Here is a 72,089-nt window from a genome sequence, read left to right as displayed (position 1 = left end):
GTCAATTGCAAAAGTGATGCAACACAACAAATGTTTCATACAATTCTATCATGTACCAATAACACAACTTTGATTATTTAAAATTTAAGAACATCTATAGTCCAACAAGAGCTCTATCAAAGCCTGCTAGCAGCGGATAGAATTTACGTAAGCTCTAGTGAGGGTGGGAAGACCCACATCACATGGAATTTGGAGAGTGAGAGTTAGTCAGGGTTTACATAACATTGATTAAGTATAAAATTCCATTTCAAGTAACAGAAAGATTTTAGTAGACATTAGAAAAAAAAAATACAAGAATTTTATGGATGGTAGGAACACTTAAGCTATGTTTCCTTCACCTTCAATCTAGCAACACATTAACTTATTCTTCTTATAATCAAAATAGATAATACCACACCAGTCTAGATTTTTTTTTATTATTATTTTTTTTATATTTTTATATTTTTTAATTTATTGATCATTGCTAAAATTCTTATATCACGTATTAATAAAAATTATGAAAGATATATGTAAATTACAGATAAAGAATAGTCCAACAAGACTTCACAAGAAGATATTTTTTCTTACTCCCTCCATTACAGATTAATTGCACCGCTTTGACCAGAGCAAGATTTTACGAAAAACAATTGAATTCTTGGACTATGAGAGAATATATTAGCACAGTCAAAACTTGGTCAAATCATGATAAATATAATAGATACTCCCTCTGTTCTGTCTTTAAGAAAATGTTGAAGAATGTAAGTGGATGTAAAAAGAAAAAAAAAGTAGGATAACGTAAAAGAAAAAATGTAAATGGGTGGGTTTATGTAAGAAAAAGGAGAATAAAGTAAGAGATAGAATATGGAAAGGTGTAATTAATGTGAGGTTAAAGAGGTAATATGGTAAAATGGGTAAGCCAAAAATAGAATATAGCAAAGTGTAACATACAAGAACGGATTAAAAAGTGGGCATAACAAAAAAATAATGAATGGAGTATTAGATACGACCAAAATTAATTAGAATTACAGACGATACGATACAACATCTTAGAAACTTTATATCATTTCACCTTATTTTGACACGACCATAAAGCAAGTGGCTCACGGGTAAGTAAGGTGTCTATGTTTGTTAGCACGTGACAATACATAGTCTTCAATAAGCATAATACGAGTGAAATCTTGCCCACATGTTCATTGAACAAAATTACAATAGTTTGAGGAAACAGTTTATTTTAAATGAAATTTTGATATGATGATTTGCAAAAATGTAGCAAGTGTAATAGTTTGTTTGAAAGAACAACAAACTCACCTCATCGCCAGGTGAACAAACACCTAGCACTACTTGTAGAATAGATTGTTTAGCTCCATTACTCACTAAAATTTGGTCTGGGGAGTAAGCAATTCCATTTTCCTCTGTATTAGAAAGCTAGACTTTAGCTTTTTGTTCTTTCTTTTAATCAATCAAGATCCACAACAATCACACAAATAAAAGAAACAAGACACTAACCTTTTAATTTGTGGCAAATAGCAGTGCGAAGTTCCATAGTACCTGCATTTGGAGTATATCTAGTATGACCTTCACGAATTGCATTAATGCCAGCCTATAAAGGGAAAAGTACAAATTTAAAAACAAATTTTTTTAATTGTTCCTGATAAATGAGAGCATATAATATTGTAATATGAAGCAAGTGCAACATCAAAAAGCAATCATATGAGCATGATGTGTAATCAGCAATAGGGGTGATATAAGACCTCAGCTATCACCGATGGGGTATCAAAGTCGGGCTCACCAGCTGCCAACCTAATTACTGGAACACCAGCTTGTACAAGAGCAGTTGCTTGATCTGTTATCGCAACAGTTTTAGAGGGCTTAACAGAGTTAACCCTTGGACTCAATGAGACATCTAGTTCAATAGGATCAGATGTACTTTGAGATCTCATCACCACTCTTAGTCTAGGAAAAAGATCTTCCCTAATGTTTGATGTTCTGGTAATACACAACAAATGGATTAATTATAAATTCGTCAAGAAACAAATATAAGTATATACCTAGAAAAAAGTCTCATGAAAGAAAGCAAGTTTAGTAGCTACAACTCGGAATAATGACAATAAACAAGACATAGGCTAAAAACCTAAGCGTTTGTATAATATAGGATAAACAAGATATATGTAAGCATCACAGTTATTGAATTCAAAAAAATGTAAGCAATAGTAAAGCATGGATATGTACCACCAATATGAATTTAATGTTCACTTTCATGTTACATTTAGATGGAAAACGACACAAACAAATTTTGGTTGAAATATACAGAATTTCAAAAGGTACAATGAATAAAAACTACAAATGTTCACAACTATAAGCATAAAAGGCATAAAATTGAACTTCACCAATTCAAATTGCATAAGGAAATTCAGATTGAAATCAACATCTGGTCAAAACCTATGGGCTGTAATCGCACAACATTAATAGAACTGCATTTATCCACAGTCAAATATTTACCAATTATTGGAAATTTTAACTTATAATGTTTCAGATTTTTTCACAAGGCAAAGGCACTGCCATACGCCCTCTATTTTTTATGGTTTTTTTTTTTTTGGTGCTCCGGTTTGACATTTGCACAATTCCCATGTACCATTTTGACCAATGTTTTTTCTTTATACATATGATGATCAAACATAGTCATATGGCCATACGGGTACTAAAAAGGTTGTCCCAATGTATAGTTTTTGAATATTATATCTTTATAATTTATACTTAATGATAACTACAGAAATTATTTGTCAAAGTTCTAGCAAATCCCGTTAAACTGGGGCAATTAAAAAATAACAGAGGGAGTAGGAAATAGGAACTTAAGTAATCAGTAAGCCTCTGTTTGTTTGAAAAAATACATGTTCCAAGAAAATTGTTAGTGAACCAACTCAACCAAAAGCTTACCTTAAGCTAATGGTTGAGGCCCAAGAATATGTTTTATACTCTATTACTCCCCCTCACATGAAAGGCCCTATGGGCTTGAAATGTAGATGCAACACAGGCCCACCCATACCTGGTGCGAATTAATTCCACTTTGAAGGAAGGGTGAATGAGATTCGAACCCGTGACTTTTTTTTGTGTCACGCTGGCTTTGATACCATGTTAGTGGACCAACTCAACCAAAAGTTTAAGTTAATGGTTGAGGTCAAGAATATGTTTTATACTCTATCAAAAATGATTTCCCAATTTTCTTTGTTAGGATTGTAAAAATGATGAGAAACAATTTAAATAGAAGAAATGCCATTTTTTCCGGTCTACTCTCAACATCGATATCTTTTTCCTTTCCACTTCTCTTTTTCTTCTTACGCTATAATTTCCTTAAGGAAAAAAAACAAAAGAAACTTATTTTCACAGCTGCATTTTCCCTTCAAAAAGGGTTTGCCACGGAAAATCATTTTCTTTATTTTTTTTAAGGACTGGAAAATCATTTTCTTGAAACATGTTTTCCATCAAAATAAACGGAGACTTGAATAAATTAATGTTCAAGCACGCACAAAAGTTATCATAAAGGACATTGCTCACCAAGTACACAGGGAAGAGGTTCATTTTCTTAATGATAGGTGTTGGTCCAAGTGTCCAACAAGCCCACAGATTTAGCAATTGTAGTGATTAACTTCTAATATTATGATCAAACAAATTCAATTTACCTTTGTAGAGATTGACAATAAATTTTTCATATAAGAAATAGTATAAATTATTGCAATGCCAATTCTTCAAACAATTTTTAATCATCAAAATACTGAAAGTGCACACTAAGATTTCCACCGGCCAACAAATGAATTAATAACTTTTTTTTTTTTAAAAAAAAAACCAAATTAAAAGCAATGAATGTGAAAGAAATTCATAAGTAACTAAAATTTGATGATAACTATACAAGATAAAGAATCAGATACATAATTGAAACTAAAATTTAAATTCGAATTGGACAATTTGACAATATTTAGAAACGAGGAGAATCATACTTGAAAGAAATACCGACGGTATGAGAAGAAAGCGAGAGAGGTCGACCGGAAGGATCTCCGACGAGTTGACGGCGGTGAGGTTGGTGGGAAAGAGTTGGTGAGCAGGCGGCTTGGAGTTGCATAGTTTTTTAGTTGGTGTCTGAGTCCACGAGCTGGTGGGTAGGTGGGAAAAAGACTAATCAAAGTGGAGTGGAGATGTGTTTTTTTGACGGGAAAATGGAGTGGAGATGTTAATATTGAGGTTTGGTGGGAATTGGAATTTATCGGGGTCACTTTGATGGAATTTATAAAACTACTGCTATTTATAAACGATCTGAATCTCGTCATTTTTAATTATTTGCTTAACTTTTTTATTTGAAAACATTTTACTATTATATTATATTAATATCATATTCTCTCTCCTCCAATTCTCTCAATTACTATTATTTTAATTTTTTATTTTTCCATGAACCTCACTTATCTCCATTTTTTATTACTTTCTTTAAGTTATCCTAAAACTCTGCACATGGAGAAATGGAGCAAGTATTTAAAAACGGAGGGAGTATTACTTACATCAAAGGATTCTAATTTCTAACTCTACCTCATATCCCTGGAATCACATACTTCTCTCATTAAGATTCACAATCCATTCTATTAATGAAGTATAAAATTCATTCCAACAATAAAATCAACAATTTTAGACTTGTGTATGGGTTTTAGAATTCATACCTCTCAGGTTCCATACCCATCCATTCTAGTTTAATGAACCAAACACCACCTAATTTAAGCCCGTGCGATGGTGAGCAAGATGCTTGGAATTACATAGTATTAGTTGGTGGGAAAAAGTAGGTGAGCAGGCGGCTTGGAGTTACATACTATTATTTTTTAAATAATTTAAATTTTAATATCTAATCATGATTAATCACTATTCATTGTTTCTACGTACGAGACACAATTTTAAATCCCATTCGTCACTTTCGCTCAGGTGGCAAGTGGATTTGCTAATTTTAAAATAATATATTTGCTTATGTGGCAAGCCGAATGTTCTTAAAAATTTCCTACTTTATTGATATTTTAGATTCTAGATTTAAGCCTGTGCAATGTGCGTGCGGTTTTTGAATTTTTATGATCCAATTGTTTATTTCTTGTAATCTCGTAATTCGTAACATTTTTTGTTATTCTAATTTTTTTTTACATAAATTTAAGGTAAATTTGTTTCTTAATTTTTTGAATTATTTGATTAATTTTAATTCTCATTTTACTCATTAAATTGAAATAAATTATGAATATATTTTCTCATTCATTGAATTTAGATAAAATGATTAATGTTGAAAGTTTTTTTTTAATATTTTTAATTATTTTTTTGAATTATTTCTAATTATTTTATTAATTTTAAATCTCAATTTTTTCATTAAATGAATATTAATTATGTCTCATTATCGAATATTTAGAGAAAATTATTATAATATTTCGTAATACATAGTTATCAATATCATAATACTCTATGTATATCCTATATGGAGGATTCAAAGTAAATTGTTTTATCTTTTAACCCTTTTTTCAAACAATTTCACCAGGTGAAAAAAGAAGATAAGCACCGCCCTAAGACCACCGGTTATTAAAAACCGGTGGGGAAAATAGGAGGAAAAATAGGCGGGATTTTGAGGGGAGGTTTTTGCCACCGGTTCAGTTTGAACCGGTGGGAAAAATCATTATTGCCACCGGTTTACCAAACCCGTGCCATTTCATTTTAAAAAAAAAGCCCCCCTATATAAACCCTAACCCTACTTCATTTCACTCACGGGCCTCCTCCTTCTCATCACTCTTCCTCTCTCTCATTCTCTCTCCTCTCCCTCTCTCTTCTGCTCCTTCGTCTCACCACCACCACCACCGTCTTCTTCTCTAACTTCTCATCTATCTCGTCTCTGCTTCTCTTTCCTCTCTCTCGTCTCTCCTTCTCTCACCTCTCCCTCTACCACTCCTAACCACCTACCTAAAATCACCACCGCTACTAACCACCCCCGCCACCAAGATCGACAACCCCCTTCGACAACACCACCGTCGTCCTCCTCGTGATGAAAATATAAGTTTTCAAGTCAAATTCGACCATGAAAACTCTAGATCTAGAGTTTTCATGGTCGAAATTGGCCTCATAAACTCAATTTCAAGGTATGAGTGTCGTTGAATGAAGATTTGTGTTGTTTTTTTTCATTTTTTCTGTTTTTGGGTGGTAAAGTCGTTGGTGGTGTGTTGTGAGTCGTGGGTTGTTGGTGGTGGGTTTTTTCTGGGTTGTGGGTTGTTCATCGTTTTCGCTGACCAAATTTCTCAATTAAATGATGCGTTTTAATTAAATGAATAGAGATCGTAGTACATTTTTTTTCTGGACTTAGTTTTGGATTTTAATCAATTTTCTGGGTTTAATTTTGGGTTTAATTTCTAGGTTTGATTAATCGATTTTTCTGGGTTAAATTTCTGGGTACATGCATGAGTGTGTTTTTTTTTTTGAAGCTTGTAATGTGAGTTTTATTAATTTTAATTTTGTGTTTTAATTGTTGCAGGTACTAGTTTATTACTCCACACAGAAGAATCAAGATGTTAATTTTTAATTTTGGAATCATGTTGTTGATGTTGTAATTTTGTTTTTTGATTTTGATGTTGTAAATAATTTTTTTTTTCTGATTTTTATGTTGTAATTTTTGTTTTTTTTTTGTTTTTGGTATTTTACAATAAGAATTTAATGATAATTATATTTCAGTTGATTACTTGATTATGATGTTGTGTTTCTTACATTTAATTATTTGATTGTAATTTTTGCTTTTTTTTTTGGGAGGAAAAACGAGCACTCGTAGCAACCAATATCACCAAAGTTTGATATTCCGTATTATTTCAAGTGATTTTTTTTTTTAAAAAAAAAAAAAAAAAATTCTACATGGAGTATTGCCACCGGTTAACCGGTAGCATTAAATTTTGAATAAAAAAAAAATCGGAAAGTGACTATTGCCACCGGCTAACCGGTGGTAATAATATATAATGCCACCGGTTTTGAACCGGTGGCATTGCATCTGACTATTGCCACCCCCCAAATGCGGACCGGTTTAAAACCGGTGGCATAGGGGTGTTTTGAACCGGTGGCCAAATGCGTTTTTCTTCTAGTGTTTTATCTTATAACTTAATATTATATATCACTCAAAATTTATCTTCCAACTTAATGTTAATATATCGCTTCAAATTTACCTTTTATCTAATAAACTATTGTTAATATATCATAAAAAAAAATATTATTTTATTTATAACTCAATGTTACTAATATATCATTCAAAATATATAGTTTTTTTTTTAAAAAAAAACCTTATTAATATATTGTTTTACACGAGTTGTTCATATAATCGTCAAACCTTTAAATATCGATATTTAAAAAATAAACAATATATTACTCCATATTAGGAAAACCAAAAAAAATCTATTTTTTATCAAATAAACTTTATTAATATTTTGAATAAATAAACATTTTTTTATAATTAATTTATCTTAAACAAACAAAATTTAATTGTTAATTTGCAATAATTCATAGGTAATACCAACTATAAATCTCTATAGTGATGACTAAAAATGTGAAAATGATATCATCGTAATTATCCATTATTTTTTTTGAAGCAAATGAGGATGGGAATTTATTAAGTCAAATCAAGCTCCACCAAAGCAACAAGGCTTTGGGAGAAAACATACAATTACGTTCAGTCCTATAGGTAGTTTCCCACCGTGCCACACTATGAGCAACTACATTTCCCCCTCATTTAACATGCTTACAAATAAGGGAATTAAAATTAAGCTTGCTCTTATGATATCCTCATAGAACAAATAAATCGGGGCACCACCTTTATGTTTGTTGTTGACTGCTTGCACAACATTAATTGCATCACATTCTAATTCCACGTCCCTGTAGATAAGTTAGTTGGCTAACTTCACACCAGGCCAAAAGCAGCAGCACCCACTTCAAGTTAGTGGGCTAGCATAACTCGAGCTTTTTGACCGCAATTACTAGTAACTCTCCAGCCGCATCTCTTATAACCACCCCAAAACTCATTTCATGGGCATCTACATTCACTCTAGCCATAGGAGTAAAAGTGGGAAGCAATATAGAGTTAGAGCTCACAGGTAAAGGATTCACCTACACATGAACCTTCGAATTATACATGGTATAATCCACACACAACTTCACAAAACTCACAGCCACACTCACAGGATCAAACACCAGCTCGTCATTAAAAGTAATTTTGTTTCTGTAGTGCCACACAGTCCAAGAAAGCAAGAAAAAAAGACATAGCCTCTCCTCATCAATCTTCCTAGCTACCCACATAAAGCATTCAGCAAACCAAGACATAGGAGCTTCACTTATTAGCTGCATAAATTCACTTTGCTTCACATATTTCAAGAGCAAATTTTTCAGTGAAAAAGGAATGTGTTATTGTCTCATCCCCCCCTTCACAAACATTGCAACACTTTGAGGGCCTGATATGATGTTTGTATAGAACATCCATTACACCAAGAGTTCCCTTGCAATCTCTCCAAATGAAATGGCTAAGTTTAAGTGGTCCACCCAAGCTCCAAACCTCTTTCCAAATGCTCGTTTCAGTACATTCATAGAATAGCTCCCATGTGCGAAGGTGCCCAAGTCTCCCTAACCAATATCCAGATTTCACTGAGTATAAATTAAACCATCAGACGTTGGCCAACAAAGTCTCTCATCACAAGGCCAACTTGTAGACAGGGGTGTATTCAAGATAGCTCTACATTCAGTTTCGTTAAAATTGTTATGCAGCACATTAACATTCCATCGACCATTGTCAAAATCAATCAATTCACAGACACACAACTAACTCAGGGTTATGGTGGGGCAGATGTGTTAGGACATAATGTTGACAGTCCCCTTGTAACTAGGAATTATCCCAGACACGTATCAAAGATCCTTTACCAACACGCCACTTAAAGTCCATCAAGGAGGAGGGATTCCGCACCCCCCCCCCCCCACAAACTCCTCCAACTATAACTAGGATGAAAGCCACGAGAAGCATCTAAAAAATCAAAATATTTGTAATAGCGAGCCTTGAAAGTGGACTACAGTAAGGAGTTACCATCCTTCATCAACCACCAGCATTGTTTTTCAAACACCGCTTGATTAAAGCACGTAAGGTCTCTAAAGCCCATGCAACCCATTGATTTTGGCAAACATAAATTTTCCCAACTATACCAATGCATTTTTCTCTCTGAACCCCTCGACCCCACCAAAATCGTGCTAAAATAACATGCATCTCATCTAAAAGTCCAACCGGGATTTTAAAGATGTTCATCATATAACTGGGAATTGCTTGAGCGACAACTTTTATCAAGACCTCTGTTCCCGGTCTCGATAACAATTTCTACTTCCATCCTTGCATTTTCTTCCAGATATCTTTCAAACAAGAGAAGACTGCCTTTTTTGATCTTCTAATTATAGTTGGAGGCCCCAAATACTTTATGTGCCTGTCGACCTCACAAACCCCACAAGAGCCTCCACAATTGCGCTTCTTTGTGTTACCATAACACATTTACTAAAAGCCACTTTTGTCTTGCTTAGATTAACTTTCTGATTGGATGCTCTATCATATGTACTGTATCAGCCACTTTAGAGTATTCTTGCAAGTTTGCTTTTGGAAATATGATATAATCGTCAGCAAAAAATAAATGAGAAATCCTTGGGGCACCCCTACAAATTTGAGCACCCCAAATCAGATTTTTAGCTAACGCTTTCGAGAGCAACGTAGAAAAAGCCTCTGCACAAAGAAGGAAAAGATATGGAGAAATAGGATCCCCCTGGCTCAAACCATGTGATGGAGTAAGAGAACCCGTGATCATCCCATTATACTTAAAAGAAAAAGAGACACTAGAGAGACAATGCATAATATAATTCTATTAATCCACGGCAAACTAAATTCAAATTTTGCCAAAACTCTCTTCAAGAAGCTCCTGATGAGTCATATTTATATAGGATATGTAGGCAGGTTTATGCTAGTTTTATAGTTGTTGTTTTTTTTTTTTTTTTTTTTTTTTTTTGTCTTTTTGTTGCTAGAAAGAAAACTACTCACACATGATTAAATCTAAACTAATCAAAGAAATTAAACAAGACATGAAGAATTAAAGAAATTAAATAACTGAATATAATAGAGAAGAAATCGTTACCAAAGTTAACAGAAATAATAGACTGAATTAAATCAAGAGTTGTAGAGAGAGAAATAAGAGAGAAGTTTTAAGCTAGAAACTTAGTAGAGAGAGAAAATAGCTAAGAGAAGAGATAAATTGTATCAAACAATAAAAACATATGTATACAAAGCTCCTAAAATTCCTAATTAGAAACTAAGTAAAAATCGTCGGAAATCCCCTTCAAGACACGCGCCTGGTCGGGCGAGGCACCGCCCGGCCGGGCCCGCCTTTTTAATCAGTAGTTCATATCTCGCGCCTGATCGGGCGCGAGACAGGGCGAGGAGTGCCCTTTGCTTCTTTCGCCCTGCCCGGTCAGGCGCGCCTCAGGGCGAGGTGCCTGACCGGGCAAGGCCACTTGGGCAGCTCTTGGACATTCGATTGGTCGATTGGGCTTTGATTCTAAGCCAAATCCAGATTTCCTATTCGGGACTTGAGTACTCGATCCAATGCCTCGGCATCTTCAAAGTCGAGCCCTTAAACACTGGTTTGATGACTCTAACCGATCTTGGGCTACAAAAGGTGGTAGTGCTCTTCCAATGCTCGTAGTTGCTCCATATAATCGTGGGGAAATGCTCCAAATATGCAATTCCCTACAAAACATATTCAAAACTACGAAAACACTAGAAAGCACAAATTAATAATAAAAGTGGCTCTAAAGAGCCAAAAACATTATTAATTATGACCAAGGGACATGGGTAATTTACTATATAAAATAGACATATCAAACTCCCCCAAGCCAAACCTTTGTTTATCCCTAAGCAAAGAGATCATCAATGAACAAATAAAACATGCCTCACCCTAAATAATCAAAATCAAGAACAACCAATTCAAGGAAAATAACAAACATGCTTCATCATCAACCAATCTCATCCATCCAATCACTCATCCTTCCTGACAATTGTTAAATAGAGCAAACCACAAGAGCATATAGAATTCAAGACTAGTGCTAACACACCCGACTCTCATTTATGTGACGAGTAAAAGATGTACTCAATTGCTCTCCATCCCAACCCCTTTATATGTGAACAATGCCCTCCTAACTTACACTCTCGTGTGTTTAAAAAAGACATACACTCAACCTAATAGTCGACTCGGAATATGTCAAGTCATTCCTTGCATTGATAGGCAACACTTTCACATACATTCGCACAACTCTATGCACACGGTCGGAAGGTCTTTAAAGCTTGTAATATAAGGCTAGGGTAAAGGGTAGAAAATATTTGGGAAAATGTGAGAGAAAAGCAATGCTTAAAGGGAGTCAAATCCTAATAAAACCTAATGTCAAAAATAAATAATGACCAACCATCTCCAACGTATTCAACTCCACCAAACATTCACCAAATACAACTCCAATCATAACAATATTTCCCAACACTTACAATCTCACTCTTAAAATATAACAATGTAACACTTGAGTGAATAAACAAACTTTAAATTTTCAAACTGATTTTTTTTTTTCATTGAAACTCATCAATTTTTTTTTCTCTTTTGTAGTTCACTTTTTTTTTTCACTTTTTTTTTTCTTGAACTCCTTTTCTTTTTCTACTATCATGATTTATTTTTATTTTCACAAGGAATTCAACTTTCATAATCATAGAAAATAAACCACAATCAAGAACAAACAACTTCTCATAACCACCCAAATTGTGCAAATAATAAGAAGACTACAAACATGCCCGTTCCTAGCTTTTTGGTGGCCTATGGGCGAAATGAAAAATTGGGCCCTTATTATCGAGTGAAGTAAAAAAATGAAAAATAAATCTCTTTTTTGAATGATCGATCAAATAAAAAAAATTGCAAACTTACAGTAAAGAGAAAAAAACAGTAAACTTAAAATTAATTATCCAAATTATCATACAAATTTTCGATATTCGTCCACCGTAATACCCATTACAAGGGTTTAAATCAAAGCAAAGAGTAAGAAACTAAATTAGAAAATTGAATTGAGATGTAGAATAATTGGATGTGGGATTATTTATAGGTAAATAATGTTAGGCGAATTCCATTGAAAGTCAAAGAAGAAGACCGTTGATTATTGAATTAGAGCTATTTTAGGAGATTAATGTGGTCAAAAATTGCAAAAAAATAAAAAAAAAATAATAATAACAATAACAATAACGAGAAGAAGATATCAATTGATTTTGACTGAGAAGAGATTATTTATGAAGAGAAGTTGAATAATCATAATTGATAAATCATTGGCAAATAAGATAATTATCGGAAATTAATTAGGCATGATTGCATGAATAAAGGAACTGGAAGTTGAGAACTTGAGATTTGGCAATTGGGAATATGAACAAGATATGAAAAACCGAAAAAAGCATGCGTAGGTGCAAAGTATCATTGATTAAGATATTTTTTTCTTTTCTTTTATAGCTGGTTTTATTGTAATTTTGGGCCTCCTTCCGTTGGGCCCCGGGCGATGGCACCTATTGCCCTGCCTTAGGGACAGGCCTGACTACAAACTCCCTCACCTCACTAACTAATAGCTCCCCCAAGCCAAGCTTGGAACTAGTAACCAATGGGGCTAAATCGGCTTGGAATGTGGCTAACAAAAAACAAAAAGGCCAAGGCAACAATATGGGTAGCAAGAAGAGAGCAAATGTATCTAATATCGTCTGAAAGCTTCCTAAAAGAACAAATGCCTTCGTCCTCCTCAATGTGCATAATAGTGAGTCATGAAACACTACTCAGATTGGCAAATCAATACTCAAATTCATTGACATACCAGGAACTAAAACACATTCCTCACCAAATCAACTAGTCAAGCACTATATTCACAAGCAGTTGGGCAAAATTGACGCATGTTATGGCATCCAAGCAATCAAATATCAAATCATGGCTAACCTATCCACAATATTCATCATCATATACCAAGGATCAAAACAATTTTTAAGCATGCGGCACAGGAAAGCATGATTTATCATTCATTGGAACGTATTTTTTGTAATTTTTTTATTTTTCAATTTCTTTTTGTATTTTTCCTTTTTATCAAAGCGATAAAAACTATACTAGAAAGCAGTAAATCTATACTAAACACCTACACCAAAAATAAAAGAAAGCGAAGAATATAGATACCAACATCCAAAAATCTCCCCCAAGCCAAGATCAGACAATGTCCTCATTGGCTCGGGAACTAGCCCAATACGGCTAATCCTCATCATCCTCATCCATGGAGCCAAATCCTCCGCCGTTACCACCTGCACCATCAGAAGAACTGCCACCAAAATAGTTAGTTTGAAAACTCCCCCTCGCCCCCCCAAAAGGAATGTCTTGGCCATGCCCGTGGAAAGAGAAATAGTCAGTGTAAATGCCACGGGTGGAGGGATCTGCATATCCTTAGGGTGGTGGTTGAAACCAATCAAGGTGCATAGCATCGTCGGGAATAGCACCTCGACGAGCATAATCATTATACATGGGATACAGGGAGGCTCTACCCTGGTTACTCTCCAGGTACCCTAATCATGTATCTAAGGAGCCAACCATCCTCCTAAGGTCATTGTGGGACTGCTCTATATGACCTCTAGCTTGACCTATATTCCGTAAGTCCCAAACAATCTTAGAATCATTCCTAGGGGGTGGTGTGGTGGAGGCATATGAGGTGATGATGGCACTACCATGGGTTCAAGCTGGGGTGGTGGTGGTGGTGCTTTCCCCTAGGCATGGGCAACTACACTAGTAGAAAAAACTTAATGGCAAGCGGTTCAAACCCCCTAATGGCAAGCGGTTTTGAACCGCACGCATGGGCTTAGGGGGCTTGCCATTAGCCATTTAAATGGCAAGCGGTGCGCTTGCCATTACTAGAGAAAGGGCAGCCGTTTTGGCACCAAACCGCTGCCCATTATGGATGGGTATAAAAAATTATTATTATTATTTTTTCTTCACATAAATTGATACACAAACCAAACATATGTAAAACATTAATATTTTTATTAATTATTTGTTGTAATATTACATTTACGTCAAAAAAAATTAATACAGGTAATAAAATTAATACAACTAATACAAATAATAAAATCAGCTCTATAAAAAAAAATAAAAAAAAGCTCATGTTCCACCGTACCACCAGGCACGACCACCAACACCACCGGCCCACCACCACCCACCACGACCCCTACCAACACCGAAAAACCGGCCAGCACCACCACCCACCACGACCCCCACCAACACCAGGAAACCGACTAGCACCACCACCCACCACGACCCCATCAATACTAGAACACTAGCCAATACCACTACCTACCACGACCCCCACCAACAACAGATCGACCTGAAACAAACCAATTCAACCACACACATCACAATAAAATAAAATAAAAAAAATGAAAAACAAAATAAAAGATGAAAAAAGGGAAATACCTTGAATTCCACCAAAACATCAAAATTGGCTTTAAATTTGGATTTTATGGGTCAAATTCGACCATAAAAACTCTAGATCAAGAGTTTTTATTGTCGAATTTGACCTAAAAAACTTTGAAGCCCACACGAATTTACTCGAATAAGTGTTGGCTTGAATTAGGGTCTTAGCTTGAAAACCCACACGAATTTGCTCGAAAACCCACAAACACCAATGAGGTTCTTGGCTTGAATTGGCTCGAAAACCCACCGGACTATCACCAAAATTAGCTCGATTAAGTGAGGCGTGAGAGAGGAAAGAAAGAAATGAGAGAGAAGGAGATGGAGAAAGGAGAGATGAGAAGAAAGAGAAGGAGATGGCGTGACAATGGATGGGAGAGAGGAAAGAGAAGTGAGGGCGTGAATGGGAGGAGAGAGAAGTGAAACTGATGGTTGAGAAGAGAGGGAGAGAACCGAGAAATAAAGCGGAAAGGGGAGAGTGGAGGGAGATAAGGGCCGTGAGATGGGGATTGGGCCAAATATTTCAACTTAGGGTTTGATTATTAGCAGATCCCGCTTTTTTTTTTTTTTTTTTAAATGGCAATCGTTTTGGGGTTGCACTGCTTGCTAATATAACTAATGGCGGTTTAACCTTAAGTTGCTTGTCATTATATATAATGGCAAGCGGTTCGCGCCAAAACCGCTTGCCAATCAATATTAGAGGTTTTTTTTAAAAAAAATTGGGTAAATGGCAAGCGGATTTTTAAAATCGCTTGCCATTTGGGGCTTCCCATTACGTTTTTTCTACTGGTGCTAAGATGTCATAGGTGTAAGACTCTTGCTCAGGGAGAAAGGCGGTCAACTCGGGGTTAGGAAGGGGAAAGACACGCAATGGTTGCTCTATTCCTACCCTAACACACCAATGGGGAATTTGTTGGTTATCCAACTCTACTCAATCCAAACCCTTAAGATACCTAGAGGTCATATAGGTGTCCCCCCCACAATTAGTGAAAACCTGAGGTCTAGTCTCACTAAACTCAACTTTCTTAACCATTATCCTAGTGATAAGGCCTCCTAATCGGATAGGGGTTGTATGAGTGGTACTAGCGGTGGCATGTTTACTCAAATGGTGGATAATATATCTACCTATGTTCATTTGCCAAACCCAAACACATAGTGTCCTATGATTGCTAGTTCATTGGTTCGTGCGTTGTGCGGCTCATTCCTACCTAGAAAACAAGCGCCCGAAAATCTTTGCCAGATTTTAGGGACGGGATGATGAATAGATCGGGCACTAGCATGTTGGGCGTTTGGGGGTGGTAAACTAGTTAAAACACGATAAATATCTTCCATTTTATACTCTTCATGCCAATGGTGGGGGTGTTCAGATTCCAAATCAAATAATTTGCAAAATTCAATAAAGGCTAAACTAATATGTTTTATTGTTCAACCTAAAATACAAATTAGGACCATTTTCAGTATTAACAACATTCAAAGAAGACAAGAATTCACATGTTAGTTCATGATAAGTAGGATTATGCATGTCAACAAAATTTTCTCATCCTATATCATTCATGAATCTTCTAACATGTTCATACAATCCTAAAGACTCAGGGGTAGGTCGGTGTGTAACCACCGAGCATGAATTACCTCACGCTCATAGAGCTTGATGAGCCGTTCCCGTTGGGTTTCCGTTGTGATTCAGATGTCCGACTTTTGAGCGAGTTGTAATTCTAGGTCTCAACCTTGGCTTGAGCTTGAACCATGCCCCCCTTGAGTTCTTAACCTCTTTGACGCCATTTTTGAATACGGGTTTGGAAAAAAATTGTTCGAAATTGAACAAAAGTGGTATAGAAATGTATAGGATGAAGAGAGGAGAAGGAAAATGTAAAAAAATTTCGGATTTGGGTGAGAAATGGAGAGGAGTTCTTAGAGAGAAGGTAGAGAAAATTTGAATTTTTAGAGAGAGAAAGAATGGAGGAAAGAGAAATAAGGGGGAAATAAAGAAGAAAGAAGAAGAAAGAAGAAGGAGAGAAGGGCGGCCGAATGTGATCTAATGTAATTGATTTTCCCCTTCTCGCGCCTGGTCGGGCGCCTGCTCGCTCGATCGGGCGAGTTAACTCTTCATAGTTAGTCAACTCTCGCGCTTGGTCGGGCGGTAGCTTGCCCTGGTCGGGCAAAAATTTAGTCCGTACTCGTCAATTCTCGCGCCCGGTCAGGCACGCCTTCGCTCGATCGGGCAATAATCTTGATTTTTTTCTAAGCTTCCCCTCGCGCCCGGTCGAGCAGAGTTTCGCCCGATCGAGCGAAAATCTTCTTTTTGAGACTCCTTTCTCGCGCCCGGTCGGGCGCACTACAACACTAGGAGTTCAATTTTCTTTTTTTTTCCCTCCAAATTTGGCTAACTTTTTTCATTCAAACTTGTACAAAAACTCTAAAAGTCATGAAATTCCCTCCTCTCTCCTCTCACAAGAAAAAGAAAGAAAGAAAAATAAACTAAAAAGCAAGAAAATACGGGTTGTCTCCCGCAAAGCGCTGGTTTATCTAGGTCCCGCACGATCCTCTTACCACATGTCACTCAAGATGAACTGGAATCGATTAGGTGAAGTAGTTCAACCGCACCAATCGTAGCCCCTTACTTCATGGTATAGCTTAAGTCTTTGACCATTTACCTTGAACTCACTACATGCTCGTCGATCAATTCCACAGAACCAAATTTATTTGCCCTTTTGACAGTAACAGGACCCGACCACCTTGACTTTGACTTTCATGGGAAAGTTTAAGTGTAAGATTGAACAACAAAACTTTGTCACCCTCTTTGAAATCTCTCGAAAGGATCATCTTGTCGTGTTATCTCTTGGTCTTCTCCTTGTAGAGACATGCACCATCATAGGTTGTCAACCTAAACTCATCTAGTTGATTAAGTTGAAGAAGCCTCTTTTCTCCCGCTAGCTTAGCATCCAAATTGAGCTCCTTAATAGCCCAATATGCCTTGTACTCTAATTCCACCAGGAGGTGACATGCTTTACCATACACAAGTCTATAGGGAGTAGTACCAATTGGGGTCTTAAATGCAATCTGTACGCCCAAAGGGTGTCATTCCAACTAGGCCTGTTCACGGATCGGATATCCGATCCGAAATCACATTTCGGATCGGATATCCGAACCTTCGGATATTAGATTTTGATATCCGAATCCGATCCGAAAATTTCGGATATCCGATATCCGATATCCGAAATCATTCGGATCGGATGTTTCGGATATCCATTATCCGATATTAATGAAAATTGTATAAATCTCATTAAATGTTTTGCTTTTTGTATCGTTAAGCATAGTAGTCTTTTAGAAGACTATTTAATTGGCATACATAATAAACTAATAAAGTCTATTTAATTACCACAAATACAAAAAACTATAACAGTAGCAGCCTTCTTTGTTAGTTTGGCGATAAGACCAACAAGTTGGTGAGCAAACCCAACAATAGAGGAGACACATACACATATTAAAAATCAAAATTCCCAACAGATGAATCCTTATAATCTTTTAATTACCAGAGGAGAGTTGAATGGTGATTTGTTGAGCAACGGAGAACAAACCAACAAATTGGCGACTGAACGGCGGAGTTTGGAATATAGGGTTCCTTTTAGAGAGATGAGAAAGAGGCGGAAGTAGGTGAGAACTGAGAACTCACTAGGTTTGTTGGGCATTAAAAATTATTTTATAATATTATTATAAAAATATTTTTGAAAATTTTATATGTACTAATGTATTGTCATATACATATCAGGCTTACAATTTCAGATATCAGTTCGGATATCTGAAAGAAATATCCGATAATATTCGGATATTTTTCGGATATCGGATATCCGAAAATTTGAAAATCAGTATTTGAATCCGTATCCGATATCCGTTTTTTCGGATCGGATATCCGATCCGAAATGATTTTTCGGATCGGATATCCAAAAAATCGGATCAAATACGGATCGGATTTTCGGATTTTCGGATTCTCGGATAGTTTTGAACAGCCCTAATTCCAACTTATCACTCCAATCTTTCCTTGATTTTGCTACCACCTTCTCTAGAATGGCCTTGATCTCACGGTTAGAGACTTCAACTTGGTCACTCGTTTGGGGATGGTAGGCTAAACCTGTCCTATAGTATACACCAAACTTTTTGAGGAGAGTGTCTAACTTTTGCTCATGAAAGTGAGATCCTCCATCACTGATTATAGCTCTAGGAACTCCAAATCTTGGAAAGATGGTTTTCTTAAAGAGCTTATGGACAACCTTGGCATCATTGGCAGGAGTGGCAATGGCTTCAACCCACTTAGATACATAATCAACGGCGACAAAAATATAACGATTTCCCCTTGAAGAAGGAAACAGTCTGTAAGGAGGGTTTTCCCATCGAAAGGGGATCCTTCTCCTTAGATGCCCATGACCCTTTAAAAGCCTAGGACTTTACACTTTTTGGGGTGTATTAAAATTTGAATTTCTGACTGTTTGGGGGACCTTGAATTAGAATTGATTCTATCATCACGCTTTTTTGTAAGAAACAAGTAGGAGTCGCTAATGAGTTTTAGGAAAACTCATAAACTTCGTTATGCCTTTCTCCCAAGTAGAGTTCAAGGGATAATTAGCACGAATAATAAGTTTACTCATGCCCAAATTGGTCTACGTGTACTAGAGATGAGTTCGGGAGCAAGAGTACTAAAATAACGTTCTTTTTAGGGAGGAATCGCTATTCTAGCCATAGTGCGGCCTCTACTAGCTCTTCTTTTTTCACAATTTCATCACCAAACAATATATGCAACGTGATACCTAAAAACTAAGTTAGTTGATTTTATTTACACACGTTAATTATGTAGGAATTACATTGCAAAAGTCGTTATTCTTATTTAATCAAATTCGTCAAAAGAACGATAAATAAACAATATTCGCCTTGTCTTAAATGATAAAACAACAATTAATTATTCAAATTCTAGTCTTGATTAACAAAAGAGTACGTACTATGTGGATTAATTAATTAAAAGTTTTTTTAAAGTGATCAAACAACACTAATTAATAAATTTAAGTTATTTAAAAAATAAAAGAAAATTGATTTATCTAATTGCTCTGGAAACTAATCGTTCTTCTTTTATGCTAAATCTCCTTCTTATGCGTTATGGACTTTCTTTATTCTTCGTACCTCAAGAGCTTCAATGGATGGATTATGGTTGAAGATTATTTGGGAAGAAAGAGGAAACAGTTAGTATGATAGTATGAGGGTTTGAGAGAGATTAGGGATTTTAGAATTTAGGGTTTAGAATTCTGTCTTTTCTGTCTCTTTAGTGCTGAACCAAGACCCCTATTTATTTATAGGCATAGGAATCTAAGTTTAGGGTTTTATAGCTACGGCTTCAGGTGGCGCGCGCAACTCTCTGAGTCGCGCTGGGTGCCGCGTCCATCTTAATGAGTCGCGTGCACCAGGCGCGCGCAACTTATTGAGTTGCGTTGGTATGCGGTTTGCCTTATATGAAAACGTGTTTGTAAAACTTTCATAACTTTTTATTGTAAAGTCGGATTAAGGAGTGTGAGATATAATTTGAAAGCTCTAAATATCTAATTCCCAATGTCATTGAAATTAGGTTAAAATATGTTATGGATCAAAAGTTATGGTCGTTAGAGTGCAAGGGTGTCGGTTTTAGGGCCCGATTTAGTGTTTTAGATAATAACTTCTTCGTTTTAGCTCAGAATTGGGCTTATAATATACCGTTGGAAAGCTCTTTTAAAGGGCTATCCATTTGTATAGTCCATTCATGGAAATTTGATGGTTGATTTTTCTGTTTGGTTCAGTTTTCAACAATGTAAGATCCGTTGGATCTAATCATTGCATTTGACGCATTTGGGTCCATTATTAATCAAGTTTAAACATGAATGAACACGTTTTAGGCCTAATTAGTAATTTTTTAAGGCTATAAGATAACTTGGTCTCAAATATTGGTTTAAATTACTTCATAATGCTTTTCGTAGTCCATAAACACTTCAACTTTGATCTAGCATGAAAAACGGGTTTTTTGTAACATCATCGCACTTCCTTTCGGGACAAGAGGCCAAAAGTAGGTGTCTACAGTTGGTGAATTAGCTTGTTGGGCATGTGTTGGTTTGTTGGATTGATTTCTTTATTTTCCCCTCCCATGGGTTATTTGATTTATGTTTGAGTGTATTGTCGCATTCAAGCTTGGGGGAGGGTATTCTATCATGTTTGGTGGTATATTGATTCATATATGCTATGCACATTTGTATATGCATTTCCATGTTCTTTGTAAAAAAAAATTAAACTCCAAAAATTTTTGTTTCTATCAAGGCAAATTTGCTATGTGTTTTGTTATGTTCTTACTTTGGACATATTACTTTTGGACTTGTACCATTGAATGCTTTTCTTCTTAAATGGTAACGGTGTGCACGGTTCAAGAGTATGCTTGGTTGATTCAAGGATAGAGTATGCTAAGTTAGTGTGTATAGAACTTTTGGGACCTTGAAGCCCGAGTCTACTTGCTTGTGGTAAGATGGAAGTTTCTTCCTAGAGTGAATTTGAAACTAATAGTGAGTTTTTGCTACATCCATGTGAGGTTTCACATTTTCTAGCCTTCTACATATTTGCATGAGCGGCATGGATCCTTGACTATTGCTTACTTTATCTAGAACTTGTCTTTTATCTCTCGAGATCGAGACCAAACCATTTGGGAAGGACAAAGGCATCTTTTTTGGGGTGGTAATTTTTCTTTTTCTAGGATAGATTTATCTTTTTTGTTTTCGGATGTACATTTGCCTAGTTGCTAACCATTTGAGCCATAAACCTTCTTTTCAAGCCATATCTTTAGTTTTTGAGACTTTTGTTTCATTCTTGTTTCCATTCTTGGTTTTTGTGAAGCAATTGGTCCCTTTATTATTGGATATTATGGTGTGTAAGTTTGGAAATTTGGTTCTTTTGATGTAAGCAAGTTTGTGTTTTGTATATTGTGTAAATAAAGGCAAATGAATAAATGGAAAATTCGTCCATAGTTAAAAAAAGGCAAGGACATAGCAAGTGCAAAGTTGAAAAAGCTATCCATAGTTAAAAGAGGCGAGGACAAAGTAATAATAAAAAAAATAAGGAAAATTCCCATTGGTACACCCGTGGTTTTGACTTTCCTATGGATACACTCTTAAATTTTTGCCTTCCCAACGGTATACCCGTGGTTTGGTCTTTTTCCAACCGTGACTAACACCGTTAAAAAATAGTTCACTAATTTAAAATAATTAAAGAAAAGACTATATTACCCCTTTTAAACATTTAATGTTTCGATTTGCATGTCGAAAATTGTTCGGTTAAAGTTTTAGAAGTCATGTTAGCTCTTAAGGATTCAAACCTCGAAATTAGCAAAAAAAAACGCAAATGTTTCATGTGCGTGTTAAAAAATATCTCGGTTTGCGTGCCGTTACTTTTTTGTTATAGTAATTGTTCGGTTATGGTTTTAGGGGTCATTTTGTCCGTTTAAGAATCTGAATAGAACTCAAAGTAGTCAAAAAATTAACGAAAATGTCACGTTTTATGTGTCATGACAAAAAAAAAGGAAATATCATGACGTGTAAAATGTGATATTTTCGTTAATTTTTTGACAATTTCGAGTTCGATTTAGAACCATTAAGGGTCAAAATGACCCTTTAAACCTTAACCAAACAAGTAATATCACAAAAAGTAACAACACGCATACCGAGACATTTTTGACACGCATATGAGAACATTTACGTTATTTTTTTGCTAATTTCGAGGTTAATTTGGATCCTTAAGGACTAACATGACTCTCAAAACTTTAACTGAATAATTTTCAACAAGCAAATTGAGAAACTAGATGTTTAAAAAGGGTATTATTGTCTTTTCCTTAATTATTTTAATTAATGAAATACTTTTTAACGGTGTTTGTCACGGTTGGGAAAAAGACCAAACCATGGGTGTACCAATGGGAAGACAAAAATTTAGGAGTGTATCAATGGGAAAAGTCAAAACCACGAGTGTAACAATGGGAATTTCCCAAAAAATAAAAAGAAAAAATGTGAAAAATGAAGAAGTTCAATAATATTTTGATGTAAGTGTATTTCTCCCTATTTTGAGCATTGAGGACAATGTTCCATTTAAGCTTGGGGGAAGCGTTCTTATGCTTTTTGTATATATGTTTGTAATCTTGTCTTTGGATAAGCTTGGGAGTGTTGGTGTTTTGTTTGGTGATTACTTGATTGTGGTGTTAAGGATTGATCACCCTTTGCTTCACAAATTAGGTACACCACCAAATTTAAAATTTTAGCCTACCTTACCATATTCGCCCACACGTTACAACCTTAAAAAGCCCTTTTGACCTTTTTGGTTGAGTCACAAGTCGGTGGAGGGAGATATGAGTCAAGCCTATGGAGCGGTTTACCTAGTCAAGATGTCGAGTAGCCTTAGAATCTCTTCTTTTCCGGTTCCTTCGAGGAATCATTGAGATGCTCACTAGAGGTGAATTTGAAACTAGTAGGAAGAACGCGGTTGATGGTTGTCATAAATGGCACCCATTTAATAAGTATTTAGGTTGTTTTTCCCTTCTTTTCATGGCTTTCATGCCTAATAAATGCTTAGATTTATGATCATGGTCTTAGTTTTACCTTTCCTCTCTTATTTTGTAGCTTTTGTGCATTTCTTTGGTTTTTCTAGTCTTTTCTTCTTTATTTGCTCTATTTTCGTGGTTGTAGGTACTGTACGAGGTTCGGGTCTTGATATTGGTGATTTACTAAGGTGGAGGAAGCTTTTGGAGCAAGCTCATGGCAGTAGGAAAGCTCAAGATGCTAGGAGGTGGATTTTCCAAGTCTAAGTTCTTGCGCTCTCAATCCGTGCTTTCATAAAGAAGTGGTGTTGAACCCACTGTCAAGTTCTATTTGGGACTGCCACTTCTGTTGTTCATCATCATCATATCGCGCGTCCACTTGAAAACCTTAGCGAACGCACGAAGCCGCGAGAAGATCGGAAACCCCAGAAATGCGCGGGCATGCAACGCACGGGCGCGGGTGCGCCACCAGCCACCGCGAGCGTGGGGTGTGCCTCCTTACCCGCGCGAGCGCGCTTCCCTGGGTATCGCCTTGCTCGGTTTTTGTTTTCGCGCCTTTTATAAATACCTTTGTAACCCCTATTTTGGAATCAAGTTTCATTTTATATTTTGATCATATTCTTATTTTAATTGAGAGCTTGTCTCTCTAGTTTTTAGGGTTAGTTTAGGAGTAGATTTTAGAGAGAGAAAGTGAGGAATTTCAATGGTGATTTGAGTGATTGAAGATTGAAGGAGACAATTGTATTGAAGATCATCAAATCAATCAATGAGGATTTCTAACTCTATCTCATTTTATTGCTATGTTTAGTTAATTCATGTTTGTTTGGTTTGATTTTGATGTTTGATCTTGATTAGTGTAATTGGTCTTCATATATTGTTGAATCTTGATTTCTTTGGTTGTTTATGATGTTTTTAGAGTAGTTGTTTGGCTAGGGATAGGGTGAAACTTATGAATACATATTGGGGATCAAAATCCATCGAGACAGGTCTCGAAGGATGATTGGATTAAGTCAAGAGACTTATATTGATAAGGTTCTTGATAGGTTTTCCATGAAAGACTCTAAGAGAGGATTTCTCCCCATGTCTCATGGCATCACTCTTAGTAAATCTCAGTGCCCTAAAACGGCATAGGAGATGAGACGAGTAAGTGATAAACCTTATGCTTCGGCAATAGGATCAATCATGTATGCCATGATATGTACAAGGCCGGATGTTGCATATGCTCTAAGCATGTGTAGCAGGTTTCAGGCAAATCCAGGAGAAGCACACTAGACAGCTGCCAAGAACATCCTTAAGTACTTGAGAAGGACTAAAGAGATGTTTCTAGTGTATGGTGGCGAAAAGGAATTGGTTGTCACAGGTTATACTGATGCGAGTTTCCAAACAGACAGAGATGACTTTAGATCTCAATCTGGGTACATTTTCTGTCTGAATGGAGGAGCAGTGAGCTGGAAAAGTTCAAAGCAAAGCACTGTCGCAGACTCTACGACAAAATCAGAGTATATAGCTGCTGTTGAAGCAACTAAAGAAGCAGTTTGGATAAAGAAGTTCCTAATTGAACTGGACATTGTACCAAATGTTCAAAAGGGAATCGAGTTGTTTTGTGACAATAATGGTGATATTTCTCAATCAAAGGAAGCTAGGTCACATTTCCAATCCAAGCATGTACACTACAAGAAAAAGGGGTATTAGCGACGGTCAAAGTAGTCGCAAATCCGTCGCAAAAATGAATTTGCGACGGATTTGCAACTACTTTGGTTAGTTGCCAAACACCTCGTCGCAAATCCATTTTTGCGACTAATTTTTGAACAATTGCAAATTTAGCGACGGATTTGCAACACCTTTGCAACTACCATTTAGCGACTAACTTTTAAATTTTAGCAACTAAATCATTGTCCGTCGTAAAATATTTGCGACGGATTAGCAACTACAGAGACCAATGTTTTAAGACTACCTTTGCGACTACAAGACCAAACTTTTGCAACCACGAGACTAAACCTTTGCGACTACAGAGACTAGTTTTATTGCGACGGATTTGCGACTACTTACGAGACCAAACTTTTGCGACTACAAAACTAATTATTTGTAACAGATTAGCAACTACTGAGAATAATTATTTTGCAACTAACTAATCAGTCTCTAAACCAAATTTGCAGTCGCTAAATTTTTGCGAATGATTATCAATATTTGAGACCATAATTTAGCGACAACCAATATCAATCACAAAAAAAGGTAACCACGCATAAATTCAAATAACCAAGATGTTAATTTTATTCAAATATCCAAAATATAATCAATTTTGTATCAATGTATTAATAAATAATATTTAATACATATGACTAATTGTTTCAAAAGTCACCTCCCATATAAAAAATGCTACTTCAAATAAGAACTAATGACAATGTAAAAGACCAGTTGTTCACAAAATTACCCCCAAGAAAATAAAAATCACTTAGTTGTATCACAAGAGTGGGTGACTGTAGGCGTAGGAGGTTTAGAAGGACGGTAACGTTGTTGGACAAGTGATGCCATTTCCTACATGTTTTATGCATAGCTAATTTTTCCTTCTTCCATGTATCTTTTTCGATCTCATGATTTTCGATGAATTCCTTAGCATATTTTAAGCTCTATGACGCTATTGTTTGGCTTTCTTCTACCTTGTTATGGTTTTCTTCCGCCATCTTCTTTAATTCTTCAACTTGAGAGCTTAGTTGAGAAATCATGAAAGGAGTGGAAGATGATGCAGTAAGTTGAGAAGTAGAATTGCTCTTGTAATACATTTGTGAAGCACTCCCTAAACTGTAGACTTTTCCTTTCTTTTGCCCACCTACAACCTCCAAGTAGACTTTGTTAGGGTTTATCTCAATTCCTTTGTTCTTATATTCCTCAAGTTTTTCCATATATTCTCCCTGCATTAAGATATGTATTAGTAACTTTGATCTCAAATGTCAAAACTTAAAAAGACTAAAAACATTTTTAAATAAATAAAGTTCAAATAAAAATTGCAACACTTATAGCAAAATAATTTATGTAAGCAGTTATTAGTAAAAATTTCGGCAAAATCTCCTTTGTAAATTGAAGAATTCCCTCCTATAGGGTATGACTTCAAAATAAATCTGTTTCAATTCACATTATGCCATACCACATTAATCATATGATTAATGCCGGCAAATCATTCTCATCCTCCAACTCAATCACACAAACAAATAAACAATCTATAGTATCTCCAAACATTAACTACCATATTTTTTTTGTAATCTTAGCAAAATTTAGAAGTATACTCATACCATGACTTTTTAAGACTTGCCACCCATCAATTCAACTTCATCATTGCCCACACAAACAGAATGAGTGCTCTCATAGACTTCAGCAGCAGTTGGTAAAATTCCATCCTTTTTCTTTGTCTTGTATAAGTTGTTAGCACTAAAAAAAATACAACAAAAAATAGGGGGACATAGACTACAGAGCAATTGTAATAAAGACCAGTTATAGTTATCTCTTAGTGGCTAAAAAGTTTCTACTTGCTTCAATCCTATATTAAAAATCATAAGTTTGCTGCTAAAATCATACACTTACCAATTTTTTAACTACTTGAGGAGTATATACGCTACCTTGGTGATGGCCAGGGTCAAACTTAGCTTCTCTAATGTTTGGCTACATAACCGATTATGTCTTTCTTGGTTAGAACGTTTCAGAAAAATCAGAATGCTTACGATTATTTATAAATTCAGCTCAAACAATGTCAGTCATGAAACTAACTTGCTTATGGAGAGCCATTTTGTAAACTTGGTTCAATGTACCCCTAAGTCGGTCCCCAGCTTTTTTGTCAAATTCTCTCCTAGCCTTAGCATTGAACTCGGGTCTCCAAGTATATGGACGCTGCACATAATTAACAAGTAAAGTTTTTAATTTTAACTCAAAATAGCATATTATACATAAATAATCTCTAACTTTTTTTTACAAGTACTATCATTAATGCAATTAAGGATTGTATTACCTTTTTGTAGTATGCTTGTATATATAATGAAACAGGACATAAGAACTTTTTATTTCTGATTTATTTAACAAAAAGCAGCCCAACTTCATATTGATTTCATAGTATATCACTAGTTCTCAACAGACGGCAGTTGATATTTGCAGCATCATTTATTTATTAGTTAACGAAAATTGTCAAATAACTTTGCCTCAGCTAACAAGCAACAATTATACTTCTTAATTTCCAAGATTTCCCGTATGCATAAGCAAAAAAGTAACATCTCGTCCAAATATGAATACCAAGCATAGCAAATTAGCCAAGGGACTTCATATAAATCAGACACACAATTGTGCCAACACTCCAACAGGGAAACAGAGTATAAATCAGACACAATTTAGCATAGCCACATTTAGCTTGCTTCAAAAGAATATATAAGAGAGGAGCTGACACAGAGCATCTTCTAGCTTTTCCATTCAAAAGCCAGAGCAACAATGACACAGAGCAGCTGCATACAATGCATAATTGACAAACAGTTTTAAACATCCCCAATGCATAACTGTATTTAGCCCTTCAATTTTGGTGGAATATAACATTTTTTGTACTCTTCTAATTACATTATTTGATAACAGCAATTGTGAATTTAATTAATCAACACTTTTTTTTTTGGCAAGTCATATTATATCAAAATAAAGATTGAGATCGTACATCATACAAATAAGATGGCTGATAAGTGACTTTTATGTCACTTTTAGGGTGTTTATTGAGTCGTATTCCGGCTTATTTTCCAATAATTTCACCCTTTTTTATCCTTCATTTCTATTATTTTATTATTCTCGTCTTTTATATTTATTTTGAGTATTTTTGGAGCGTTTTAGTTTATTTTCTTTATTTTATTAGTTTTAGTCTATTTTCGTATTTTATTTTATTTTATTTGTTTGCGTAGTTTTAATTATTTTTTTTGGTTTAGTTTTATGTCCCTTATTTTCTAGTTTATTTCTATTTTATTTATTTTATTTTATTTTATTTGTCTTGGTTTTATTTTATTTCGTCCTTTATTTATTTTCATTTTTATTTATTTCTATTTTATTTATTTTATTTTATGTCCCGATCCTCTCCTCGGTTTTCTTGGTTTGTGTAGGATTGTGTTCGAGTTCAAAGTCCGAGATTCGAGGCACATGATTTGAGCCAAACATCGAGGCACTAGCTGCTGACCCTAACAACCTGTTGCTGCCAGCGTTAACCTTCACCGCACCTCCCTTATCCTCCACCACACCAAATCCCCTGCTCCCTCACGCACACAGCAGCCCACCACAATCAGCCACCCAATCCCTTGCTCCCCTCAACAACACCAGCATCTCACAGCAATACAACTCAGCCTAACACCACCAACCTCCACCGCAGCCACTCTCACACAACCAGCACCAGCCCACGCAACTCCCTTACCCCCCACAACACCACCAACACCAATCCCCTGCTACCTCACGCAACCCAGCCTCACCTCCCATTTCGCCACCAAAATCACCACTTAACCACGCTGCCCATCCAACAGCAACAACAGCAAACACGCAACTCACCCCACACCTGAACCACCAATCACCCCCGTAACAACCACCAGCTCCACCTACAATTTTCACGCAACAACCACCAGCAGCAACCCGCAACAATAGCAGCGAATTCCGGCCTCCCCTCTTCACCATTTGCAAGCAATCGAACCTCAACTAAGGTCCAATTTGATTGGAACTTCACGGCCGCGCAGCCCTGTCAGAAGGCGCACGCAATTGGAGTTCACAAAACAGATTGTAAGCCGAAGCAATTGCGCGACCTCCACGCGACATCTTCGCGGGCGCACATATCTGGGTTCAATTTGAGCCACTTCACGAGTTTTGCACGTGACAATTAATGATGATTTCACAGTGAAGCTTGGTGATTACCGTTGATCTTCGACTTGGGATAATGATGACCGTTGATGAAGGTGAGGCGGTGGTGATTAAAATTTCAGATAGCCAAATGAAGGAGAAGGGAATAGGGGCTGATTTGGGGGGTATTTCGTGGGTTTTGTTTTCTTTTTAATTTCTTTTTCCTTTTTTCTTTCTTTTTTATTTTATTTTTATTAATTTGATTAGTTTTATTTTTCCTTTTTACTTATTTTATTTTATTATTTTAGCTTGTATTATAAATACCCCTTTGGGGTTATTTTCTCCCAACTTTCAATCAACATTTTTCTACCCTAGATTAGATTAGAGTAGTTTAGTTCTTTTATTTTCTCTCTCTTAGGGTTAGATTAGGAGTTTCTCTCTCTAGTTTAGGAGTAGTTTAGAGAGAGAAAGCTTGGATTTTTCATGGAGTTTTTGGGAATTTGAAGAAGCAAATTTGTGGATTTTTCTTCTCATTTATTCAATGAGTCTTCCTAACTTTCTCTCACCTTTATTGCTTTTATTTATTATTGTTTTTGCTTATTTATTTGTTTATTTGAGTAGATTAATTAGTTTAGTTATTTGATTCTTGCTTTTATTATTATTTTACCTTGTTTTCCATGTTTTTGTTCATTATGTTAGCTTAGATTTTGTTCTAGGGAAATGGATGAAGATTATGTTAATAAGTTGAATGATTGATTGTGATTTGTATGAAATTGTTTCTTGATTATTGTGTATGGATGATGCTTAAATGGATTAGAATCTTTCTAGCTAATTGATTCTATGCTTTTAATTGTGCTTTCAATCAATTGTGCGAGAGTGAGTTGGTTGAGGGTCTAAATTCTTCCATACCTTTGCTAGGCTAGTTGCACGAGAGTGAATTAGTTTAGTAGGATAATTAACATGCTTAATTGTGCGAGAGTGAGTTAAATGTGTTAATTGTTCCTAATCGAGGTCATTTTCATCTAATTGTTTGATGTTGTTGAATGCATTGATGTAATTAGATTCCACTTTCCCTAGTTTTAGTTATTTGCTCTTAGTAGTGTTTAGTTGAACCTCTCTTTACCTCACAAGCTTTCCTAGTAATCTAGTTGGCATAGATTGATACACTTAGTCCTTTTGGGTTCGACCCTTTTACTTACCCCTATACTCGTATTAGGGTAGTTTAGGATTATAAATTTCTAATTTGATTAGGGTTAGTAGACCTAACGACACTACCTAATCCCTCGATCAATGGCGCTAGAGTTTACCTCTTTACACCTTGTAGGAAGGGTTAAGGAGAGGATTCTTCATTTTCATGGCCCTAAACGAACGCCCCTGAGTCAAGCTTTAGGGACTCCTAAACTAACAGACTAAAAACAGCTTAATAAAGGCCTGCAGAAGATAAAGGAGGAAGAACATTCCACCAGTCCGCCTTTTCTACTGTCAAACCTGTTCAGAAGAGCTAACAATACCACTGAAATTGGGAACATGTTAAAGGACAGAATACTAATGGCCCTAGACTAAATTATCATATCCCCCTCCAACTGATCAGCAACATGCTTCTATCCAAGACCCTAATATAGCATCCACTTCATAGTAGCTGAGGAATTGACCTCCAATAAACGATTGAATCTGTCTCACCCACAGCTTGTCCAAGCTAAAACCCAAAGTAAATTCATGAGTGCTGCTTTTTCCATATGAAAATCTTTACATTTATGCCAAACTGCAGACTTTATAAGGCATACATTCTCCTAAGACACAGGAGCTTTCTAAAACAAATTGATACCATTGTCCATAATTCCATAAGTACGCTCGGCAGCTCTACTCCAAGAAATTCTTATATATGTAATTTAGTACACAGCTATAGGCTATAGATAGATAGCCGATCTACACATATGTAATATAGTCTTCTTATATATGCTCATAAATTATCACACTTGCTATAGACAGAGAGAGATGCTATAGGGAGAGACATATGTAATATTGTTGACATTCTAGCTAACTCACTCTTGGGGGGGTGGGGGTGGGGGGGGTGGGGGTGGGGGTGGGGGGGTGGGGGGGGTGAGTGAGAGAGATGCTATTGAAATATCAGTCTCTTTAATTAAATGACCCAAGAATCAGATTTTACTACCTATATTCAAACAAATCAGAAGCACAAATCAAAACCACTGACTACTACAATTTTTTTGGCATGTTCAGAATTTGATATGTTTGGCTACTTGACATCTCCCTGGGTGCCTCATAATAAAAGATAATGTTTATCAGAGATAATCAAAGTAAGTGAGAATCAAATTAAAGGTAAATAAAGCTTTAATAATTAGGAGTTATAAGCAGTATAAAGTAGGTAAAACCAACACACCTCTAGTGTTCAAATCCCCACATAGCATATTAATCGAAAATATGAATTAGAAAGTTAAAACTTCACAATTAATCAGATTATTCACCAAACATGATATGAGTAGCAATGCTAGAATATAATTATCATATCACTTTAATCAAAGTATTCAATTTGACAAATCACCACAACTTTCAAGCCCCCTTAACCCATAAAAATAATTGAGAAATGCTTGCTTGCAATTCGCATATAAGTATCAGGTAAGTAATAAATAAATAAATAAATAAAAACAATTCTTGCTACTGCCATATTTGCAATTTCCGTATAAGTATCAGATAAAAAACAATTAAAACCAATTTTCAATTCGCATATAAGTATCAGATAAAAAACAATTCTTGCTACTGCCATATTCTGTAGAAAAAAAAAAAAAAAAATTGCATATAACATACTTCAATTTGCAACTTTTAAGAACAATTTATGCTTCGTATTATAATCAGATAAAAAAAAATCGCAAATCAATCAACTCGCAATTCAATCAATAACCAGATTAAAACCAATTCGCAATGGATATCAGATTAAAATCAAAAAATGGAAAGAGAAAAACACAATGATAACCCTAAAATTCGCATATGGCAAATTACAGTAAGAAAAAGATGGAATGGACTATATGAAGGAGAAGATTAAGTTACTCACCTGGGAGGAGATGTGGTGGCGCAAAGGCGGCTGTTGACGACGACGGCAAAAGGTTTGTTGTTCTGAAATTCAGAATGGAAGCGGGTTTTTTTTTTCCGGAAAAAAGAGTCTTGTATGATTATGAATAAAGGAATAAGAATAAGTAGTTATGGGAGTTTTTGTTTTTTTTTTGCGGCAACAGCTTATTATATTAAGAGTTTTTTATTTCTTTATTAATAAATTTTAAAAACAATGGTAGCGAGTTGCAATAGTAGTCGCAAATTTTTTTTAAAAAAATGGTTTCAAAATTATTAACCTTGGCAACTAAAATTTAGTCGCAAAAAGTTATAAGAGCGTCGTAGATTAGCGACCGCATAGAAACTATTACAAAGTCGGTTGTAAATTTGGCAACTACTCGTTTTTTTCAGTCGCAAAATACTTCATGCGACTAATTATTATGGTAGTCGCAAAAATTAGTTGCTAATTAGCAACCGCGTAGCAACTACTTCAAAATCAGTTGCAAAAGTTGCAACTACTTGTTTTTTTCAGTCGCAAAAATAATTTTTGCGACGGATTATTATGGTAGTCGCAAAAATCAGTCGCTAATTTCCCTTTTTCTTGTAGTGGTAGAGAGGAAGTATTACCTCATTCGAGAGATCGTTGACAGAGGAGATGTCAAGATGTGCAAAATTCATACGGATGTGAATATCGCTGATCCACTTACTAAACCCCTTCTAACTCCAAAGCATGAGAAACATGCTAATGAAATTGGATTGAGGCGAATGATGTAATTAGAAGTTGTTTTTGTTTTGAGAAAAATAAATTACATATGTAATACATTCATTTGCAGAATTATGTTTAATCAGAAATTCTATTATTTCTCTTATTTAATTGTGGTTTTAATATTAAATAAAATGTCCAAAATAATTATGAATTGATGGGCTCACTAGGTTGATGACCTTTTGAATGAAACCCCACAGGTGAACAAAATTCATACATTATTTAAGTTCCTAGTTCGAAATCATTAAACTGGACATAAATGATTTCACAAATTAGAACTAGCATGTAAGATTGATTGGATAGTGCAGTTTCATGTGCTATGGGAGCATAGTGATGATGCTCGGTCAATCACATGGATATGCATGAATGATGCATGATCGAACTATAGACCTACTTTGAAGTTCAAGTATAGAACTTCCGGATATATTAGTGGATTCCTTTGACATGAGTGGAACACTGATTCTATTCAATGATTGTTTTGACTGTGGTACATTCAAACGTCTTGCCGTAACTGGAGATTATAAAGGATGTTTCCCGGTCACTTTATGAATTGAGTGGGAGCTTTTGTTGCCACAAGATTGGATTGAGTCTATCTATTGACTAGGAGTGTGTCTTAGCCCCTTGAAGAGGGAGAATTCAGAAAATGCATGGGCGTGCTCAAATGTTTTACATAGTAACAGTTTGTTTTGTAATTCTAACTCAGATTTCAAGAAAAGATTTGTAGACTAATATGATCATGACATGAGATGCAATCATATTATCAAATCGACACACATTGACTTAAGGAATTTGAATATTGTGCACTTGTCTCAGACAAGTGGGAGATTGAAGGAGTTATGTCTTCGATAAGTGCAATTACTAGATATATCAAAGGATCATAGTTATGGAGATAATAAGTTCATACTATAAGGTTGCCAATGTCTATTGCTAGATATGACAATTGGTCTTTGGGCTTGTCAAATGGTCCAAAGCCTTATAGGATGGATCCTACAAGGTCACACACTAGAGTATTGGGTTAAACAAGTTGGAGGCCCATTATTGGGCCTCATGAGTATATAACACACCTTATGTTTGGACTTGGATTGTAAGTAGAGTTTAATTAGGATTTGGACATGGTTTTATTTCTAGATATGATCTATAAATATAAACCATGCGTAGGGTTGTATGACATAACAATTTACACAGTGTGAATTGTCAGACAAGCAACCAAGAAATCCCAAACCCTAATTCTCTCTCTCTCAGTTTCGGCCCTCTCTCTCTCTCCTCCCCTTGTCCGTGCGTTCCTCCTCCCTTGGTGGTGCGTGTGGTGGTGCGTGGGTGGTGTTGTGGTGTGCTGGTGACTCTAATCTCCGTTGAAGGTTGATTGAAGCGTTCGGTCACAACTAACTAGCATTAGTGGAGGTTTAATCCGTGCTCGTGGACTAAGTAGAGGAATCACACATGGGGTTCTTTGTCTCCCTTTTGTTCTTGCTCGATCACTTGTGGAATATCGCTTCAAAGGTATAATTCTTACTTCTTTATGTGTTATCCTTGGTTTGGTGCTATGTGAATATGATTCATGTTATTTCTGCAATTAGTACCTATAATCTCCTACAAATACACCACGCCACAGTATAAGCTGACGTGGCACAGTGCTTTATACCGTGACACGGTATTCTTCACCGTGTCACGGTGCTTATTCCATGTCCTTTTCCGCTTTTTCTTGCATTTCGGGAAAAGTTGTACATCGTGACACGGCGCCACGTGCCGCGCCACGGTGGACAATGTCGCGTCGCGATGTCCTTTGTCGTGTCACGGTACACATATCGTGACACGGGACATTTCTGCGTGCTCTCCGCGTACTACACCTCATGCGCTTTATCATTTAGACTTATTTTAGGGCAAAACTGCGCACGGCGACACGGTATTATGTAGCGTGTCACGGCAACCCTTACGGGTCATGGTGGACAGCGCCGTGTCACGGTGTCCAATTAAGGTTCTTATCTTTTCTATAGTTCCCTGCATCCCCCTAATCATTTCCTCTATAAATACGAGCCTCATTTCTGTAGTTCGGGGCATCAAATAATTCTCTCTTCCCTTTTCAATGCTCTAGCCTAAACACTAGCCTACCCTATGCTTCCACAATACTACCTTTAAGCACTCCTAGGAGTCCGTATTTTACCCGAGGTTCTGTCCTTAAACCAAGGCGTGAAAGGTAGAACTGTTTGAGGGTTTGACCTCAAATCAACTCTATTAAATTTAATTATATTATTGTTTTATTAATCTTCCTTGAAGTTATTAACGCGTTTATTGTTTTACCAGTTGCAAGCAAACAAAATCAAAGTAAGGAATCATGTTCCTTTTATTCCTATTATTTTTTTTAACGATTTTTATATTGTTGGATTATTGTTAAATTGCTTTCAATATTAATATTGTTTTATTATTATTATGATCACCATATTGCATGTTAAAGGAAATATGTAATTGAAAATAAAGCTTAATTTAATAAGATAATTTGGACAACCGGTTTAGGTTCCTTTAATCTTGTTGTTAATCAAAGTGGTCACAATATTATAGAATTATGTGTTGCATTAATATTCAACCAATTTAGCATAATAATAGTTTGGAGCAAATTGAATCTTTGTTTGCATGCCTTTGAGATCGCAAGAATACTTTTCACTCTAAGAATCGAGTAGAGGCCAATACGGGCGAATGTGACTCCATGACTCACTTCGTACCATCATCCCCGATCCTCCTTTCGTGATTCCGAACCATATGGAGTTAGTGATCTCATGGATTATGAATGGAGTGTAACGTCCATGGGTCAATCATTGTTGCCTTCGTTGTCCCTTATTCGTGGTTGCCTTAAATGATTCGTAAACGGTTTACAAGTTCCTTAAAAACTTATTGGAGGCTCATGACTTTCCTTGTCCCTAATCGTAATGTCAATTCCCACTTCCTATGAGTGCCAAGCATATTCACAATATGCTTAGCGTAGGCGCGCTTGGAATGATGCCTACACTTTTTATATGACATATTATATGATTTTGATGAAAAAAAAAACTAAGGGAAAAATGGAAATAAATAATCCCACCTTTAATTTGCGTGGTATGACAATAATAATCTCACCTTTGGATTATTACGAGGCAATCCCACCTTTGTATGACATCTTCTTTAATAGAGCTTGACCTGCAGCTGTTGGTGACCGAGTTTAATAGGTTGTATGCCACGTGTCAGATCTTAATTGGTGCATTTTATTATTTTAATAATAAAATAACAAAAACAAAACATAAAATCAGTCACCAACCCCATCAGCCACTTTGAAACCCTAACCGGCTAACCCTGACCCAGCCACCACCAAAAACTGGCCGGCGCCCTCCTTAACCTCCGAAAACGATCGGCTGGCACCCACTAACAGGTGGTTAATTGTGGCTGGGATGGAGGTTTTTGATGGTTTTTGAAGGTTAGAGAGGTTTTTCGGGGCTAGATGGTGTTTTAAGGGTGGTGGCTATGGTGGTTTCAGGGGTAGGATTTGGGTTAGGGGTGATTTCGAAGGTGGACTTATATTGGCGGGGTGGTTGTTTGTATGTAAGAGTTCTGGGCGGCCGATTTAGGGGGTTTGGGGTGGCGGTCGGCCGGTTTTAGGTGGGCCTAGGGTTAGGGTTAGGGTTTCTTGATGGGTGGTGGGTGGTGGTTTTTTTTTATTTTTTTTATGCATATTTTTTGTTTTTGTTGTTAACTTTTTTATTTGGACCAATTATTGAGCGACACGTGACTTTCAAAGAAATTAAAAAAAAAAAACATTTTAACTTGTTTAACAGGTTTTAGGTAAAAAAAAAAGTCCATTAAAAGAATACAAATGTAGGATTGGCTCGTAATAATCAAAAGGTGGAATTGTTATTGTTAGACCTCGCAAATGTGGGATTATTTATTTTGATTTTTTCAAAACTAAAAAACAATACAAAGTATATTAGAACGAACCCTAAATGATTGGCTGCAAGTCTTTCCATGAAACACGTCTATTTCCATTTTTTTTCATTTTTATTTTATTTTATTTTTGACATAATATGCTACCCGCCTACACCTATAAAAATGCTCTCATAAATGCATTTCACGGTTTCACCCCCTCAAACCTCAATCTTTCCATATCTAAATTTTTATAAAATAAATTTTTTTTGGAAAGAAAATGGAGGAAGATCAAAAGAAAATACCACTTATAATTGGAAATAAAGAGGGTGATGATATTGGAAGTGAAAATTGGAAAAAGGCAGCAATTGAAGAAGTGAAGAAACAAGTATGGTTGGCAGGACCATTAATTTCAGTAAATTTGATGCTATTCAGTTTGCAGCTGATTTCTATTATGTTTGTTGGTCATCTTGGTGAGTTATCACTTGCTGGTTCTTCCATGGCTACTTCCTTTGCTACTGTCACCGGTTTCAGCTTGTTGGTATGTTCCATATTTTCACCTATTCTTAGTAATAGTATTTCATCTGTCTCTTGATGATAGGCTACTAATTTAATTTTCGTCTTTGACCCTCGATATCTAAGTTGATATTATATATATTTTTTTTTTCGTGAAATAAGTTGATATTATATAACTACACATTGACGCATATCCAGTGATATATCTTACATGACTATGTTTTTTTAGTACCGTATATTAATGAAAATTTATAGTCGAAGTCTTTAAAGTTTAATTCTGAAATAAGAGTACATAATATGTATAAGTAAATAAAAATTTATCAAGAGTTCTAAGCATTCATTTCAGTTCAGCTCAATCAGTTCAGTTGTCTCCAAAGAGATGAGTTCTAAGCATTAATCACATTGATATACTTGTGATTTTGTCATAAGTTTCCAAATTTATACTTCCTCCCATTTTCATAAGTTCAACACAACACTGCCTTTTTGCACTATTTGATTAAATATCTTTAACTTCAATTTGTATTCTTTTAATTATTTTATTTTATTTTTTTGACAAGTTCAATTTGTATTATAGAAAACAAGTGATTTTATATTATAAGTTGTTGGATGAGTTATAATTTATATTTTCATTATACTAACATTTTACATTTTTGACAAGTTCATATTCATGATCAAAGTAATGTATCGGCAAATAATCTCCATATCTCAAGGAAACAATAATTGAGGACAAGAATGAAAAATACATTATCACTTCTTAGACCTCTCCCGGTGTACCTTAAAGGCTTAGACAAGTCAAAATTTTCTTTTGTTTGTACTTAATAATTAATTATGGCAGCGTAATTGTTTAGGGGACTAATTTTATTTGCGTGGTTGAGATAACAACCGTGTTTTCACCAGGCCATCTAATTAGAGTTTATCGAATTTTATTTTTTAAATAATTGTTCCCAATCAGTGAGTATATGTGGTCAGAATGTCAGATTGATCTCTATTACAGAGATTTTTACTTTTCATATATTTTAATTCTTTATAATTGAATATAATTGTGTAAGTCGTGAGTTAGTAAACATAAATGTCATATGGAACAACCCAAATACTTGTAAAAAAACATTTACTCCTACGATTCTAAGAAATTTCTTGTAAATATTTTCTAAGAGGCAAACATAAAATATTGTACTTTGACTTAGACAAATATTTTAATTCCATGTTCAAGGTAATAAGTGTGAATTAAGAGATAATCTCTAATGATAAGCTAATTGTTAAATTAGTTTTTCATGCCACATATGATTTTTAGCTAATTCTCTTTATAGCTATTTTGTATCCCAATGGTTAGCTACTAGCTTGTTAATTAAATGAACTTGACTTTCTCAATTAGATTTATAAATTTAATTATTTTAATATATTAATCCAAAAATTTTGGAAACTTTTTTCTCAAGCAAATTAGCTTGGACTGCCAAGCTAATTGTAATATTTAGCTCCAATGCTCAACCTAGTAGCTACAGACTTTTGAAAATTGTAAGCAAGTCCCTAGCTATAACCATTGGAGTTGCTATAATAACCAAAATTGTATATTAGAGACTATAGCTCCAATGTTTGTAGCTAGGGACTTGCTTGCAATATTAAATAATCCCTAGCTATTAGCTTGACCATTGGAGCTAGAAAATGCAATTAGTTTGGCTAAGCAAATTGGCTTTGTCAAGCTAATTTGCTTGGAGAAAAACTTACCAAAAAAAATAAAAAATAGTTTCAATAAAATGAAATATAAAAAGTTAATTAAGGAGGTGAAATTCATTTAAATTGTTAGCTAATAGCTAGCCATTGGAGTTCAAAGTAGCTACAATGACAATTAGCTTAAAAGCTTATGTGGCATGCCAACCCAATCGTCTAATTAGCTTGCCATTGGAGTGGCAATGCTTCATATAAGAAGTTAAAAATGAAACATTGATATATATAAGCATTAACTACACTAATCTATGCTTGTTTATGCTTTAAATTTGATTGTTGTACTTGTTTTATTTAGTCACTAATTATTACTTGCAAAACTAATTTTAATGAATGAAATCGATGTTTACTTGTTTTTTACTTACCAAAACTGATTTTTACTTTTCAAAATCGATTTTTACCAAATACTTTGTAAAAAAGAGTCCTACATTAAGAAAATGTTCACCAAATATAATACTACCTCTGTTTCTTATTATCTGCAACAAAGGAATATTTTATATCTCACAAATAATGCCCCTTTGTTGCAGATAATAAGAAACGGAGGTAGTATATAAGTTGAACTCAACATTATTTTTATTGAAAAAATATCTAGTTTTTGTTAAACTTGTTTGTAGTGAACTTAACTTGATATGTTGTGTGGTGATTGACCTATTCACCTTCTAATATGATTGCGATATGCTTATGTAATGTGTTTTAAAGCGAAAAATAATTTCATCTGCTTTCCCTATATTTGACAGATGGGAATGTCGAGTGCCTTAGACACCTTCTGTGGACAATCATACGGGGCAAAACAGTATCATATGTTAGGAATACACTTACAACGGGCCGTGATCATCCTTGTCGTTGCAAGCATTCCCCTGGCTATTATATGGGCAAATTCAAAATCACTATTAATTGCAGTTGGTCAAGATCACCAAATAGCAACTGAGGCCGGACACTACGCTCTGTTCCTGATCCCTGGTCTCTTTGCTTATGGCATTCTTTACTCAATTCTAAGATTCTTACAAACCCAGAACATTGTTTTCCCTATGATGCTAAGCACAGGGATTGCCACACTACTACATTTGCCAATCTGCTGGATTTTGGTTTTCAAATCTGGCCTTGGAAACCGAGGTGCTGCCCTTGCTACTGGCGTGTCCTATTGGATTAATGCAATATTGCTAGCACTCTATGTCAAGTTTTCTTCCTCGTGCTCAAAAACATGGACTGGTTTTTCGAGTGAAGCTCTCCATAATTTACCCTCATTTGTTAGACTTAGTATTCCTTCTGCTTGTATGGTATGGTAAGTTCCCGGAGCCTGCAGCTCCATTCAGGAATCAATTGTGATGAGTCGAGACTTAGCTTGTTTTCTTACACGTACTAAAGTATGGTATTGATCAGTTTTCTTTCTACAGCTTAGAAATGTGGTCATTCGAACTGATGGTTCTCTTAGCTGGTCTTCTTCCCAACCCAACTTTAGAAACATCTGCACTCTCTATCAGGTTTGTACGTTGGAGCATCACATAATCATATATAAATCACATTGCATTAGAAACATCCTTAGTATTCCATCCAGATTTAGTTGTTAAATTGTCCCTCCCCTTAATAAAAAGATATGTGGAGATACTTGGATAATTCCCATTCTCTCCGTCATCCCTATAATTTGTTGGTTAGCATATTAATTAGGAATTATTGTCATGAAGGAATTTATATGCAAATAATCATAAAGCATTGCAATGATAGGAAAATTGATCACTTTTTTCTGACATTCTAAACTAGTATTGTGTATGTAGCTATATACCACTATTATATTAATTCTGAGCTGATATATGTTAAGCTTTCAATATATGAGCTTATGCTCCAAGACAATTAAGCTAATGGAGTTATACCCTGACAAAGTGTTTGCTTCTGTATATTGACTTCTGGCCCTCTTATTATGCAGTCTCAATACAGCTGCAGTTGTGTGGATGATCCCCTTTGGTCTTAGCGGTGCAGTGAGGTCGGTCTGTTTGATTTTTATTATTATGATGATCAGACTTATTACCTAATATACCTCTTGAAGTGAGCTAAAATATATATATTTGTAGCTCCTGATGTGTTTTCTGTATAATTTGGGTAGTACTCGAGTTTCCAATGAGTTAGGAGCAGGGCACCCTCAAGCAGCAAAACTAGCAGTATCAGTTGTTCTATTCCTAGCCATTAGCGAGGGCATTATGATTGGAATGATACTTATCTTGATCCGCAATATTTGGGGCTATGCTTATAGCAATGAAGAAGAAGTGGTCAAATATGTAGCTGTAATGATGCCTATACTTGCAATATCTAACCTTTTAGATGGAATTCAATCTGTTCTTTCTGGTAAATATTATACTGAACCTTACATGGTGCTCATTTTCAATTTATCTCCTACCGGTTTGCTTAACAGTTATTGGTCTCTATTGTTTTAAAACTTCAAGGAATTGTTAGAGGATGTGGGCGACAGAAAATTGGAGCATTTATCAATCTAGGATCTTATTATATCGTTGGCATTCCGTTTGCTGTCCTGCTAGCTTTCGTGTTACACGTTGGAGGGAAGGTAAGCATCTCCTTCACCCTGCCAACACTAGTTACTTACCAATTGTAAACTTTACTTGTTTACGCTTTCTCAACTGCATCCTTGTTTTAAATCAACACAGGGACTTTGGCTAGGAATAATCTGTGCACTGGTTGTACAAGTCGCGTCTCTTTTCATCCTCACGATTAAAACAGACTGGGAGCAAGAAGTAAAGATCCTCAAATCTCCACACATATATTTATTTTATGAGTATATTGTCTCTCTTTTTCTATAATATCTAAACTAAGCTTATGTTAGGCAAAGACGACAAGAGAAAGAGTGTACGAAGCAGTCATCCCTGTTGAATCAGTGTCATGACTCATCAGCTTGAAATCCAGAGTTCAAGAGGCAAACCTTTGAAGTACCTTCAGATCAACAAGGCTTCAAACACTATTGAACTAGTTTCTCAATACTTTTGACAAAGAATTCAATTTTGTTCTGCTTGAATGAGGCGAAGAATTTTGAACTATATATTATAATCCTAGAGTACTGCTAATGATGGAATTTATACTAGATAATTGCTCTTGCTCTTGCTCTTGCTGTATTATTGAAGACCTGCTGCTATTACATGAAAAATACAAAAAAAAAGATTTACGAAAGCACTACCATGAGCAACAATTTTTAATTTCTTAATCGTTTGTCCTATATTATCCTACATTACTTGTAACACTTTAGCTACAACACTTGTTAAAATACGACTTTGACGATAAATATTTAATCAAATATCTATTTGTAAGATGATAAGGTAAATGTCTAAGACATTGCAACATACTTAAAATTAACCTAATCATAAACATGTTATTAGAGAGTTAAGTAAATAATACAAAAGAAGTCAATTTGTGGCGACTTACGAGTATTATGCGATGAAAATAACATTTGTTTTAACCATAATAGAGTAACAATGCCAGAATAGTTTAGATCCTGGAGCTCAGGGTAAACTGGCCATGGATTCACCAGTGTAAAGCAAAGTGGACCGTCTTAACTTCCAGATATAAAGCATTGCCCAGATAGGAGTGAAACACCCATAATTGTGCCCATTATTATCTTCCCATCTTTAGTAAAAATAGAGCTAGAAGCCTCTGAGAAACAATGAAGAAGCAAAGATGGTAATGGTAAAAATTTTTAAAAGAAAGCATTACGCCTTCATCATGATAACTTCCCTTAAACAATCGACATCATACACGAAGATTGTTTACAACAATTGAATAACTCTCAACATCTGGAGAGAACTGGTAACTTCTGCAAAAATAAAAATAAAAAAACAAATTCCTCTACACTCATCATCACTTGTTACTTGTTAGGCTGTTACAATAATTCACTCAGTTCTACATCGCACACGACACCTTACAAAACAAAATTTAAAAAGTATAAAAAATTGTCATCGACCAATGTTCTCCATCAAATTTTTAAGGATTGTCGAGGGTTTGCAGGGAAACGATAAAGCTTAATTTATTTGGCCCCTGCCTTCTACCGAGCCTCTCAATAAGCTCTACAGATCTTCAACCATCATCAGACTCCCACTACAGGATTTTTCGTTAATAAACAGCCTGCAACAGCCAATAGCCCAAAAGTTAACTCACATACTTGAATACAAACAGAAACTAAGAGGGATTAAAACAATGGAGGGAAATTGCAATTGATAGTCAATGAACCCATACCTGACTATGCGTGCCTCAACAATCAGAAAATACAGAGAAAAACACAACTTGGGATCTAGAATAGAGCTTATTCAGGCATCTGGAATTCAAGATCTAGTTTGCGCTTTAGATGTGTCCTATCAGCACTGCCAGAGACAAAATTAAGAGTTGAGCAGAAGAAAACCATCTAAGACTTGACATTTTATTCTAAAATATTATACGTGTTTCTAGATCACATTCATAGCACAGGCTTCTACACAAGCCCATTATACTACATTTCTACCATACCATGCTACACCATAACCTTTGAGTAGTCACCCAAAACATTAGAAGAGGAGACAGTAATGGTCAAAACAGAAGCACAAGCAATGAATAAAAAGTTAAGCCATACAGAAAATTCTGTTTGGGTTTTTTATTAGATTTAAATTTAAGATTGGATATGATTATTACACATTTACACTGGTAATGAGAACTTTGTAAACAGTTCCTGTAATAATATGATCAGATGAACTATCAACCTGTTTGTAAAAGACAAATATAACCAAATAAGTATAAAAGCCAGGTCAAACCCAAGTTCAAATTGCAGGAGAGAAGCGAAGGGGAAGACGATAAGAAAATAACTCTTGGTCATAATTCTCTTTTCCCTGCTTTAAGCTCTTCAGTAGTGTGTCCTAATAGGCATCAACACATTCAAGCAGCGAATTTGCCAATCATTCTTTTAGCATAAATAAAACTAATGTGCTACATCAAGCTTCTTGCAGAAGATACTATATCAACCATAAAGGTGGGCCTAATAATAAGGAAGCATTAATTTTTTTCATTTTTTAATAACTAACTAACATATTTGTGTGTTTAAAATACAATTTTGTAGCGAGGAAGAACCGAAGAAAAAAAAAAAAGAAAAGAAATTCCAATAAATTTGATAAAGACATAACCCATAAAGCTTCCAGGTCAAAGTATAAACTGTAACCAAGCTACACCCAACTAGGAAATTACTATCTTTCCATCCAAACCACATCAAAAAATGCTGATTACTTTGATGTTTGCCCCATAAAGCTTTCAGGTCAAACTATAAACTGTAACCAAGCTACACCCTATTAAGGTGGATAATTTCATGTATTACTCAGAACTATGATAATGTTCGGACATTCAAGTGATTCAACTCTCATGTAGTCATGTTTGTCTCTTAAGCTCTCTATAAGCTTCTAAGTAGCTAGCTAGTATTTATGACTTGTGAACACTTAACTAACTAATCAACCTAATAACCCAGTTGCTTTAGAAGAAGTTGTGGTGAGTCGATTCTTTATAAACCTCTATTTAAGAATCAAAACTTTGTTTTTGAGATTAGGTAAAATGAAATACAGGGGAGAAGTCTAAGATGGACTTATGACTGGGGTGTCAGTTAAAAGAGTTGGGGATGACGCCAAGTCTGCATGGCCCTGTTGCATCAAATAGTGTAGTCTATGCCAAAACCAGGGAGCCATCTAAAACAGAAAGGACATGTTGCTGGTAGCTGCCACACAAAGTTCACATGTCTAGGGCACTGGATATGTAGAGCCAACTACAACAAAGACTCTACATGCCTGACCACCACACTGGAAATGTAGCTAAACTTCATCAACTACCATTTAGGGGTTGTTTAGTCCAACAAACTAGTAGCATGGATTGGTTTCCCAATTAAAAATAGCCCTCCTTAATATAATGTTGAGTACATGCCTTAGTTCCACAGGTAGAAAAAAGAAACATGACAGAAAAACCAATTTAATGGAAAAATTAATGCTCTGTCACAAGTTCTCCCTCCATTGGGAGTCATAGCTAACAATTACTCCCTCTGTCCCAAAATAATTCCTCCACTTTTTTTTTCATATAAATCACAACATTGAGGATTTGACGTTTGCCAATGCACATTTAATTATATCAAGTTTTGTTGTAATAAAAATTAAAAGAATTAATTTTATGCAAGTGTATTTCGAGACGAATCTAACAAGATCCCACATAACGTTTTTTTTCCTAACTTATAAATCACAAAAGACGATCAAAGGAGAGTGTGTGAATAGTGAAAAAATCCAAAGATTAAAAAAACTGGAGGACATATAGTGTATACTTCATATTGCACCGTCTTCAAGATGCACCTGTGACTATCAACATCTTTAATAACGTACTGAAATATTATTTAATTGGAAAAAAGAAAAATTGATGAGAGCTGACGTGCGGACAATGATGATGTCACTGGCTTTTGTTTTAGTATTAGATATTGATTAGGGTCAGCTACCGCATTCATCAATGATATTAAGTTACTAGATGTCAGAAAATAAAATTACCTGTTAATAGTTGGTCTAGGAGGAGGTCTAGATCCAAACACAGAAAAATCTATTGACATCGGTATTGTATCAGTTCTGCTTGAGCTTGGGCCAGTTGTTAATCTACTCCCACTGACATGATCATCTAACTTTTCAGCGTTGTGGATATTTTCTTCACCCTCATCATTTCTGTTGGGCATTACTCTTCTCATTTTTCTAGGTGGAGACAACACAGTAGGTCCTTCATTTGGATTAGACTCAGGAACTTTTGAGTTGTTATCACCTTTATGTGAAGGTCGTGGTAAAGAAGCTGGATTTGTAGCAGCTGGTGGTGATGTGAAGTATCTGTACGGTTAGCACAAATAAATTAAGCTAAAAGGATAAATGGGATAATCGATGGACGTACCAAATACAGCACAGTAGCACACCAATTCCCCACCAAAATTATATATGGAAGATATAACCCGAAACCAAATAGGAAATAAAGATCACAAACAAATTGTCAAGACATACCTGTGCTCCAAGGCCTGCTGCGCTGAAATTCGAGCTTTTGGATCGTAAGCGAACATCTTAGACAACAAATCCAAAGCATCATCACTTGCCATTGGGAACAATGTACGTAAAGGAGGTGCCGGCACATATTGGTATTCCACATAATCGGGAAGGTATACCATATCAGGCCACTGAGCAGGCTTTGGCGTCCCAAAGGCTGCAAAAATTTTGCCAAGTTGATCAATGTCACTTGAACCCTGCATAAAAAAGGAGGTCAACTAACCAGCTCATACAAAAATCAGCAAAAAAAAAATATTTAAAAAAAAACAAGGGAAGTTATGAGATCTTATATGAGTAGTCAAGACATCCAATTCAAAACATTTTCCACATCGGAAACAGTAGAGCAAGATAGGCACACCATACAATCAAGTCATAAATTACAGTTCTGAGTAATGTTGGGTGAATATTTGATGGAGGATAACAGCTCGTAGCACAAACAAGAGAAAATATAATGACAAACTAGGCGTGTCGAAATGTTACAAGAGCTTTCCTTTAAAGACCATTATATACATGGTGCTTTGGTAGTAGAGGACTATGTTACCTCAGCTCAATAATTACACTGCCAAGTGCCAGCTCATGTCCAACACTCCAACATATTCTAATCAAAATTGATGAGCGCTTGTGTTTGATCTTTGAGAAAATAAAGCACACTATATTCATGTAAGATACTCTTAATGAGTCCAACGCTGGTAAAAAAAAAAATCCAAGTAACAGATACTTTAGAAGAAGGCATGTAGGCTCATAGGTCCTATGAATGTGGTAAAGAAATTTAAATTCAGCTTGACAAGAAAACGGCTGCAATTTTTAGCTGGACCCAGACTCTTTGATACAACAAAGTTATCATGAGATGCCAAGAGAGGTTGTGTTCAAAGAGTCTAGGTCCAGCTAAAAAATGCTTTTCAATGTCACTCGTGAACCCATCGTGTCAAACATTGAGCATACTATGATTCAGCTATATAAATATAAGTATAAGTTACCCTTTGTCTCAATGGCTTTGACAACTTTAACTTTCTAATACTTCTTCTGTTGCAAAAATATTGCAACACTTTGACTAAAATGTGAATGATTTTTAGGCAAAGTGTTGCAATTTTATGACACAGAGGAAGTTTACAGCAAATGATCACGAGAAAAAAGTGGATGAAACTATGAAAGGTTTCTTAGCCTTAACAACTTTCACCAATCTAGTACTTACTGATCCCAACTTGAGGATTTGGACAGTAGACAGCTCAGAGTTATTACCATACAAACCTTATAAAAATTTAACCCCACAGAGTATCACTCTACATCTTCCCAGGTTGGTACTTGCATCACAAAGTCCAAAATATTTACTATAATTATCATTTACTGCTCCCACTAATACCACTGTATAAAACAAAACAAACAAAAGGAACATGTTGCAGAAATAAAAGATGGTATGGTCCTCTGCCCTAATGATGATGTAAAGGGGAACACAAATAAGTTCACTTTCCTGCATCATCCCTTATTTGAAAGATATAATGGAGGCTCCCTAGTCTTTCATGGAACTGCATGGTTTGTCATCCATTTTCATCAGCAATACTTCATGTAAGAGAAAATGCAATCATTGGAACTAGAAAGGTGAGGATACTTTAGAATATTTATCTTTTTCAAAAATTGAAAGCATTAGGATGGAGCACATGAATAGTGAGTCCAGAACAGTGCTCTTCCTTATATATTGGGCTGCGGGTAAGTGGTTTGGCTGGCTTAACATTGAGAAATCAAGCATTGAGAATAAAAAATTTCAAATGGCAAAGAGAAACCATTAAAACGCTTTGTGTTTTATGTTCTTGGTTTTCTTCAACTCCTCCATTGACATAAGCAGGAAATTTTTTTAAGGTCTCTTCAAGTGCATTGAATAACAAAATAAAGGCATTAGTATTGTCATGAATGTAAAGTTTAGGGAATTATAACCTAATATCCATGTACTCTTGGCTTTTCCATTTAAGGTTGGCAGGTGGCTATTCCATTTGAGGGTGGCCAGGTATATATCTATTACATTCAAGCCACTGCATATCATGCAGTATTTTAGTAATCTGCTACATATGCAAAAGCATTTTAGTAAATTCATTGAACGACATTCTCTAGGTAGACAAATGTTGAACATTTAATAGCCAATGTAGTACTTGTTGAAACCAAATGTTGTACATAAAAAATAAAAAAATATAATAAAAAAATGAAAAAAAAAAGTCAAAAGGTGTGTGTGTGTGTGTGTGAAAGAGAGAGAGAGAGAGAGGAGGGGAGGAGGGGGGGGGGACCTTAACAATTATTTACAATTTTGTCATTGATATATACAATTGCAAGACCTTTCCCTTTTCATTTGATACACAAATAATATTTTGCACACATGGTAACTTTCAACTTACAAAAGTCAAAATGAAAAGACAAAAAAAGATTACAATTTTTTGCACGTTTGCCATTGATATATACAATTACATATACATCAATTATATTTTAGAAAATTCCCTAGTACAAAAAAAAAAAAAAAAAAAAAAAAAAACTTTGCGCACAAGGTAACTTTCAACTTTGTTATTCACAATCTGCATTTAGCACCACCTACCTGTTTTCTTCGCTCCCTTCTTCCATGAGAGCATTCCCTAGCAACGACCATAAATTAGTAAAATGACCAATGTCATGAAATTTAGCTCTCTTAGATTATAGTATATCACTTTTCCCTCTGAAAGGCAATGATTGGTCATAAATGTAGGTTTTGAAAGAAAGAAACAAAAGGATCAAGCTCTAAGTTTATGAACAATAATATCCCAGTTCAGCTATTCAACTGCAATAGACAGAATACAAAGGCCTTGTTTGGTTGCAATGGGACTTAACTTTTACTTCCCCATGGTAATTTACAATTTATGGGAAATAATTTCTCTTACCTGATTGGCTGATCCCCAAGAAATTGCTTTAGTTTGTTCAGTTGGTATTAAGGAAATTACAATTCCTAGGAAATTCGATTTACCTAAAGAAGGTGGGTAAATTAATTCCTATATTTGGCACTTTTTTGGTCAACCAAACAACATACTTTAAGTGTACTTCTTAGGAATTTTGAGTGTCTATAGGAAATTAGTGCAACCAAAAAGGCCTAAGTCTTGGTTTTAAATGTTGAGAGGCAACCCAAGAAATGCCCCAAAAGAAAGACATAGGATGCAAAGACTTTCCTAATACCGTGCAGGAAAACATGTACTCTCAATCCTCATATAATTTGTTAAGAGAAATGCCAATATCACAATCTAAAAAGAGTTTTGACAATGCTTACTCTTCTACAAAAAAACATCCCTTCAGTACAATGCATAAACAAATGCCTTCCTCACTGACCTATACATTTCAGCCTTCTGAAATTACTCTAATTCATAAAATAACTTTAGGGGGGCGGTTGGTCCAGGGTATTCAAGTAAGAGTAAGATAATCAAATTTCCTGTGTTGATGTTTGCATTGACATTTATGACATTCCATTTAATCTCCCTGTTAACCCAAAGTCTTCTACATTGATTCCCCAACCCCACACCCCACACCCCACACACCCCCCCCCCCCAATATGTTGAATTTCTTTGCATAGCCGCCACCACACCACACCCACCACTCCCATGTCTTCCACTGTCACTGACTTTATCACCACCAATGACTTACCACTGCCACCCTAACCACCACCGCCCATTTACTACAAAACCCACTTAATCTTAGTGAACTTTACCCAACCACCACCCTAATCTAACAACCCACCACTACCACCCTCACCACCCTGCACCGCCAATCCACTACAAAACAAACCTTATTTCAACAAACTCTACTTGACTACCACCCCAATCTAACAACCCACCCACAAGTCCACAACCCCACCCACAAGTCCACAACCCCACCCTTAAAATCCACCCAAAGCCCATCCGAAAACTTACCCTCACCATCAAATGCCCATCCTCATCCTGGAAAAAAACTAGTTCTAAGAGAAGGGAAAAAAAAACAAAACAAAAAACAAAACAGAGAAAAAGATAGAGGGAGGGTGCTCCGATAAGATATGGTGGTACAAAAGAGAGGCAGTGCTCAAATGAGAGAGGAGATGGGGTTTGGTTGTGGAGGTTGAGATAAGGTTGAGAAAAAAGAAAGACGATGAGCTATGGTGGTTCTTTTTTTTTTTTTTTTTGAAGAAGAAGAAGCTATGGTAGTTCTTTTTACAAGACAAATTGGGTTTTAATTTCCTTTCACCTCCTTTCCCTTTCTTGATTGCATACCCTTTCCTTTTGTTTTACAACACCCCGGTAATCCTTTTAGAGCCTACAATTCCAAACAAAATTTACTGAAAACGTACTTCAGCATAGTGAAATCACTCTATAAGTCTATAGTCTATTTCATGAAATAACTTTGATCTTTCAGAAGAAACTCCAAGGAGCAAAGTGTCCATACTCCATAGAACCAAGAAGGTTGGCATGAAATAGTAAACACATCACGCATGTTAAGCACAGATTTATAAGAGATAAAATTCACTATATTATCTACATAAACAGATATACAACCAAATCAAAAGAAAATATAAACCTATAATACAACATCCAATACACTCAGCTAAGTGACCCAACACCCTTGTGAAATATAAATGCAACATAAATCACTATAATGCACAGAAAAAGATAGCCTCTATATCCATGTTTTTTTTCCAAAGGCCAGATGATTCATAGTAGATGCATATGGCTGGCCTTGTACACAGGCTAAACACTTGACACAAGGCCATCTGTAGATCTTGTACGAATATCATCAATCATATAATTAAATAAAGACCATTGCAATACATAAAGAGTGTTTTGTAAGGGATTTTCAGTAGTAGTTGATACTTTATATCATGGATTATAGCATTTAGATGTGTAGGATTCTATTTCTAAGGAATTAAAATTCAGTTGTTCCAATAGTCCAATACTAAACAGAACTTGGAGTTTTACTTGCCGCATTAGAGGTTTAGAAAAAAAAAATTCCATTACGTCCTTTCCAGTGTCAAATTACGTAAAAATTAGTTTACATATTTAATTCTTCCTCAACTCCCCTAATATTGCACCAATTGGACAATTGAAACTACTCACACACTCCTCTTTGATTACATATTGTGATTTGTACGCAAGGAAAAATATAGTTATACACGTATACATGGTCTTATTAGAAAAGTCTTAGTATGTACTTTCATGATATCAATTTTTTTTATTATTTTTAAAATTCCATTACGTCCTTTCCAGTGTCAAATTACGTAAAAATTAATTTACATATTAAATACTTCATCAACTCCCCTAATATTTCACCAATTGGACATTTGAAACTACTCACACACTCCTCTTTGATTACATATTGTGATTTGTACACAAGGAAAATATAGTTATACACTTATACATGGTCTTATTAGAAAAGTCTTAGTATGTACTTTCATGATATCAATTTTTTATTATTTTTACTGTTATATAATTACAGAAATTTAAGGCTACAATTAGGATGCGCAAATCCCCCCCCCCCCCAATGTTGCAATAACAAAGACCCTCTCTATCTATTCACTTCCATCAACGATTGTATGCTCCTTTAAACCCAACTTCTTGCATCATTCTTAGCAAATAATCAGTGATTACATGACAATCAACATATATAAGTCTTCCGGGCAATCACCTTGCCAAATAAAAAGGTTAGGGTGATCCCAACTTTCAAAATCAGACAAAACAGAGAAATTGAGGTTAACTTCCAATATATAGCTAACAAATGGTTTCCTTTGTTTTATATTCATAATTTCGATAACCGACAAGAGGTCAAATAAATCTACACATCCTAAATAAATAAACAAAATTTGTAAAGTACAACAAGCATACCTGTAAAAAAGGTCTTCTCAATAGTAGTTCTGCAAACACACAAGCAGCACCCCAGACATCCACTGCAGGACCATATTGCTTAGTTCCAAATAGCAGCTCAGGTGCTCTATACCATCTAGCAAAAACCTATGAAAAATATATTAGAGCCTAACTAACAACAGATTGAACAGAACATAGGCTATTTAACAAAATTTTGTCATCCGCACAACAATTATATCACAAAATACTAGAAAAGACTTTAAGAGGGAGATTTGTTAGTCAGAGTTAGCACCTTGATCCTTAATCTTCACCACAGGCATTTCCGCAAAAAAATAAATAAAGGCACATGCTTTTACTCAGTTTATTCTTTGGTACATTCTCCTTCAGGTCATCCAGTGTGCACACAAGCGCAATGACCTAATTGTCTTAGTACATCAAAAGAATCTAAGCTTCATGTTTCTGTCCTCTCCCTCCCTAAGAGGGAACCGGAATACCTATAACTGTTCTGTATAGTTGATCTTTATCTACTAACGCACTTTGTATCAATAGATACGAAATAAATTTAGTGTTGCAAACAATAAAAAGTTAGAGATGTGCTCATGATCAGCTGGTACTTTCACAGATAAAACTGTTGGCATAATATGGTACAGCTCAAAAGAATATTTATATTCATTCCTAGTTCAGCACTTAAGAGAAAACTCGTGATCTTGGTCATGGTGACAATTACAGCGATGATCATAAGGTCAACATAACATGTGCCAAACAAAACCAACCACAGCTGGCTCAGTTTATGCTGAAATGAAAAATCAGAACTTCTTAAATTCATAGTTACAATCAAGTGACTAAAAGCTATACTTTACAAGCACCTTCCAATAGATAATCTTAATATTTACAGAGAATCTGACTTAAAGGAGTTCCCTAGCACTTCCAACAACAATAGTTTAAGGGCTTGTTTATATATGAACGTAATGGGCCTAATGGTATTAACAAATAGTACAAATAAGACAGTAGCACGACCTGTAACATATACTTTTCCCTGCGATATGAATTAAAAACCCTAATTTATAGCAACATATTGTGTGTAACATGTAGCAAAATCCAAGACATAACATAAAATAGCATTCTTTACATGATGTTAAGGCCCTTGGTTTCCCCATCATGCTTTAACCTCCATTAACAAGAGCAAATCTAGGAAATATGCAGTCAAATAAAAGTATTTTATATGAAATCGTTTAAAATTTCAAAAAGATTATCAATATCAAAGAAAACAAGAATTTAAGTTATAATTCAGATGTACTTTAAGAAATTTCAATAAGTTATCAATAAGTTAGCCAACTACAGATATAAGTCAAAAAACAAGGTAAGGTTTCCAAGGTGCCAAGATGTAGACAGCTCAAGGACACAGTAATAAACCAACAGAAAGTTCAAACAAAATACAGCAGGAATCTACATCTCTAAGATATGCAAGCAACACAAGGACACAGCAATAAACCAACAGAATGTTGAAACAAACTGCAACAAAAATCTCCATCTCTAAGATATGCTAGCAACACAATCAAGCTATCATCATCTGAACAGAAATTATTCATTCAAAACTTAGCTAAAGAAAATAACATGAAGAAATTCTACTGAGATTATAGAAAGAACTCTGCCCTGATCTTCGCATTGTTTGCATTATATCAGATTCAGGGGGCTTAATTCCAAACCTCAATTTCAATAAATTTAAAAAGCAGTTGGCACCAAGAATCCAGAAACACAATCATGGAACACAGTATGAAACAACAATATGGTTTTATTGTACTAAAGGGTAGTTTCATTTTGTTTCATTATATTCATATTCCTATTGTAGAAGTCAAATAAGTTTCAATCAATAAAAAAATGGGAAATTCTCATTTGTAGCCATGTAAAATTGCACATTCTCAATGGTAACAATTTTTTTTACAAATTCTCCCAAATAGCATTACTTTTGATAAGTTTCCCTAACATGCAATATATATTTGTAATTAACAACTAAATGAATTCCTAAACTACTTAGGTATACTCAGCATGCACTCGAAAGAGGAATTAAACAAGAGTAGTATCTCAAGAGGGAAACTTGTCGAACTAAACTCTAAAGTGTCTAAAGAGCTACACCTCTATATAGAATTTAAAATAGCAACAAGCAATCAGAGGACATAAATGAACTCCAAAACTACTTAATACTCACTTGATGGGTAAACCTGCGATCTGGACTGCCAAATATACGTGCTAAACCAAAATCCCCAAGTTTGAGCTGTCCATCAGCTGCTAACAACAGATTGTTTGGCTTCATATCCCTGTTAAAGACACAGAGTTAGTCAGCACATATATCAAATCAGTCTCAGCCAACAGTACTCCAGTTATTTTGAGTTGTAAGAAGCACCTGTGAAGGACCCACTTCTTGTGACAAAAAGCTAGTGCTTTCAAGGTCATTTGTAGATAAGATTTTGTGTCAGCAGGAGAGAGTACAATATTCCTATCCCGAATGACAGCTTCAAGATCACTCTCCATGAACTCAAACACAAGATGCAAGTTTCCCTTATGGGGGAAGGCATCTATCAACGCTATTATGTTAGGGTCTTTAAGCTCTTTTAACAGTTTAATTTCTCTCAGGGCAGTGAAATTCACACCTTCCTTCTGCTTTCCAAGACGAATTTTCTTGATTGCAACAGTTTGATTTGTCTGCACAGCAGCGAATGAATTTTTAAACCAAAGCTATCACTAAAACAAGAACATCATTGGGTCACACATAAATTATAACTTTTAAAACCAATAATCTAAGATCACCAATTCCTCAGGTCATATCCTATGTGAATCATACTACAAAATGCATATGGTGCTACAAGAGTAAACTCCCAAAAATCTATGACTATCACTAGTTCAAGTGCTGGGCACACGACATATCTCCAAATAAGTAAGCTTACTTTTGACCCTTTCTATGCAAGGCCAATTTTCTTCCGGACCAAAGATGAGCTATACATAATTCACAATGAACGTAAGTACATAACAGAGCAAGCAAAACAAAATTACAAAGAAACTACAGAGAAAAACCACATGTTTAGTAAGATAATTTATATATTTTTTATAAGTAAACAATTTTATATTCCCACCAAATTCATCACAAAAACCACCGTGACAAAATTTTCGCCTACCAACAAAATAAGATGCACACACATATAAAGAAAATTTTAGCCTATCACCAAAAAAAGATGCATACAAAAAAGGCAAAGGAGATACTATCATAGAGATTAGGAAATTTTACCAATACACAAGGTTTCATCTATGCCACGGATTTGCCTTTATATTCCTATTTCCACCTTAATCGAAAACAACACTAATACTAATCTATATGATAATTTCAGAGTCAATTTTACAACTTTTCACCGTAACCTTTTAAAATCTTAATCCTCAAATGCTATTAACTTCACTATTTCTTTTATTTTTTCCCAAAAAAAAAAAAAAAAAAAAAAAAAAAAAAAAAAAAAAAAAAAAAAAAAAAAAAAACCCCTTGTAATTTCCATCATAACTTCCAATATCATCCCACATCATATCATTTCCTCTAAACAATTCAATAACTCCCCTAATCACATTAACAAAAATAAATTAATAATACCATAGTACAATAAAGAGCCCAACGACATATACGATTAATATACCCGGTGCTTAGCACGGGTGAACCAGTGCTAGAAAACAGCAATGTGATTAACCAACATTCAAGAGCTAGTTTATGAAACTAACACACACTAGTAAGAATATGCAGCATCAACAACAACAATTCTACATCTGCATAATACAAATAATCATATAATAAAATCTGAACGAAAAAGTAGTAAACAATTGAAAATTTAGAACCCTATCTATCATACAAGAACAAAAACCATGAACGAAAAAGAATCAAAGAGTTAAACCTGGGTATCAATGGCCTTGTAGACAACACCATAGGTACCTTCACCAAGAACTTCACGCTTTAAGTAGCGATCAGCAACTTTCTTTGTAATCAAACTATCCAAATCCGACATTGCAAATTAAAAATAAAAAAAAATAATCCCCTTTTCTGAAAGGGGGAAATTCCGGAAATCGACAAAAACCCTAATTTTTTTTGTGATTTATGAAGAAATTACGCGTTACTAATTAATTTGATGGGATTGAGACGAAGACAATGAAGAAGTTATGCATATTAGCAGGGGGAAGGGTCTGAACTCTGTGAAGTGGAGACACAGAGAAAGAGAAAAAGAAAAAGAAAAGGGGGAATTTTTTGTGTTGTTTTGAGTGTGAAAATTATGTTGTGAATTGCTCTAGTTTGAATTGTAATGGGGTTTCTTTTTGGCAATTATAATAAGGTGAAGGAGAAAGTGGAGAAGGAGGTTTTAGTTGAAGAACATGAAGAACAAATAACCAAAAAAAACCAAAAAAAAAATTGAAGGTGAGGATTGAGGAGGGTGTGTGAGTGAGACCCTGTTCTGTAGAATTGCTTTGCTCTGCTCTGCTAAAATCTACTCTATTCTACTTTCAACTAATAATAACTAGATAAAGAACTTGCGATGCACGGTTTGTTTGAACTTTTTAAAATATTTTTTTTATTTATGTGCTAAAAATTGTTATATATATATAGATAAAATTCCTAATATCAAATGATAATATTTTATATTTAATTAGTTTAAACTTAAAAATATCATTTGACAATTTTGCTTACGTGGCATTTGAATTATTTAATTCTAAAAGAAAATAATAATCTCTTATTTAATTGGCTAAAACTAAAATTTATAATCCTACATGGCGTGCTAAGAAAATTAAATCTTACGTGACTCTTGATAGCATGCTATTTTGTAGAGCAAGTCTCAGCCCAACATGGTGCTATGCCGCTTTGTCCAAGCATAGGGGCAATGTCGGTATTTCACTACTTTTTAAAATTTAAGTGATAGTATGCAACTATTTTCTACGTATGTAAATACATATATAAAAGGGTGAGATACCTGTTCGAATTGTCGCTCCCCGTTTCAACTTTGGTCTTCTCTTCTTCTAGGTCTTTGCTGAGCATAGTCAAGCTTCGCTGGAGTGCTAGTTTCTCGTCGATTCTTGCCCGATTTCTGAGTGGTGTTGCAGCGAAAAAGACAAATCCTTTCCAATGAAGAACAGAAGTGAGTGAATTATCGAATTCGTAAATCAGGGTTTGTGTGTTAGGAGTTTTGCAACAATATTGTGGTGGATTAAGCTTGTATTGTCAAATTACCCTAATAATTTGGCTTTTCAGTAGAATATCATTTGTACGTGTATGTAATTTAGCATTTTACTCGAATTTAGGGTTTTAGTTTGGACTTAATTATTCTATAATCTATAAGTGTTAATGATTTGGTTGAAATTTGCCTTGAATATTGAATTAGAGTTTTCCATGAATTTCGTTATAAATAAGTGGGAATGGGATGTTTTGAATGCAATATTTCAATGCATGTTTTATTGTTTGTGGTTTGTCAATGCATGTTTATTCCCTGAGCTTGTCAATGGTTGGTCAATGCATGCTTATTCCCGTCAATGCAATATTGCTGTGAATTTGTGGAATTTGTGGTCAGGCGGCACCTCACTTTTCCTGATGAACTTCCTTGATACATTGTGAGTTGAACCTAAATTCCTGAAATAAGGTGCTAAATTCATGAATTTCTCTTCATGCTCTCTGAGATTGCTTAAATATTGGGGCAGTGCCTCATTTATAACATGTCCCTATTGTTGAGGAAATTCTTTACCACTATTCCTTTTACAACCAACTTCAAGTATTGCTAATTTGTAACTTTTCCCTTTTCTGACTGTTACCCAGGCTTAAATTTCAAAGCATGTGAAGCTTTTGCCTAGGTTCAGGCACCTCTTCTGTGAATTTTTGCATTTTGTGGTTTTTCAATGCATGTTTATTCCTTAAATTTGAGTGTATTCCTTGAACTAGTTTAATTCTTGAACTTGAACTATACTATTTACTGATTGCGGTTACATGTGAGTTATCCATGAATTTTGTTATATATTAGTGTGAATTTTGGTATATATTAGTGGGAATGGGATGTTTTGATTGTAATATTACTGTGGAAAAAGGTGTATTGAAGTTTATGTGGTTTTTCAATGCATATGGCATTTGAGTTTATTCCTTGAACTAGTTATTCCTTGAATTTTAAGCCTCCAACTAGTCTACCATGTACTTATTGTTGTTACATGTTAGTTTGTAAATTAGGGCATTGTATGTAAAATGAATGATCTGATTGATTTGTATGTGGTGCTGATTGTTGTGTAATTTGTTGTTATGTAGGTAAAACTGTGAAAAAGGGAGTTGTTGGTAAGAGTAATGTTAAAGGAGGGAATGGTAAAGGGAGTGGTGGTACATGGAAAGGAGATTATAAAAGAATCAAAACACCCATTGATAGATTTTATGATGAGTCCGGTGGTTCGTTTTCTGATTCAGACTCTTTATCGTCTGGATCACTGTCGGAATCGGATAATCCTTATGCTCCTGAATCTGAAAGTGTACATGAATCATATACTTCTATGTGTAGTGGAGATGTTAGTCACTGCTACAATAGTGATGAAGAGGTAATGAAATATAGTACTTCCTCTGTTTCTTTTTAGTTAACACGTTTCTTCAATCACATTTGCCAATACACAATTCAAAATGTTAATATCTTTAATTACAGATAAGTAAAAATTATTAAAAGTTGATATTTTGAAAATATATACCGTGACGAATCTAACAAGACCCCACATGACTATATTTTTCATTACGTATTAATCACAAAACATGGTCAAATATGAGTGTGTGAATAGTGCTAAAGTCAAAACGTGTCAACTAATAAAAAACGGAGGTAGTATGATATTTGTTTTATTAGAGGCTGTTTTGTGATAATGTGTCATTGTGGTAATGTGGTGTGGTAATTTTGGTTAGGTGAAAAAGGCAGAACGCAAAGCAAAGGCTAGGAAACGTAAAATTGATCCGCAGATGTATGTGGTGAGTGGTTTTTTGCTCTTAGTTTATACAATTTCCCAAGTTCCAACTACTAGGAAATCCTGATAATGACTGAATTATCTGAAATATTTGTATCATGTAGTTGTGTGGGGTAATCTTAAACCCAAACAATGGCAATAAGGTTAAAGGGGATAAGGGAAAGGGTGTGGAAAGGGTGTGATAGAAGGAAAGTTGATTGGCAGTATGAGGATCACATACATAACTAGAGAGAGATGCAACAAGCCACATTAAAGATCATCAATCTATTCTAGGCATATATATACAACTAAAGGAGCCTTTAGAGACGGGTGCTAAGGAAACAAACTCTAAAAACATTTTCAGGTAGGAAGATCAGTAGATTACCATTCAATAATATAGCCTGCCCATAAGGGCTGGAATAGCTCAAATTTTGCCACCATAAGACAAATGCACATGCTATCACTGTAATTAATTATTACTCCAAGTAGAAGAGACAGCCAGTAAAAAGTAAGTATTTTAAACCATATTTTTATACATATATGTATAATAATCGTATAGTATAAAGTACAATATTTTTTGTCTCGCTAGGGGAACATGTCATTTTCCTTATAAACAAGCGTTGTTTACTCCTTTAGAGTATATATAGTAAGTATATTAGTATATTCAATTAGATTGTTAGAGTTTTTATTTTATCTAGTGATTTTTGTGATTGTGCAATACCCTATTATATGACCAGTTTACCTATAAAGTCCACTACTCTAAAGACTCATGCCTAACCAATATAGGGAAATGACAAACATTCCCACACCTAAATGGGTACTATATGTTGTAGTACTAAAAGGACCTCCTTTTATGTACGCTTGTTATAATGTCTTTGTCTTTTTGTCCCGTAGTTAATACTTGATCCGATAAATATAAGTTCGGACCAAACCCATTGATAATTATCTAAAAGAGTATTGTACGGACGATAGTAAAAGGAGAATACCTGTGGGATGTATGAATACAACACGTAAGTTTAATTTATGAAAGACAAATCTGCCATACTTTCACTAAGTCGGTGAGATCATCTGAAGGAGCGAAAAATAGGGATGCATTTGAGTGGTTATGGAAGCTCACGAAGCATTTTGGTTATGTACTCCACTATTCAACCATTTGCATTCACTTGAACTTAATTTTATCAATAGTGCATGTCAGAAACCGTTTTGATTTGTATTATTTCTAGCAAAAGTAGTGGATCTTGCCCCCTGGTTTCAGTTGTTATATTTCTTTTTTTTTTCTTTTTTATTTTTTTTGTTGTTCTTGTTGGAAGTGCATGCATGGTGCGTACTGACATTCGTTTGTATTTCGTTTTTTTTTTTTATTTATTTTACTTATTTATTATTATTATTATTATTATTATTATTATTATTATTATTATTATTATTATTTATGTTGTATATTTTAGTCTAGTTTTTGTGACCTTTCGTCAATCTTGATAAACAATTGTTAATAGTGAAATAACGTTTACTTTTTTTTATCCCCCGCGGTTAATATTGTATCCAATAAATTTCAATTTGTATCAATTGTATCAATATTTATCCGACGCTATTGGGAAGGTTGGCTTTCATATGCGTCATGTATTGCATATCACTATTCAAACACTATTTGACACTATTCCAAGTAGTAATTTCCGTTACGTTGATTTGCTTCGCCGACGTGAATTTGATCTTCTGTTTTATTTGTTTTCTTGTTGTTTTGATCAAGTTTTGTATCTTTTTTTTTAGACTATGATAAGTATAAATTTGTGTTTTAGTAGAGTAAAGCAAGATAAGAGTTCATCATTTTTTTTAAGGTCATTCGGTTAAGGGAATATATTTTACTCTTGACTACTTTAAATTTATGACGTATGACTTAATATTGTATGATGTATTTTCACGTTGACCATGTCAATCTTATGATTTTATATGATTTACTTTATTTTATATTTTTATTAAGGGTTATTATTTGTAATGCTCATATTTGTAAGGATTTGTCATATCTTCTTGGGTAAATTTATATGTACTATCTAATAAGGGCAGGGGTTATTTTTCTTTATACTTTTTTTACTTTGAAATATTTTGTCCAATCCTATTAGTATTGTAACCTAAGGTCCTTGTGTATCTTTTAGAGCTGACATCTCAGAGCTAAGTTTTATTGTACAAGTGTTGTTTTAACACCTTGGTGAGTATAATAGTCACCAACTAAATTTAGACACCCTGTTATCGTATACCATGTGAGTATTATTTTTTAGTTATGACATGGCTTGGTCATATATTTTCTTTTTTTATATACCATGGCATTTTAGAACCTTTTTATTATGTGAATATTACAGTTGATTTTATTACGATTTTCTTTATTTTATCAGTTTAAGTGTTGCAAAATAGATTAAGTAATTTTGTTACATATAAAACAAGAGAATTTAATATCAAGATTCTCATTATTACCAAAATCTTGATATTTACCAAAATAATCCTTGAATTTTAATTTATTTACTTTCTTTTATTTACAAATAACCCTTTTATTTTCCTATAAATACCCCCCTAATTCTCAAGTTTTAGACACCCCAAAAAATTCCTACAAATTCTCTCTCTAAAATTCTCTCTATAAATTTTCTCCTCTAATCTTTGCTTTAGCTAAAATTTCTCTAATTTAGCTTTATTTTTAAGCCGTTAGCTTATTAAAAGCATCTTATAATTAAGTTGTTATTTTTATTTTTATTTAAGTATTGTTATTATCTTTAATTCCTAAAAAAAAACACAAAAATATTTCAAGTTCAAGCATTATTTTTCTTTATTATCCTTGTTAAAAAATTATTAGTTTAATTGCTTAAGTATTCCTAGTCTATATTAAAAACCTAAAAAAAAAAGGTTTATTTCTTAAGATTTAGTTTTATTTTTCAAGTTTATTTTCTATAATAAAAAAATCATAAAAAAATGTTCTTTAGCTTTATTTTTGATATGTCTATTTTATATAGTATTTTACCCCCGTCCCTTGGTCATAATTAGTAGTGTTTTTGGCTCTTTAGAGACACTTTTATTACTAATTGGTGTTTTCTAGTGTTTTCGTAGTCTTTGTTGAGTTTTGTAGGAAATTGCCTCTTTGGAGCTATTTCCCGGGTTTTAGTGGAGCAACTACGACAATGAGAGAGAGCATGACCATCGTTGAAGCCCAAGGCCGGCTAGAGCCATCGAGCCGGTGATTAAGGGCTCGGTATTTGGAATACCGAGGTTTGGACCGAGTATTCAAGACCCGAAGAGGAGATCCGGGATTGGGCCGAGGAGTCGAACCCAATCGAAAGTCCAAGCCTCGAGGAGCCACAAGGGCCCGATCGGGCAAGGCAGCATCCAAGGGCCTGGTGCATTGTTATGGCGCGCCCGATCGTGCGAGCCCTAGCACGATCGGTCGCACGATCGGGCGAAGCTGCCGCGTAGAGAGATCGAGCAAAAGGCGCGCCCGATCGGGCGGCCCTTAGCCCGATCGGGCGCGTGTTTCTGGAGGTGTTTGTTAGATGAAACACTTAGTTTCTAATTGGGAGTTGTTAGATTTTTGTTTAAGTACGTTTTTAGGATAATTATTTTGGTTACTCTTTCCCTTTTACTTTCTCTCTCTACTTAATATTTTCTCTCTCTAGACTTTTCTCTCTACCTTTCTCTTGTTCTTAACTACTTTGTAATTCCGCTGTCTTGGTACGATTTCTATTTTAATTAATTTCAGTAAATTCTTCCTTTCAATTCCTTATGACTTATTTTATTACTTTGCATGCTTTAGATTTAATTATGTCCGAGTAGTTTAATTCTAGGGTTTACGGGGATCCATAATTAATATGAAGGGATAATTTGTTATTATTGATTATTGATATTGCATGATAATTTCTTATTGAATTATTTTAATTCTTTGCAATTAGATTATGAATCGAGCAGATGTAGTCTGATTGCGAATGTTTAGCAATATTGAATTGATGAATCGAGCAGATGTTAATTTAATATTAAAGGCTATTTTCAATAGGAACTTAGATCTAGTAAATTGCGAGAGCCTGTTAGATCTATGTTGGTTAATAAATTGCGAGAGCCTGTTAATCATGTTATTTGTGAAATGTTGATTATTGATTGTTATGTTTTATCCCGGAATATAAATTATTGGTGAACCTATGACCCTAGGCCTTCTTATTATTGATTTTCTCCCTAAACTTAATCTCCGTAGTATAATTTCATATTAAACACAACAAATTGGTTACCTTAATAATTTAGATTATATTAATTAATTAGGAGTAGAAAGACCAGTTTCCCTGTGGATTCGACCCTACTTCCCTATCTACTTTAGTTAGAGGATTTAGGTAATACTTTTGATTAGGTGATACGACTTGAGCCTGTCAATTTTGCATTAATTTCTTTTAATATCTCAAAATTCCAAAAAAAAAATCACTTAGTCTCTTTTATTGCACTTTAACTAAGGAGTAATCTTCTTTTCATTCTTGATAAGTAAGAAGGGTTATCCAAAAAAGTGCTACATCTAGTTCGAGGTATTATCTTTATTCCTTTCTTAATTTCCTTAATTATTATTATTATGCTAACTAATGTGTTTGTTTTCATGTGAAGTTACCAATAGGGGCAATGACGATATTAGATGATAAATTAGCCCTAAATCTTTCATTACTCCACATTAGAAATCCAAGCCTATTGGTGAGGTGATAGGTTACAAAGAGGGGGGTTAATTGCATTTTGCATTGCATCTCTTTCTAATGCATTTTAAATATGAAAGGTTAATACATTCATGTGACTGCCTAAAGTATGTTTGAATGATTTACTTCTTAAAATGAGCTTAAAGACCTAAAATATTAAGCGTTTAAGCAATGGTGGTTCAAGTGTAAAGAATTATTTACCACGTCCCTAAGATGGCCTGTGAAGTAACCCTTACGACTAGAATCAGTTCTATTTCTTTAGCTCAAGTGATAAAACTTTTCAAGAGCTTTCTAACCATATCTCACAATATTTTTATTTTTTTTTGATTTTTCTATGATTTTTAATGATTTTTTTAGTTCAAGCTATCAAAGAGATGAAATATGCACGTTTTCCTCTTAATTGCTTTTTAAAATTGTATTAATTTCTTTTTAAAAAACTAATGGTGGTATGAAACCTATATTACACTATATTATATATACACTTCTAAACATATGAAGTTTTAATTAAAATGTCTTTAATCTTATTTTTAAAATGACTTTAGAAATAAGAGTTTTAACAAGCTTTAATTCTAAGTGTTATTTTGAGAAACTTTAATCGTATTTTAAAGATGACTTCAGAAATAAGAGTCTTTAATCCTAAATGTCATTGTTTTAAAATCTTTAATCTTTTTTTAAGACGACTTTTGAAATAAATGATGTCTTAATGAGTTAAATTTTCTTTTAAGATGACTTCAGAAATAAGAGTTTCAACAAGCATTATTTTCTTTTATAATTTCGTGAACCTTTTTATTTCAAATCCTTTTGTGACACAAGAATGAATCATAACTATGCTTGTTCGTTTTTAATAAGTAATGATAGTTAATATGAGGTTATGGCCTCATTTCCAAACATGAGGTTAAAATTAATTATTTAGTTGTATAAGGTTGTAACAATTATCCATCTCCACCAAAAATAAACTAATATCCCATTAATTGACAATTGGATATGATTAAATAGTTTATTGTTTCCTCTTATTTGGAAGTATGGCCTTTACAGGTGTCGTGTTTTACTTGGCCAATTTCATTATTAAGCCTAAACACATAACCCTTAAAACCTTACAAAAATTACCCTTGAGTGATTTTTTTTAAACCCAAAGTGAGATTATATAGTGAACCCTTACAGTTTTACTCCAAGAAATACCTTGAACCACTTAAAAGTCGTCAATCGGGACGCATTTATTGAATTGTCTTATTCAAAAGAAATTTTTGGTGATCACTAATCAAGGTGATTTTCCTCAACCAAGGTGGTTCATTTTACTCTTATGAGTGAATCCGTTAAAGATCACTAAAATCCCACTTACAAAAATGACATTTATGTCAACAATCCAAATTAAAAACCCAATGGAATTGGTTATTTTAAAACTTGGCATTTGTCCGAACTACGAAGGTTTTGATCCGTGAGTGAATTCAAAATCTCACTATGATTGGTACGTAGTGCAACTTTGGTGCTTAAACCTACTTATATATATATATATATATATATATATATATATATATATATATATATTAATATTAATATATATATATATATATATTAATATATATATATATATATTAATATATATGTGGTTTACATGTCTTAAAACTTCTCTTAACCTAAACCCCGAACCCTGTGCCTTATTTCTTTTTATGGAGTTAGCAGTTGAATCTTTTTAAGATCTATTTCTTAAAATTGACTGTTTTTAAATCCGTCCTTATTCGGATAAAAATAAGGTGGCGACTCTATGTTTTTAATTATAAGTCTTATGAGACCCTTAAGTGGAACCTTTTATAGACCATTTTCCGTCCACTAAAACCAGGTACCACAGTCTGGCGACTCCACTGGGGAACTTTTTTTTTTTTATATATAAATGGTGTAGTGGTTTAAACCTGAATTTTGCATTGTTAATTTTTTTAAGTATACTCATGTGGTCATTCATCATTCATCAATTGTCATGAGCATGAGCATTCATTTTTTTTCTTTTTTAGGCCGACACCTCTGCCTATTGGTAAGGTCGGATTTAGACAACAAAATTAATGAATTAAGGGCGCAAACCTACATCCGTGCGCTACTGCAATCGGCTCTGTTAAGAACGTCCACCCTCGGGGTTCACAGTTGGAAGTGATACGAAGCCACTTGGTTAATAATTTCCTCAAAATGGATTGACCTTTAGATTAAGAAACATGTGCATCAATACATACATGAAGTCTCTACGGTCATTTGTGTTAATAATTCATTCGTGTTGTCATGAAAGTTTTTTTTTCAACAAAAACTTGTTTCAAGTGAAACTTTTTTTAGAAAGCTTACTTATGGACCTGTAGACACCCATTTGTGTCTCCCCAAAACCAAACCCAGTGATGAATGCCTTTCACGTCAAACCATAATCGAATGAGGTGAAAGTGGTTGAAAGTCAAGTGTTGCGGTTTAGTTTTAAAGTTTTATTCTCTCTGTTTTTGAAAATAACTCTATTTATTTTAAAATAGCCAAACCAGTTTAGTTTGGTCCATAATTAAGGTCCAATAATGGTGTAGTTGGATGGGGCTCGAAAAGACCTTTCCAACGATATATTATAAGCCCAATTCCGATGGATATTGAGGAAGTTATGGCCAAAATACTAAACTGGGCCCGGTTAATTATTTACATACGGCCCAATGATCTAGAGGAGGGCCCAATGTTAATTATTATTCCTAAAATTATTAGGATTAATTATAATTTTCTAGAAGTTTCTGGAAGATTCTTTTTAATTCTAATATTATTAGATTTAATAATTATTTATTTTAAAATAGACTTTTATTTGGAATAAAACATTATTTTATTATTATTATCTTAAAAATACGTATTTTATCTTCTGTACGGATTACGTAGATCAAGTTGATTAAAGATCGGATTCCGTGTGGAAAAAACGCGCTAATACAGGTTGTCGCCAAACGACAAGGCTGTCGCCTCGCGACAGAGTCAATTCCTGGCGACAGCGTGTAGTTTTATTCCTTATCAAATTCTATGATTTTTTCGGACTATTTCCTTATAAATAGGGTCCCGAATCTCTGTTTTTCATTCATCAACTCTTACTATCAATTCTCTCTATTCTCTCTCTAAGCAATATAGCTTAATTCTTATTTTCTTTCTCCCTCTCTTTCTAAACCAACCTTTTTACAAAATACAATATTCCGCATTCACAGACTTAGAATCTCTTAGCCAAGTTCGAAGTTGCTTTCGCCCTAGACGTGCAAGGTTTAATATATATATTCTGAGGGTTTGGTCCAAAACTAGTCAAAACTTTATTTAACTTGATTTCCATTTAATTCTTTAATTATTCTTTATTATTTTCATTGAAGTTTACTAACTTGTGTATTTTGTTATTAGAAAGAGGTATGAGGCTTCAAAGTAAGTAAATTAGCTTACTCCCTATTTTCTCTCTTTCAATGTAGAAAGCATGTTTATTATTGTTTAATCCTAGTATCATGTTAGGATGTTTTTAATGCTTTCTAGTATCATGTTTAGGGTGCTTTTACTCTTTCTAATATCATGTTATTACCATGCTAGGTTTAAAGCTTTGATCTTTATTGTTTAGTGACATGCTAGGGTTTGTTATTAACCTTGTTAGTATCATGCCTAGGATCTTGCTATTATTATTAAGCTTTATTATGCCTTATCATGATTATTATTATTATTATGATTATTATTATTATGTTGCTTGATATATTATTTATTGTTATTGCTTGATCACACCTTTTATGATTGTTAAAGGGAATTTGTACTTGAAATCACGCTTAATAAGATAATTAATAATTTGGTTTAGGCTAATATGATTTTAACTCAAGTGATCGCCAATAATAGTTTTATTTGTGCATTAATATTCAACCAACATAGATTAAACAGGTTAGGTTTAATATAATGTTTGTACGTTATTCGAAAAGCGCACATGAATATGAGCAGAATAAAGTAGAGGCCTATTTTATAGGGCGGGTCCTTTCTTTTGTAGATTGGATTCGTACCCTCATCCCCGGACCCCATTTGGTTCAAGACCTTATGGAGTTGATGGTCCTTTTGGATTGTCTTTTGGGTTTACAAGTTCCTAAAACTTGTTGGCGACTCTTTTGCTCTCTTTTCTTTCCCTTTGGAACGCCACCATACTTAAGTGTATGATCACAGTGGGGTTCAAATTTGGGATCATAATGCTTGAAATATTCCCTACAGTTTTTGGCGACTCCACTGGGGAGGATTTCTATTTATATTCCTGAAATTTATTTTGGCAATTATTTAGAATGAGCGGATGAGACTCGAAAAATTCTAAGTATTTCATGTGCGTGATTTGATTAACATTATTGTCATATGCATTAAAAGGTTCTCATTGGAGAGTTTAATGAGTCAATACATAGGATTTTTACACGTAGGAAATTTGATAAATATCATTCATGACTAGAATCGAAAAAACGATGTGAAATCTGGAAAATTCTAAGAACATAGACACTTGCCAAGGCATGTAGGAACTAGCGTCTAGAAAACAGGGCTTGTCGCCCGTAAAAAGTTTCTGTCGCCTGGCGACAGAAGCTTTTTTGCGGCGACAGTCCCTGTAGTCTGGCGCCAAGTTCTTCCAGTACCGAGCCAGGGGTCTGCCTTCTTGCTTTGACCATTTCTAGCATTGTTGGATCGATTTTACTTATTGATTGAGTCTTTTTCTCACTTTTATGAACCCATATGTGTTCTACATATGGACATAACCCTTTGGGGGTTCCTGCTTCACCTGCCCAATTGAATATCCACTATATGTGCAACAACGGGTACGTGCAAAGTTTGTAAATCCACCAAACCATGGAGTCGAGTTCGATTTCATCACGAACTCGCGGGGTCCCGTCCATTCGCACCAACCCTCACGGTAGGCTTGTGTGCAATGCATACGGACTCATAACCATGGACCCTCTTTGACTTAACCCATATCCTTGAACTTTAGAGAACTAGAGCCATGGTTAGGTTGCAAACTCATTGCATCATATTGTGACTATGTGAACTACTTGTGCATCCTTGTTTGTGCATACTATATATGTGTTAACCGTTTGTTTGACTTGTGGTTAAGAATAAATAAACTAACCAATGACTAAAGGACTTTGTTTTATTAATTAATTAATTAATTTGAACTAATAAAAAAAGCCTAAAGTCGAGTCATAGTTCCTTTAAGTCAACCCGGATTTTTATTCCCGTATACTGCACATGCGTCAACTTGTTTTGGTCATAGCCGGTGTTCTAGGAAGAACCACGAGACGTATAACCTATGGATCTGTAGCCCCGAGTTTTATCTTTGATTTGGCGTTGGTTTCGTCCCAATCAGGGTCACAGATCAAAAGTTATGACTAAAATAACACAGCATGTCCAGTTTAGTGCATATACGTGAAGTCTTAACTTAGTCTTTGCTTGAGTCTAGTCACATAGTCTAGCCACATGGTCATAACATGTCACTTACACTCATTAGTCTTAGTACACACTTTGTATATGTCACCATGACCATGTCTTAGGTTCATGCATGAGTCGTTTTTCCGTCATTTGAGTTGGGGTCCACTCTATTCCTATTTCTTCCATATTTCTCCATCTACATCATCTTCCCACTCTCCACATACTTTCTTCGATATTTCTTCATCTACATCTTCTTCCTACACTCCACATACTTTCTCCACATATATCACTCCCTTCATTCTTTCATGATCTCTTCCCATCTATGCATGTTGAATCGAGTTTGAGTCATGTGATTGACAAGAAAAAAAGTAATGATGAGACAAAATACAAGGCAAGCTTCTCACCAAGATTTCATGCTTTCTTCTTCTTTTTTCAAACCTTTCCCCAATAATTCTAGCATAGGCACCCTTTGTCTACCTTAGATTTATTACATAGGTTTTTTATTTTGTTCCCCTTTAATAAAATGAGCATTTTATCCCTCACATATGATCATTGCATTGCAAAAAAAAAAAAAAAAAAAGGGTCGAACTATGCACAAGGTATACCAATGATTTAAGGCACCCCTTGTAGCCATATCATATCTCTCACCCTTTAAATATATAATCCTTTTCTTGATAAACCACTTTGAGCCTCGTCTAACGATAGACCTTTTCTTTCTTCAACCCACATCTACTTAACCTTGGGATAGGATGGTGTGTAACTTATGCAAGTTCTAAATACAAAAGCTTGAGTGATCTCAAAAGAATAAAATAGAAATAGCAAAAATAAATAAAAGTGTACAAAAGGGCAAGTGTTCCAATGTCTTTGATATGAAAATATCTTTGATAAGAACATGTCTCAGATTGCGTTTCTTATCGAGTGCTCGGTACCGTGCCTGAGAAACATGAATGCCAAATGAGTGATAGACCGCATGATCGAGATTGCCCACACTTATAAAAAATGCGAATATGAAAAAAATGCAAAAGCAAAAAAGAAGAGCAAAAAAAAAAAAAGAGAGAGCTCAAAAATGAGAAACCTCAAGCATAAAAATACAAAGATTCAAAAGCAAGGTTGCACACCTTGGGGGCTTATTTAGGGGCTTGAGCCTTTATCCCCTTCTTCTTCAACCTTTAGCCTAACCACGTTACAACCCTTAAAAGACCTTTTTGAGGTATACACACACTTGTGCGAGGTTCGGCTAGAGCTACGTTTTGCCTGATTCCTAACGGATACGTAGGAAACCTCACAATGAGGTGCGACCATAATAAAAATGCATTCATTTTCACATTCACACACTTACACCATGATCATATCAAGAATTTCCAATGCTCATCCCTATTTACTTAGAGCTAGACTTGGGGGCTTGATCCTTACATCATTAGCCTACCTAGCCTAAGAGTCATCATTATTTGACTCTTATCAAATAATACTTTTCCATACACTTAGCCTTTGCAGCCTAACTTTAGTGTCACTTTCACACACTACACAGATACATGACCAAATAGACTTCCAATTAAGAACCCTTTTTCATGAAGTCTTAGCACAACGTTAAAGCATGTCTTATCAAAATCGCACATCACTCATCACTTATAATCATCATTGTATCAAAGTATGAAGTACTTAGCCTCCGCGCCTAAGTTACCTAAATACTTTCATAATTGAGTCAACTAAGATAGTTTAGGATGGGTTACTCCTTGTACCTTGATAGATAGTATCGAATGCATATACTTGACTAAGCTCATTCAACATGCACCATTAAACACTTCGATTCTTTTTCGCGTCCTTCTTTTTCCAGAGAAAGTCGGTACCCTCCACAAAAATGACGGAAATTTTTTGCTTTTTTTCATTTTTGAGTCGCACATCATACACGAGTCATGTACATTGAGTCATGTTGTGTCATATCACATCAAGTGGAGTCTAGTACATGTGTCAAACGTTTTGAGTTGAGTCATGTCAAATCAATGAGTCAAGCAACACTAAGCCTTAAGTCAACCATAAGATAACAAACAAATACTAATAATAAGCAAAGTCCTATAGTCTAAAATATAAAGGCAGGTACATTCCAGCAAGTAAGAACTCCAGCGCCAGACAACAAGACTATCGTCTGGCGACAAAATCTGTCGCCTAGCGACAGAGTGATATCGCAGCGACAAGAGTTTCTGGCACGCGCCAGTTCAACGACAGAATGTATGGTCTCCCATATTAAATTATGCAGATCTTATACAGAAATTTTGGGTTCCTTGGTGCGCCAGTTAGCCTCTATAAGCAATTTGACATGATTTAGTAATCGGCTCGATTACAATCACAATGAGTGATCGACCTGACAAAAGATCGTTTCACTTAGCTTAAAGTGCCTAAGCATTGGCTCATCGCAAGCACCGAAGTAACGGTTCACAACGATTTCCTAGGATGGAAGAAGATTTGAAGATTCGAGATGACGAAGCCTTCAACAGGGGGCTTTAAGATTAAAAAGAGTCTATTACTTGGATTTAAGAAGGACGGTTTGAGATGAAGCGACCTTCAATAACTTTCACTATGATTGGGGAGGTTATTATTTGAGAAGAACGATTCAAGATGAAGCGGTCTTTGATAGCTTTCGCTAAGATTGTGAAGGTTATCACTTGATTTGAGAAGATAACACGAGATGAGCAATCTTCGACAACGCCTACTAAGATTGTGGAAGTTGTCACCAAGATTTGAGAAGATAGCACGAGATGGGCGATCTTCGACAATGTCCGCTAAGATTGTGGAAGTTGTCACTTATATTTGAGAAGAGCGGTCCGTGATGAGGCGTTCTTCGACGACATTCACTAAGATTGTGGAAGTTGTCACCTATATTTGAGAAGAGCGGTTCGTGATGAGGCGGTCTTCGACAACATTCGCTAAGATTGTGGAGGTTGTCACCTAGATTTGAGTAGATCGGTTCGTGATGAGGCGGTCTTCGACAATGCCCGCTAAGATTGTGGAAGTTGTCACCTATATTTGAGAAGAGCGGTTCGTGATGAGGCGGTCTTCGACCACATTCGCTATGATTAGGAAGGTTGTCACCATGATTCAAGGAAAAGCTCGAGATGTAGCAGCAATGATAGACAGTGTTCCCTAGGATGTGGAGAGTTGTCACAAATTCTGAAGATGGCGAGATATGGTCACCTTTGACGGTCCCTCAAGATAAAGAAGAGATTGTCTA

The 72,089-nt window shown here is 35.0% G+C and overlaps 3 protein-coding genes and 1 long non-coding RNA gene across 4 annotated transcripts in view; 1 reads left to right on the top strand and 3 right to left on the bottom strand.

The window, feature by feature from the left end:
* The window catches only part of LOC145596637 (bifunctional aspartate aminotransferase and glutamate/aspartate-prephenate aminotransferase-like), a 7,157-nt gene extending 2,913 nt beyond the window's left edge, over positions 1-4,244 (bottom strand). The window contains exons 1-4 of the mRNA XM_081652847.1: positions 3,972-4,244; positions 1,731-1,965; positions 1,486-1,579; positions 1,288-1,391 (exon numbers count right to left, since the gene is read on the bottom strand). Coding sequence (XP_081508973.1) covers positions 1,288-1,391; positions 1,486-1,579; positions 1,731-1,965; positions 3,972-4,093 — 555 coding nt within the window. The 5' untranslated portion in view covers positions 4,094-4,244. The remainder of the gene's footprint in view (positions 1-1,287; positions 1,392-1,485; positions 1,580-1,730; positions 1,966-3,971) is intronic.
* Positions 4,245-25,368: 21,124 nt separating this feature from the next.
* LOC145597401 (uncharacterized) lies at positions 25,369-32,157 on the bottom strand. Its single transcript, XR_014103348.1, has 3 exons — positions 32,021-32,157; positions 26,409-27,000; positions 25,369-26,030 (listed from the first exon to the last, which is right to left on the bottom strand). It is a non-coding gene; the product is annotated as an uncharacterized LOC145597401 (long non-coding RNA).
* Positions 32,158-36,641: 4,484 nt separating this feature from the next.
* On the top strand, positions 36,642-42,066 carry LOC145597288 (protein DETOXIFICATION 16-like). The gene is made up of 8 exons (XM_081653422.1): positions 36,642-37,205; positions 39,637-40,181; positions 40,294-40,380; positions 40,821-40,877; positions 40,998-41,236; positions 41,335-41,453; positions 41,554-41,640; positions 41,730-42,066. Exons 1-8 carry the CDS (start codon positions 36,945-36,947, stop codon positions 41,787-41,789), a joined length of 1,455 nt encoding a protein of 484 aa, XP_081509548.1. The 5' UTR covers positions 36,642-36,944; the 3' UTR covers positions 41,790-42,066.
* A 515-nt stretch (positions 42,067-42,581) lies between these two features.
* Positions 42,582-56,186, bottom strand: LOC145598079 (cyclin-dependent kinase D-1-like). The gene is made up of 8 exons (XM_081654379.1): positions 55,715-56,186; positions 54,190-54,488; positions 53,995-54,103; positions 51,810-51,935; positions 45,922-46,157; positions 45,430-45,753; positions 43,130-43,254; positions 42,582-43,018 (listed from the first exon to the last, which is right to left on the bottom strand). Exons 1-7 carry the CDS (start codon positions 55,823-55,825, stop codon positions 43,197-43,199), a joined length of 1,263 nt encoding a protein of 420 aa, XP_081510505.1. The 5' UTR covers positions 55,826-56,186; the 3' UTR covers positions 42,582-43,018; positions 43,130-43,196.
* Positions 56,187-72,089: the final 15,903 nt, after the last annotated feature.

Source organism: Chenopodium album, chromosome 20 (genome assembly GCF_948465745.1).
Source record: "Chenopodium album chromosome 20, dcCheAlbu1.1, whole genome shotgun sequence".
NCBI lineage: Eukaryota > Viridiplantae > Streptophyta > Magnoliopsida > Caryophyllales > Amaranthaceae > Chenopodium > Chenopodium album.
Note: the sequence above shows the minus strand (reverse complement) of the source record. Positions and strands in the feature narration are given on the sequence as shown.

What these genes read in the sequence shown, in the direction of transcription:
- LOC145597288 (XM_081653422.1), top strand. Translation starts at nt 36,945, where the DNA reads ATGGAGGAAGATCAAAAGAAAATACCACTTATAATTGGAAATAAAGAG. An exon ending in GGTCTTAGCGGTGCAGTGAG is followed by an intron (nt 40,878 to 40,997) that starts GTCGGTCTGTTT and finishes TAATTTGGGTAG; the next exon opens with TACTCGAGTTTCCAATGAGT. An exon ending in TGTTACACGTTGGAGGGAAG is followed by an intron (nt 41,454 to 41,553) that starts GTAAGCATCTCC and finishes AAATCAACACAG; the next exon opens with GGACTTTGGCTAGGAATAAT.
- LOC145598079 (XM_081654379.1), bottom strand. Translation starts at nt 55,825, where the DNA reads ATGTCGGATTTGGATAGTTTGATTACAAAGAAAGTTGCTGATCGCTAC. An exon ending in AAGAAGTGGGTCCTTCACAG is followed by an intron (nt 54,104 to 54,189) that starts GTGCTTCTTACA and finishes TGTCTTTAACAG; the next exon opens with GGATATGAAGCCAAACAATC. An exon ending in CAGCAGGCCTTGGAGCACAG is followed by an intron (nt 45,754 to 45,921) that starts GTATGTCTTGAC and finishes CTAACCGTACAG; the next exon opens with ATACTTCACATCACCACCAG.